Genomic DNA, 72,089 nt, shown 5'->3' on the forward strand with positions numbered 1-72,089 from the left:
GCCAAAGGCTCTGCAATCTCCTGCCTAGCCTCCCAGAGAATCCTAGGATAAATCCCATCCGGCCCAGGGGACTTATCTATTTTCACACTTTCCAGAATTGCTAACACCTCCTCCTTATGAACCTCAATCCCGTCTCGTCTAATGGCCTGTATCTCAGTATTCTCCTCAACAACATTGTCTTTTTCCTGTGTGAATACTGACAAAAAATATTCATTTAGCGCCACTCCTATCTCTTCGGACTCCACGCACAACTTCCCACTACTGTCCTTGACTGGCCCTAATCTTACCCTAGTCATTCTTTTATTCCTGACATACCTATAGAAAGCTTTAGGGTTTTCCTTGATCCTACCTGCCAAAGATTTCTCATATCCCCTCCTGGCTCTTCTTAGCTCTCTCTTTAGGTCCTTCCTAGCTAACTTGTAACTCTCAAGCGCCCTAACTGAGCCTTCACGTCTCATCTTTACATAAGTTCCCTTCTTCCTCTTCACAAGAGATTCAACTTCTTTAATAAACCACGGTTCCCTCGTTCGACCACTTCCTCCCTGCCTGACAGGTACATACTTATCAAGGACACGCAGTAGCTGTTCCTTGAACAAGCTCCACATTTCAATTGCGCCCATCCCCTGCAGTTTCCTTCCACATCCTATGCATCCTAAATCTCACCAAATCGCATCATAATTTCCTTTCCCCCAGCTATAACTCTTGCTCTGCGGTACATACCTATCCCTTTCCATCGCTAAAGTAAACGTAACCGAATTGTGGTCACTATCACCAAAGTGCTCCCCTACCTCCAAATCTAACACCTGGCCTGGTTCATTACCCAGTACCAAATCCAATGTGGCCTTGCCTCTTGTTGGTCTATCTACATACTGTGTCAGGAAACCCTCCTGCACACATTGGACAAAAACTGACCCATCTAAAGTACTCAAACTATAGCGTTTCCAGTCAATATTTATAAAGTTAAAGTCCCCCATAACAACTACCCTGTTACTTTCGCTCCTATCCAGAATCATCTTTGCAATCCTTTCCTCTACATCTCTGGAACTTTTCGGAGGCCTATAGAAAACTCCCAACAGGGTGACCTCTCCTTTCCTGTTTCTAACCTCAGCCCATACTACCTCAGTAGACGAGTCCTTATCAAATGTCCTTTCTGCCACCGTAATACTGTCCTTGACTAACAATGCCACACCTTCCCCTTTTTTACCATCTTCCCTGATCTTACTGAAACATCTAAACCCCGGAACCTGCAACAACCATTCCTGGAGTGAGAATTGGAGCTTGGAGTGAGAATCACACAAAGTGTGGTCTTTAGTAATGAAAACGCTAACACTGCTGCTGGATAAATAAGCCCATATTATTTAGAAACCACTTGATTATGTTGTAAGCAGAGATTTTGGCAGTCACCTACTATAGCTCGGCAAGAAAGAAGAGAAGGGGAGAAAAAAGAGTCAGAAAATTTGCTCCTGATTAAGACACATTAATTATTTCAAAACTCTTAGCTTCCCTCGCAGTAGGTTTTTCGGCTGGGGGTTGGGGGGGGGGGGGGGGGGGCAGTGGGGGTGGGGGTGTTGTTGGAGTGTGAAATTGAAGGGACAGGATTCCCTCAAGGTTCCTGCCCACCCCAACCACACAGTGATTTTACATTGGAATGGGCAAGGCCTTGGATGGGAAGCCTATCCTTGCCCCAATTGGGACTGAGGCCATTTCCCACCCAACCTCAATTCTTAGGCTGACGGAAGGATTGAACTTACATTGGAGAAACCAGAATATTGATGGCGTTAGATCTTGGGAGGGAAGAGTTGGGATGGTGGGGTGTGCCTCCACCAGAAGCCCCCTTCTGAAATTGGGCTCCACCCCCCAACCCCCAAGGTCTGGTTGACCTCCGGATCTTCCAAGCCCTCCCGGCATCTTCCTTGAGACCCCAATCACTTTCCACCACCCCTCCTGCTCCTTCCAGGCCTTCCCTAACCTCCCTGGGACCCTTTGAACTTACCTGGTCTCTGATACCTGGACCCTGTCACAGAATCTTTACAGTCCACTAAGTCTGCACTGACTTTCAGAAAGAGAATTCTACTCAGTCCCACATCCCTGCTTTATCTGTATAACCTTTTGTTGTGACCTGTCCCAGGTGAGGTTCACCAAAAGCTGTTGATCAGGGCGAAACCCCTCAAAAACATCCATCCATTTATCATGTGTATAAATCACAAGCAAAAACATTGTGGCCAGGAATAGACCAATATAATCAATATGGATTCGTACCCATTACCCATGTCAAGCCAGGACATTCCCAAGGGTGCAGTGGAGCTGTAGCAGGCAACCTTTGTTCCAATTTGCACTGTTGACAGTGCTTGACTAGCTTCTCAATTTCAACACACACACGCACACAGGATCTTTTGGATGAGACTGTCATTATGTTCCCTTGTCTTTAGCAGAGATGGTAATCAGTCTTTGGATGCTTTTAGAAATACCTTGTCTGGAAACACAGAAGGTGCTGCAGCCATTCCTGTCAGTAGTTAACTGTATATTCTCAGCCATCTTCAGGGTTTGTGTCCATTTTAAAATATAAAACTCGGGCCTTTTAAAGTCCAGTATTTCTGTGCATAATTCTGTGGCTTTTTCTCCATCATCATAACACCTTGCACATTCTTTCTTTTCAGATGGCAATCCAATACCTTTTTGAATACCTCGATCAAACCTGCCTCCACCACCCTCTCAGGAAGTTAGTTCCAGACTCCAACCATTCTCTGGGTGAAAAACATTTTAATCACATCACTTTTACTCCTTTTTGCCAATTATTTTGAATCTGTGCCCTCTAGTTATTGATGCTCTCTTGAGAGGGAAAAGTTTCTCACTACTTACCCTGTTCATACCCCTAAGAACCTTGATTACCTCTATCAAATCTCCTCTCAGCCTTCTTTTCTCTAAAACAGTCACTTCACAAGAGAAGAACTTCAGCTCTGGATAGTCTTAGCAATTGTCGGTTCAATTACACACACACTCATAGGAGTTTGATGGGATTTCTTTTCAACCACAGGATTGAAATGGAAGGAAGCAAGGGTTTCCAATGTTTGGCAACTTTATATCAGAACTGAATAAAAGGGCATGAACCAGCAAGCACGAGTTAGTAACAAGCATATATCCTTACCATGGAATTTGGAAGTGCCATTGTAAGTCATTACACTAGATACAGTCAGAAAGCAGTAGGCAGCACTTATACTGTAATACTTTCTGTTCACTGCTATTTGAAAAATGGATAGATACATTTCAGAGTGGAGCCTGGCACAGACCTTTTATACAATGTGAGCAGTGATACAAGTTCGGTTTCAAAATAAATAAACTGATATCTGTGAAAGACAGGAAAACATTACAGGGGTTGTCAATCTGAAAGCAACACAACAAAATCAATATATTATCTATTTCTCCCTGTGGATTATTTTCATCGGAATTATTTTTAACTCTCAGAGAGGAATTCTATTGCTACTTTTCAGGGTGATGTAAATTATTTCCAGCACTGTGAACTCGTCTGTGAAGTTATCCACGTCAGTAGCAATAATAGGAAGGCAGATTATTATTTTTGAATGGGTGTAAATTGAGAGAGGTGGATACTCAACGAGACTTGGTGTCCTCATGCATCAGTCACGGAAAGTAAGCGCACAGGTACAGCAGGCAGTAAAGAAGGCAAATGGTACGTTGGTCTTCATAGCGAGAGGATTTGAGTATAGGAATAAAGATGTTTTACTGCAATTGTATAGGGCGTTGGTGAGGCCACGCCTGGAGTATTGTGTGTAGTTTTGGTATCCTTATCTGAGGAAGGATGTCCTTGCTATAGAGAGAGTACTGCAAAGGTTTACCAGGCTCATTCCTGGAATGGCAGGTCTGTCATATGCAAAGAGACTAAGTCAGTTAGAATCATATTCATTGGAGTTTAGAAGAGTGAGAGGGGATCTTATAGAAACTTATGAAATGCTAACAGAATAGATTCAGAAAGAATGTTCCCGATGGTGGGGGAGTCCAGAACTAGGGGTCATAGTTTAAGGATAAAGGGTGTACCTTTAAGGACTGAGGTGAGAAGAAATTTCTTCACCCAGAGAGTGGTGAATCTGTGGAATTCACTACCACAGAAAGTAGTTGAGACCAAAATGTTGTGTGATTTTAAGAAAAAATAAGATATAACTCTTGGGGTTTAAGGGATCATGGGATATGGGGGGAAGGCGCGATAAGGATATTGAGTTTGATGTTCAGCCATGATCAAAATGAATAGTGGAGCAGGCTCGAAGGGCACAATGGCCTCTTACTGCTTCTAGTTTCTATGTTTCTAGTCTGAACAAGCAAAATGTGAAGCAGATCTGATTCATAAAATATTTTTTAAAAAGATGTCTTAAAACATTAACTGCCATAGCTTGCTTAATGCACCCTCTAAAAAGTTATTTCACACGTTGATTCTTGTGGAATTGGGACCAACACTTCAAGTGAAGTTGTCTAGAGCCTGGAAAATAAGTGGACCAGATGTGGAGATGGACTTCCACTTACATTTTTTATCTTGCCGGGACCCGGATTTAAATAATGGAACATATTCATAAAACTATTTGGAGTGGGAAAGGGGAGTACAGTTGCAACAAAGGCACTTACCCTTGGCTGCTAAATTTCTTCGGTTGCAATCAAAAGCACTCTGGTGTGAAAGGTACTATGTAAATACAAGTCTTTTTTTATGAGTAATGTGGGGAAACGGCAAGAAGATTATATACTCAAAAGACACTGCATGGAATCTAGCACACAATTAGCTTAGATCCGACACATAGAAAACTCAGTTTAGAAAAATGAATGAAATTAATTGAAAATGCACTGAACAAGGGAGCTAGTAAAATAAATTTGGCCTTTTAGGAAATCAGGACGGTACAGTAAAAAATTAACAGGCAAGTGGCATCCAGCACAAAATATAGTGAGTTGTGTCATTATATGCTTTACAATTCATCTTAAAAGATTACTTCAGAGTAATCGCTTTCAGCTCTTACCTTGGTTCGTTAGTGCTGGGACAGAAGTAGTGCTCTGGCAACATCCTGGAGTAGTGTTTGTTTGGGGAATGAACACATTACCTGATGATCATATGGACATGTTACCCTTCAAAATCGAAAATGACAAATCAAATCGTCTTAGTTAAACATTAACAAACCTAACAACAGATTAGTAAACTCGTCAAAGGCATTTGAAATACTAGTATCATTTTCAAAAAGATATTTTAAGTTAGGAACATTTAAGAATTTTTAGTTCTTTAGCAAGTGCATTTAATTCAATTTCTGTGGTTAATAACTAATAGAGCATATAGGGTGATGTCAGTCAGTCCACTGTTCAAAGATTAGCTCCAGCAATCAGAAAGGTACGAATGTCTTTTCATCAAAAACATCACACAGATAGTATTTAAACTGAACAGTTCAGACAATGGTAATAATTTTAAATTGTACAACTGGCTGGTAATCTGCAGATAATGTTTGGTGATTAAAATATTACTAAGCAGGGGCAATACCACTAAACAATCATGACATAGTTGTACAGGATCTGCGAGAACGTGATAGCACCATGACATTGCATGTCATTATTAATGTGCAAAATGCCAAATAACTTGTGGCAAGCAAGAAGCAGCCTGTGAATTGTGAATAGCCAAAATATGCTGGACAATATGCACTGCTCTGCTGTTAGCTTTGCAAAAAAAAGCTTCTCAGACATTGCTGCATTTAATGGTCCATTAAAATCAACAGAGAAAATTAAGTATAGTAATTAACAGTGTTATCGTTCTTCTAATGACTTCAAAATGACCTCTTTGACCCAGAAAATTAGCAAGTGTAGAGTTTCTTCAGGTTGCGAATTGTTATTGCAGATTTTAAAAATCAAATTTGAAGTTTTATTTTTTTGCTTACTTTTCCATTCTCTTTTTCTCTCTCTTAATCCAATCGTTCTTACTCACTTTCTTGTTCTTTTCCAGGACCTGACTGAATTCAACCATTTTGATTCACTTCCTCTCAATGCTTTATTTATTTCTCAATCCTTTAATTTCTTTGGAGATTAAGGAGAAATTTTTTTTTTTGTATTATTCACCACAAGGTCCCAAATGCCCTAATGTCCTTGCAACAGGTCACTCTTCAAGCAACAAAGTGAGGAAAACATCTTTGAGCTGAAGTGTGCAGGATCAAGACTAACTAACCAGGGGCATCGTGACATGCCCCATTCCAGCACTTCTGAGTCATTTGCTGTCACAATAGCAAACATTATTATATAGAATTATATAGGCGGCACGGTTGCACAGTGGTTAGCACTGCTGCTTCACAGCTCCAGGGACCTGGGTTCGATTCCCGGCTTGGGTCACTGTCTGTGTGGAGTTTGCACATTCTCCTCGTGTCTGCGTGGGTTTCCTCCGGGTGCTCCGGTTTCCTCCCACAGTCCAAAGATGTGCGGGTTAGGTTGATTGGACATGCTAAAAATTGCCCCTTAGTGTCCTGGGATGTGTAGATTAGAGGGATTAGCAGGTAAAATATGTAGGGATATGGGGTAGGGCCTGGGTGGGATTGTGGTCGGTGCAGACTCGATGGGCCGAATGGCCTCTTTCTGTACTGTAGGGTTTCTATGATTTCTATGAGAATTACATAATTGTTACAACACCTTCTGTGCCTGCGTCAACTCTCCGAATGAGTAATTCATCCACTACCATTCCCTCACCTTCTCCCTCTAAGATTGCACATCTTTCCTTTGCACATAATAATAAAATTCCCTCTTGGATGCTTTAATTCAACCTGCCTCTACCATTCTCAGGCATATCTTAACCACTCGCTTTGTGAAAAAGTTTCTCCTCAGGTCTCCATTGTTTCTTTTGCCAATTACCTTACATCTCTGCCCTCTCATTCTCAATCCTTCTACATGTGGAGCTGTTTTTCCCTATCTAGCTTGTCCAGATCCTTCATGATTTTGAATACCTCTGTCAAATCTCACCTCAACATCACCCAAGGAAAACAGTCCCAACTTCCGCAATCTATTTACGTTAGTGAACTTCCTCATCCCTAGATCCATTCTCGTGATTCATTTCTGCACTCTCGCTAATGCCTTTATATCTTTTCTGAAGTATAGCTGCAATATTTCGGTTGAGGCTGCAGTGTTTAATACAAGTTTAACATAACCTCCTTGCAAATATATGCAGTTAAATTATCTTCACTGTTTACTTTAGATTATTTTAATGAACTTATGGGCTTTGAGTGTCAATATAACATCTAGGAACAAAACTTAGTTAATAGAAAGTAAAATTAGAGATCAATTTGGTTGCAGTTATTCCACTATCATTTATTAGTGTCACAAGTAGTCTTACATTAACACTGTAATTAAGTTACTGTGGAAATCCCCTCGTCACCACACTCCAGTGCCTATTTGGGTACACTGAGGCAGAATTTAGCATGTACCAATGCACCTAACCAGCATGTCTTTTGGACTATGGGAGGAAACTGGAGCATGCCCATGCAAACTCCGCACAGGCAGTGACCCAAGCCGGGAATTGAACCTGGGTCCCTGATGCTGTGAGGCAGCAGTGCTAACCACTGTGCTACTCTGCCACCCATAAATATAGTACATTCTAAAGGAGATTTCCCAATGTCTGACTTGAATTATGCTGTTGTAGTTTACTGATGTTTACTAATTTCCTGGCACAGAGTAGCATAATCATGATGATGAACAGTTTTCTCATTCCATAATCTAAACATTGTCAAAGTGAAAGCAACTGTTCGACTGAAGAGACCCTGCCTCTCTGTTGAGTAAGTGTGTGAGTATTGTGCACTGTGCGTACACTTTTTAAACTAATTAATTTGTATTGAACCATTTTTATGATGATTTTCTCCGCTGTTCCGCCAGTGTGCAGGTTGCCTGTGAGAGCGTGCTATCACAAACCGAAGAGAAAGATCACAGGCAAAAGTTCTTCAGAATTATTTTATTATTATCAAAAGGCATAATGTTGTTGCCAATTTTAAATAGTGCTTCCACAGTGTTAGCAATACAAGTTAGGAGTCAATACAAAATCAGTACAAAATCAGATACATTTATATTAAAAATTGGCAACACATGGCAGGATTGCATAATATTTTCTGTTATTGCACTTCTTTTAGTGCCATGCAGCTACTGTGTGCTATGGAAAAAACTTGAGCAACTTTTATGAAGGTTACTGAGATTTATAAAGGTAGTTCAAACAAATATTGTAGGCTATTGACCTACAGTCTCCTGACGTAAGCAAGCTGAACACTCTGGAATAGTTCAAGATGAACACAAAGCTGTTTCTATTGTACTATCTTTTGGAAGACTTACAAAAGCTGTGTTGTAAAAACATAAGGATATTTTTTAACATGGCAAGGAGGTAAATGCTCTTCTGCTGCAGGTTGGATCAATTACCGGACAGGTAATTAATCCAACCTATCAATCAGAACAAGAATGTTTACAAATATTGCAGTTAGGACGAAAAGCAAGTACTTGAGATGCATTCGACCATAAACGGAAAGAAAAGCAAACAAAGCTCCTACCTGGTGTGTAATTGATCCAACCTGTCAATCAAAGGCTGGTTAAAGGTACTGGAGTATGAAATTGAATGAACACAAAGATTTTTGCAGCATTTGAGTTTTCCAGGAAGGCTGAGACCTAACAAAAGGAAGTGTTAAATAAATGGGGCTGAGTGAGCAGGTCTGGTGGAATAAGAATGTTCTTGAGGCTTCCTGGATTATTGCAATAATGAACTGTCTGATCTTCTCTGGAGCTGTCAATCAAAGCAGTTCAAAGTGGCCAGGCTTTACCTGATGCTCATTCAGGCTACAAACAGAAATCTCCCATTGAAACTGACATCTCCTGTCAGTCAGAGGACACAAAGCATATTTCTCACATTTAGGCCTTCTGAAAGAGGGCAAGGGCAATCCCTTCTGCAGAATGGAGTGCTGCTGTGATTTTGAAGACTTCCAGGTGTCCAGGGAGGTATGGATATTAAAGTGACCAGGTCATTTCAAAGGTTTCACAGTACACAGACAAGAATGAAGCTGCCTAAGATCACCATGCTAAGAGTGAGCTTCACTTTTCTCAGGGTTAGATGGGACAGTCCAGCCACAAGACCTACATTTCAGGGGAGAGTCCCGAGGTCAATCCCTTCTCCCCAGCCCAAGCCCAACTAACCCCAGGTCCCTTGTGCGACCCTCCTTCTGCTGCTTTGCAACAGCAGAGGAACACGTGGGCAAAGCATTGCCCCCACTTGAAGTCCAATGTGCCAGTGCGGGGTGCCAGTGCAAGATTGGCATTGCCAAGGGGGTGGGGCCTGAAGTGGGGGCCTGTGGGGCGGGGCCTGAGGAAACCACATCTCGGAGTATCTCTGGTGTTGATGGGGGAGGGTCGGGTAACCCTCATGCCTGTGTGGTATGGCGGCTGGTGACTCTGTCCTTTAAGAAGCATCTCCATGAAGCTGGGCTGGCTGGTATGTTTTGCATCATGCATATTTTTACATACTAAAGGTGGGTGAATCCCACCAGACAGGCACTGCTAACGCCAGTGGGAAACATTCTGCTTTTCCCGCTGGTGGGAGCACTCAGTATGCAAGCAGGAGAATCTTTCAGGTGAGACAGAAAACCAAGACATGTCATGTTTTCTCAGGAGGATGTAAAAGTTCCCAGGCGTTATGAGGTGTCAAAAAAGCTTCATCAAAGAATTGGGTTTAAAGGAAGAGGAATAGGGGTGGGGAAGCTTCATAAAAAGTTTTTTTAAAAGTTTCTCTATTAGTGTCACAAGTATGCTTACATTAACACTGCAGTAAAGTTACTGTGAACTTTCCCTAGTCGCCACACTCTAGTGCCTGTTCGGGTACACTGTGGGAGAATTTAGCATGACCAATGCATCTAACCAGCATGTCTTTCGGACTGTGGGAGGAAACCAGAGCATCCGGAGGAAACCCATGCAGATATCACACAGACAGTGACCCAAGCCAGGAATCGAACCCGGGTCCCTGGCGCTGTGAGGCAGCAGTGCTAACCACTGTGCCATCAAGGAATTTTAGAGCATAAGGTCCAGATAGTTGGAAACATTTTCACCGTATCTCTTTAATTGAAACTCATGCAACTGATGCATTCCATAGCATCAAATCTCTCAGAGATATCACAAATCAATATGATAAAACTCACAAAAGGTTAAAATGACCGGTCTGATTTAATATCAATATAATTGGCTCAAACATCCATTGAGTAAATGCAAATGTATCCAAAACCAGTAAAACAAAGAACTTGCATTTGTATGGTGCTTTGTACATCCTCAGGATTAACTTTGTAAACAATGAAGTACGACTGAAGTGAAGTAAGGATTGATTGGTAAGGACATGAGCCAGCCTTTTTGCACACAGCCAAGTCCTGCAAACAGCGATGAGACATGTAATCTGTTTTCTGATGGAGCGGGTCGAAGAATGGATGCTTCCAGGGCACCTTGCTCTTTGACTAGTGCCATTGAAACTTTTATATCTATCAGAGAGGATAACTGGTTTTCACATTTAGTCAAAGACTCTGACAGTGCAGCATTCCCTCAGTACCACATTGAAGGGAAATCTTGAATTAGGTGCTCAAGTCCTGAAATAGGACCTGAACTCATGACCTTCTGACTTAGAAGGGAAAGTGCCTTCGATGTTACCTGGCTGATAGTTTAAGTTACCATTTACTAGATACGTAGGAAATACTAACCACCAGAAAACCAGTCAATTACATAGAAACATAGAAACCCTACAGTGCAGAAGGAGGCCATTCGGCCCATCGAGTCTGCACCGACCACAATCCCACCCAGGCCCTACCCCCTTATCACTACATATTTACCCGCTAATCCCACTAACCTACACATCCCAGGACTCTAAGAGGCAATTTTTAACCTGGCCAATCAACCTAACCCGCACATCTTTGGACTGTGGGAGGAAACCGGAGCACCCGGAGGAAACCCACGCAGACACGAGGAGAATGTGCAAACTCCACACAGACAGTGACCCGAGCCGGGAATCGAACCCAGGACCCTGGAGCTGTGAAGCAGCAGTGCTAACCACTGTGCTACCGTGCCGCCCAATTATTGTTGACATTTTCCAAAGCTACCAAACAGGAACCAACAAGTATCTCGAAATGATCTAAAAACCAGTCATTTATTTCTCAGCCAGCTCTGCAACAAAGGGGTTAATTATAGATAGAACAGAAATGTGATGACTTTAGCAAACAACGTAATAGACACTTTTTATTCAATTCAAAAATCTGTTTGTGCACTCAGTTCCTTTGTTCAATGTTATTTAAATGACGATGGTATTTGCAGCAGCATTGTACATGCCTTGCTCTGCAGTTTCCCCATTGTACATGCCCAGTGCTGCAGGATCCCTTTTCCGACTAAGTACAGAGGCTTCTATTGCCGAGAAAGTAAAGGACTACAGTGTTGTCAATCATCATTGTCTCTCCAGAGTCCAAAAGAGCGTCCCTTTAGAGATCAAGACTTGAATGTTTTGCTTTCCCCTGTGTCTAGTAATATTCTTGTCACATGGCACCAGGTGCACTTACCTTCATGGTATGTATGGGTTCCAAAGACCTGGAAAATAGTTCAGTTGGCAAGGATTATATTTACATTTCAGTTGTGTAAAAATATCTTTTCATCCCTAGTTCCTCTGCAAAGTATTAATGTTTGCGTTTTATGCCTGAACTCTGTTCAGTAGGGCAGATTCACTGCACCCCTCACCAATGAACTGTGCATCGAGAAGAGAAGAGTAAAATTGCAACCTTAATCTCTTGCACTCAGTGCAGTAGATAACCCCTGAGATCCAAGCCTGTGATTCTGCCATTTTTTTAGATGCTAGAATGGGATTGAATAGCATGCCAGCTTTTTTTCCCTCACTTTTAATGCTCACATGGTGAATTCAAGCAATGCAACAAAAAGGTTAATCATGATTCAAAGGGCAGAATCTCGTGCCCTGCTCCCCACCTTAAATGGTCATTAATGCCACTCAAGTACCTCATCCTGACGCCACTGGGGTCAGTAGTGGGCAGGGAGCATGCCATGCAGAGAGCACAACAGGCAAACCTTAGTGTGTTTTCTACTGGGCTCCGGGTCAAAGATGTCCCTCATTCAAAGGCACACAGTCTCTTTGATTGAGGGATGGACAACAAAAAAGAGCAGGGTGACTGAAAACCATCCCCATTACCTTGTTGTTGACCTAGTCTTCCCACACACCAGAACCAGCCTGCCCCACCCCATTATAATTTCAAAGATCTGTTGATTAAGTAGGTGAGTTGGTGTCCTAGCTAGATTCAATCCCTGTTTTGTTACACTGCTATTAAAGTTAAAGCCTTGTTTCCTTTTATTGTTGAATCTTTATTTACATTCATCTTTTGAAAAAATCCTTTAATGAAATGTTTAAAATGACAGCTAATGTGGTGGTATAATGTGTTGATGTAATTGATGCGCGATATAACTCACGAGGCTAGAGATGCTCGAGGAAATAAAGGCTTTTATTGACTACTACAATAGAGCTACCATATATAATACACGATCCCAGACTGAAGGGTCCCAGACAGAGCAGTGACCTTTATACCTCTCCCAGGAGGCGGAGCCCGACTGGGATGTACCATAATAACTATATTACAGGTAGAACAGCCCAACCCTAACCCCAACAGTAACATGTAGAACAGCCCAACCCTAACCCCAACAGTAACATATATACAGACTCATAGTACTGGCCAGACCCTGGCTCAGTACTACCTGGTGGGAACCAACGATGGTTCACCACATTCACCCCTCCTTTGAAGACAAAGGCCGGCGGGGTACAAATAAAACACAGAACAATTGGTCATCAGTCTATAAGTTCAGACGGTCAGGGGGACCGCACCGTCGTTGTGACCTCCTCAACACCGGCGATGACACCGGAGTAGGCACTCGCGGTGGCGTTCTCCCCAAGGCGGTGTCCAACGGCTCCTCCAATGTCTCACGGGCCGGTTGACCCCGAGGTGGTGACAATCCGCTGAGTTCGGACACGCCTTGAAGTGGCGATCATCTCCTGGACTCAGGCAAGCTGTACACGGGAGTAAAAGGGTTAAGTGATGGTCCCGATGCTGCCCGCGCCGTGTCAGGAGGGGAAACAATAGTTGGGGGGTCTCTAACAGGAGGTATGGGAGCGACAGGGGTTTCCAAGCCCCCTGCTGGCGCCAGGTCTCGAATCGAGACTGTGTCCTCTCGCCCGTCAGGCTATGCCACATAGGCATACTGAGGGTTGGCGTGGAGGAGATGGACCTGTTCAACCAAAGGGTCGGACTTGCGGGCCCTAACATGTCGCCGCAGGAGGACAGGTCCTGAGTACGTCAACCAAGACGGTAATGAGGTCCCAGAGGAAGACTTCCGAGGGAATGAAAACCGTCTCTCATGGGGAGTAGTGTTGGTTGCCGTACACAGGAGTGAGCGTATGGAGTGGAGCGCATCAGGGAGCACCTCTTGCCAACGGGAGACTGGAAGGCTTTTTGACTTCAACGCCAGTAAGACAGCCTTCCAGACTGTAGCATTCTCACGTTCCACCTGTCCGTTACCCCTAGGGTTGTAGCTCATGGTTCTACTAGAGGCAATCCCGTATGAGAGCAGGTATTGCCTCAAGTCATCGCTCATGAACGACGAGCCCCTATCGCTGTGGCTGTAACAGGGGTACCCGAACAGGGTGAAAAGATCACGAAATGCCTTGATAACCGTGGCAGCGGTCGTATCAGAACAGGGAATGACAAAAGGGAATCGTGAGTACTCATCAATGATATTGAGGAAGTACACATTCCGATCTGTCGAGGGAAGGGGGCCCTTAAAGTCCACACTCAGTCTTTCGAAGGGACGAGTGGCCTTAACGAGTTGTGCCCTGTCAGGTCGGTAAAAGTGCGGTTTGCATTCCGCGCATACCCGGCAGCTTCTAGTTATGAACCTGACATCCTCCACCGAGTAGGGTAGATTCCGGGCTTTTACGAAGTGGTAGAGCCGAGTGACCCCTGGATGGCAGAGGTCATTGTGGAGAGCCTGCAAACGATTCTCCTGCATACTGGCGCATGTTCCACGCGACAGGGCATCCGAGGGCTCGTTGAGTTTCCCTGGACGATACATGATGTCGTAATTATAGGTGGAGAGTTCGATTCTCCACCTCAAGATCTTATCGTTCTTGATCTTGCCCTGTAACGTGTTATTGAACATGAACGCCACGGACCGCTGGTCTGTGAGCAGGGTGAACCGTTTTCCCGCCAAGTAATGGCGCCAATGCCGGACGGCCTCCACAATGGCCTGGGCCTCCTTTTCCACCGCTGAATGTCGAATTTCGGGGCCTTGGAGGGTGCGAGAAAAAAAGGCGACGGGCCTGCCCGCCTGGTTAAGTGTGGCGGCCAGGGCGAAATCAGATGCATCGCTCTCCACCTGGAAGGGGATGGACTCATCGATAGCGTGTATCGTGGCTTTCGCGATGTCGGCTTTTAGTTTATCAAAGGCCAAACGAGCCTCTGGTGCTAGGGGAAAAGAGGTAGACTTGATGAGCGGACGGGCTTTGTCCGCGTAATTGGGAACCCACTGTGCGTAGTAAGAGAAGGAGCCTAAGCATCTTCTCAGTGCTTTTGCGCTAGTGGGCAGGGGAAGTTCGAGGAGGGGACGTATACAGTCTGGATCAGGGCCAATGACCCCGTTTTCCACCACGTATCCGAGGATAGCTAGGCGGCGCGTGCGAAATACACACTTCTCCCTGTTGTAGGTCAGATTCAGGCGAGATGCAGTGCGTAGGAATCTAAGAAGGTTGGTATCGTGTATTATATATGGTAGCTCTATTGTAGTAGTCAATAAAAGCCTTTATTTCCTCGAGCATCTCTAGCCTCGTGAGTTATATCGCGCATCAATTTTATTGACTACTACAATAGAGCTACCATATATAATACACGATCCCAGACTGAAGGGTCCCAGACAGAGCAGTGACCTTTATACCTCTCCCAGGAGGCGGAGCCCGACTGGGATGTACCATAATAACTATATTACAGGTAGAACAGCCCAACCCTAACCCCAACAGTAACATGTAGAAAAGCCCAACCCTGACCACAACAGTAACATATATACAGACTCATAGTACTGGCCAGACCCTGGCTCAGTACTACCTGGTGGGAACCAACGATGGTTCACCACAGTAATAACTGTTAGGAAAACAAAAGTAGTTTTAAGGGATTTATATTTGCGTTGGTAAATATTAGGAAGAAGGTATAGTTTTAGGTGGTTTCAATTTAATGTTTCTGTGCTTGGAAGGGACATATAGTTAGGTTCATGCTGGACAAAGGTGTCTGTATGTGTAGGGGTTGGTTTAGTTCCAGCTGTGCTTCTATTGTGCTGAGAGATATCTATGGAGTGAAGAATAAATTTAGTTGCAGGGGCATTGCTTAGCAACAGGAGGCCCACTTCCCAGACAGAGAGTCCTTTCTTTGCTCTTAGTTCAACTGGAAGATACAGCAGTTGGAGACAGGAAGAACATGAGAAGGGAGCTTTCACAGCGTTACTAAAAGCAGTTGATTAGAAGGCTAGAGAGGGAACATTTCTCTCATGAAGTAATGGTTTTTCTAAAGAGTAGCTAGTTAAGGAAACTAGAGAAGTGAAGAGAAGTTTCCAAGCAGTCTAAGGTTAAAGGTATGAGAACAGAGGAGTATTCAGGAATGAAAGACAGAACTCAGAGGAAGGCTGAGTCACAAAAAAAAACCATCTGAAGTGATTTTCAAGTTTGTGAGATTTTACTACAACCTGTGGAACATGAATTGAAATATTTGGGGGGAATCATTGGCTGGATCTGGATCTTGTAGAATTGTGTATAAGAAGTTAGAATAAAGCAAACCTAAAAGGGGGTGTAAATCTTGGACTGGATTCATTCTTAAAAGTGGAGCAGAAGCTTTGTTTAAAAGCATCATTTGAAAATCCTGGTCTAGATTTCAAAAGGTAGACCACCAAGGGAAAGCATTACTATGAGTGAAGGTTTTAAAACATATGTTTCGGATTGGAGTTGGAAACACTCATGTGACAATCAACTGTGGGGATTCTGAGGAGAAATCTATAGACACTAACTTTGGTTCCGAGGGGAGTGTGTATCTGACCACAGCCATCTGCGTGTTTAAAAAAAATACTTTGTGTGTTAAGGAAACCATTGTAGTTTCAAATGAACTTTGTCATCCGTGTTAATCTTAAAACCTGTGTGTATTTGTTAAGCTATGGAGGAAGCAAAGATATATTGTATTGTCATCGATTGTTTTCATGCTTAATCATTTTTTTCTTGATGTTAAAACTAATTACTAGTTCTGTGATTCTGTTCCTCCATGTTTGATTAAAAAAAAAGTAAAAGTTACGTTCTTTTGAACCAGGGTTCTATTCTGGGATCTTCCATTCAGTTATAACATCAACTGCGATTGTAGCAAAAGTGGGGGCTAATCTGGGATTTCAAAACATGGAAAAGGAATGCTGATTAGTAATTATTTGTTGGGAAATTTTGAAACGTGGAAAGCAAGTTACCGGATGCTGAATAATAAAACTTCATTTGGGATTTATTGGTAAATGGTGAATCCTTAAGCAGCAGTAAGTGTGGTACTGAGGTACTGGACAAAGAATTGGAGTTACTGTGAGTTTTATTGTACAGGTTAGAATCCAAAATGGCACTGGAAATTGCTATGACATTCCTGTAGATGAAAGATGTAACTCTGCCTGGTTTACAGTAAGTAATCAAGAGTCTGTTAACTGAATTAGTAGATAAGTTGGAATTGGGATTACCTGCAGTGGTAAGGAAAGCTGAGATTACTGAAAGTATAGCAAAACATTTAAAATTGCAAGGGTTGTCAGAAAGACAAAATATGAGGAAATTGAATTAGCGCAAATTCAATTGCAAATGAAACAATTAGAAATGCAGAAAAAAGAAAATGAAAAAGAAATAGGAATGAAAAAAAAACTTGAACTTGAATTGCAGAGAAATCAAAAAGAAAGAGAAAGAGAGGAAGAAGAAAAAGAAAGATTTTCAAAAGGAAATTGAAATGAGGAAACTAGATGTGGAAATGGAAAGATTAGCAAATGAAGACAAGGTAAAGGAGAGAAAGAGAATTTCAATTTAAAATGCTTTAAGTTAAAAAAGAGACACTGGAGCAGGGTGAGGACAGATATAGTTCTTGACATGAACCGAGTGGGAAATGTCAAAATTTATACAAGTTCTTCCAAAATTTGAGGAAAAGGATGTGGAAGCATTCTTTATTTCTTTTGAAAAGGTAGCTAGACAGATGAAATAGCCCAAATATATTTGGACATTACTTTTGCAAAGTAGGTTGGTAGATTGAGCTAGTGAGGTGTATCCATCACTGTCAGAAGAGGTATCTGTAGATTATGTAGGAAAGAAAGCTATCCTTAGTACGTGTGAGTTGGTTCCTGAAGCATACAGGCAGAAATTTCAGAACACAGGACAACAACTGGGACAAACTCATATTGAATTCGAGAGATTGAAGCAAAATAATCTGACCATTGCATTCATGCATTAAAGACAGTGAAAACATATGAAGCTCTTAGAGAGGTCATTCTTTTTGAAGAATTTAAAGATTCACTTCCTTTGGTTATTAGGACTCAAGTTAAGGAACAAAAAACAAACGGGTGGCATGGTGGCACAGTGCCTCACAGCGCCAGGGACCCGGGTTCGATTCCTGGCTTGGGTCACTGTCTGTGTAGAGTTTGCACGTGTTTGCGTGGGTTTCCTCCGGGTGCTCCAGTTTCCTCTCACAGTCTGTTTGGGTGCATTGACCTGAACAGGTGCCAGAGTGTGGTGACTCGGGGAATTTCACAGTAACTTCATTGCAGTGTTAATGTAAGCCTGACTTGTGACTAATAAACAAACTTTTACTTTTAAAAATGGTAAAACTGCTAGACAGACAGCAGAGCGAGCTGATGGTCATGCACTAATCCATTGAACCAAACCATTTTTCCATCATCCTTTCAAACCAGAGAAGGATAGGACGTGGGAAGGAGAAAAGAAAACAAATAGTCAAGGAAGACATTGAACAGTTGGGAATGGCCAGGGTTTCCATCGTGACACATTAGGGCAGATTGTTGGAAATTAAATGCAACACCAGTTGCAGGAGTAGGAAAGGAAGCCTCTGAAAAGGAAATGGCTGTTAAAACTGTAGGTGGTGCAAGTGAAACGTTCTCCTCCAGAATCAATGAGAAAGGGATCTCAAGGTAGGTCAGAGAATTACTTGAATACTGGTGAAGGAAGTTAGGCTTTTGGAGTTTTTGCAGGTTTTACAGTTTTTACTGTTTATTTTAAAGTTTAAAGTTAAAGCTTATTTATTAGTCACAAGTAGGCTTACATTAACACTGCAATGAAGTTACTGTGAAAGTCCCCTAGTCATCACACTCTGGCGCCTGTTCGGGTACACTGAGGGAGAATTTAGCATGGCCAATGCATCTAACCACCATGTCTTTTGGACTGTGGGAGGAAACTGGAGCACTGGGAGGAAACCCACGCAGACACGGGGAGAACGTGCCAACTCCGCACAGACAGTGACCCAAGCTAGGAATTGAACTTGGTTTTATTTCAAAGGGAGATCTTCTCCCTTACTCATCTAACAAAATAAGTAAACAAGTTGAAAGTTTAAGAGACACAGGGGTAGATCAATCATTGATGATGGCTGAGGATACAACTTGTATTCCAGGAAGTTTTATGAAGGAAAATGTATTAGCAAGAGATGGAAGGGATGAACCTGTTTCTTTGTGTGAAGTTAATTTAAGAAGTAATTTTGTAAATTGAATTGTTATGGTGGGAATTATTCCTAAATTACCAACTGTATGAATAGATTTCATGCCAGGTAATGATTTGGCGTGTGGAAGCAGTAACGTGATGACAACTGTATTGCAACAGGCAGTTGACCATGGTGAACTTAAACTTTTGAAAACTACGGTGGAGAAAAATGAGACACTTATTGCAGATAACAAGCAATTGAAGGAAAACCTTGAAGAAAATCAAATTTCATGTGTGAAAGAGGAATTTGTGAATGAAAAAAGAGAATTTATTCGAGCAAAAGAGAAACAGTCAGGGAAAGTGGAAAATTTGATTGAGGATTTGAACTGTCTAAAGGATAAACCTGAAAAAGAAAACTTAGTAAAGGTTGAGCTTCAGTTAAAACTCAGAGAACTTCAAGCATCAGAAGTATGTATGAAGTGTCGTGGAAAACGCCTTGAACAAGAAAAAGAGGTTCTGGTAAATCAGAATAATTGGTTGAATGTAGAATTTAAAAAACCAAACTCACGAACTGTTAGAATTTTGCTGTGAAAATAACACGGTAGTTGGCACAGTGGTTAGCACTGCTGCCTCACAGCGCCAGGGACCCGGGTTCAATTCTGGCCTCGGGTCACTGTCTGTGTGGAGTTTGCACGTTCTCACCGTGTCTGCGTGGGTTTCCTCCCACAGTCCAAAGATGTGCGGATTAGGTTGATTGGCCATGCTAAATTGACCCCAGTGTCAGGGGATTAGCAGGGTTCCTATGCAGGGTTATGGGAATAGGGCCTGGGTGGGATTGTGGTCAGTGCAGACTTGATGCACCGAATGGCCTCATTCCGCACTGTAGGGATTCTATGATAAGATTTTTGAACTTTGAAGATGTTATGGAGTGTCACAATTCAAAGGTTGGTCCTGTGAGTAAAAACCTATTGTTGCATAGTGATCGAGTTGAGCAAAGAACTGATCCAAGTAATATTACTGATGTATCAAAGTCAGTAATGGACAATAAGAAAACAACTGAAGTACCAGCAAAATGAAAAATTACGAATTGTCAACCAGAAGTACTGAAATCGCAAAATTATATTTATGAGTAAGGTCTAGAAACACTGATCTAAAAATGCTTGTTGGTGATACTGCACAAGATGTAGTGGTTGGAAGAAAGACAAGTGAACAGTTTACCAAAGACCATTCAAACTCCACTGAGAACTGGACTGAGATAGTTCAGAACTTGTGCAAAAAAGCTGAAGGATTAGAATAAACTACAAAACTTCAGAGAGAGGAAGTAATTGTCATGGCTCAAACAGAATTGAAAATAACTCATTTGAAATGGGACTTGGAGAAACACGAGATCACAAAAAGTTCAAAGAACAAACAGAGCAGGAGTATTTTCAGAGAGCATAAGAAACATCTTAACAACGTTCGTGAAACAGCTGAAGTAGATTTTGCCAAGAGAAGAAAGAGAACAGAGCTCCCACCGCTTCCCCCATCATGGCCCCGCCCCACCATAGACTCACTCCACCCCCTTCAGGCCCCTCCCCTCTGGCTCTACTCCCTTGGCAGTGCCAGGGTGCCAGGCTGGGATGTTAATGCACAAAAAATACATTTGACTGTGTTAAATTGAAATGCAAATTTAACACGTGAATTTGGAAAGTTGGCTTGAGAATAAAATTACATGGCAGGTGATTGGCAAAGGGGGGGAGGTGTGCAGGGGGCGGGCCGCAGAGTGGGTCATGATGGGGGACTCATCGGGAGGGTCCTGATGCCCTGATGACAGCAACCCATGTGGCAATGCAGGGGGGAGGGGGGGGGTTTGTAACACTGTCACCGATGATGGCACTGGGAGATGAGGGTGCCTGCGTAATAGCATATGAGCGCCCTGCAGCTGGCTGCCTGGTGTGCGTAAGTTCCTTCCCTCCTTCTGGCATGATTCTTCTGACTGCCCAAAAAATTGGAATGAAACACTGCAGGGGCGATCTTACCAAAAAGATTCTATGTGCCAAAAGAGTGTGAAGACAGAAGAGAATTACACTCATTTTTTGGGTGAGCTTCCAGATGCAATCGTATGGCACTTAGAAAAAAGAGCCCAGATGTGATTCTCGCCAGTTGGGGGAGGGAGTGGAGCCTATTCTCATCAGGATGCTGGCTGCTGAGCTCTAGGGGCACATTGCAAGGTACCCTGATCTCCCAGTCTCCCAGTGCCCCCTCCCCACCCCCAGTCACCAACCTGGCCACCGCCCCCCACTCTTGATCGCCTTCCCGGTCGATTCTGATTCCCACCCCCACGCAGTGTACCTGCTTCCCTCCCTCTCCACAGGGCGCCCCCCCCCCCCCACCTCCCCCATCATGGTCTCGCCCCATCATAGGCCCACCGCATCAATGCCCCACCCCCTTTAGGCCCTACCCCTTCTAGCTCTGCTCCCTTGGCACTGCCCGGTCCCTGGTGAGCAGTGCCTGGTTGTCTGGTGGGCACTGCCAGGTTGCCAGGTTGGCAGTGACAGAGGATTTCAAAGGCCTTCTGTCCCATGTCAGGTCACTTGAACTTACCTCCTCGCTGGTTGGGCCTCACGCAAGTGAGAATCACAGCTGGTCTCCACCAGCAGCGACCATTCAAGGTGGTCTCACCAGGAGGAATCGGAGGCCATTAAGCCCCCGGGTGATCAATGGCATGGCCAGACAGTGCTCATGGTAAGTGCCAGCCCGGCAGTGCCCACCTGGCACCCTAAACCAGGGGCAGTGCCAAGGGGTTGGAGCCTCAGTGGGGGTGGGGCTATGACAGGTGGGGGGGAGGCAAAGGGGGGAGTGTCATAAGATGTCATTTTCAAACTCACCCAAAAAACAGCTTTGAAACTCCTGTTTTCTTGCTCATAAGATTGCGCCCCCAGTTTGCAGAGATGGAAGAAATCTAGTACAAAATGTGTCCTGGGAAAGTCAAATTCAGGATACAGGACAGAGAAGCGAATTATAGGAAAGTCTGAGGAAAATCCGGGCCCTCAAACTTCTCTGCTCCAAGAGAAAAAGTCCCAACTTCTCCAATCTATCCATGTAACTGAAGTCCCTGATACCTGGAACTGTTCTTGTCCTGAATCTTTTCTGCATCCTCTTACGACTTCACGTCTTTCCCAAATTGTGGAGATACTCAGCAGGTAATCATAGAATCCCTACAGTGCCGAAGGAGGTCATTCGGCCCATTGGGTCTGCACCTACTTTCCGACAGAGTATCTTACCCAGGCCCTATCCCTGTAACCCACATATTTACCCCACGAATCTCCCTAACCTGCGCATCTTTGGACACTAAGGGGGGCGATTTTACCATTTTTATTCTAAGTGCTGGATGGACGTGAAACTGATCCATTAGATCAGTTTCCCCATTAGTCTCATCTCCTGGCTCTGCCTGATGGGCATTGCCCAGGTGCCAAGGTGGCACTCCCAGTCTGACACTATCCAGGGGGCACATCCCCCCTTGCCCTTGGCCTCCCTGGGGGGCCTCCGGTTCCACCGGCGAGGCCATGTCTACTGCTCTCCTTTCATGGGGAGCATGTCTATTCCTCGCTGGCGAGAACCTTTCCCGGTGAGGTCATAAAGGGGGGCAGGCCCGGATGACTGAGCGCCGGGCTCACTAAGCAGATGCAAATGCCCATTTTAATTTAAATATATTAACATGCCTCTCGCCCATTTCCGGCGAGAAGCTGACCTCGCCGGATATCCGGCGCTGGCCACGAAAACTGGCACTGATCACGCTCAGCGCTTTATGACCCACTTTACCACCGCGTCATGCCTGAAAATGGGCTCAACGCGATGGTAAAATCACCCCGTAAGGGTGGATATTCCAGCTGTGCTCGCCCCCAAAACCAGAAAATCCCACCTGAGGTCAATGGACCTTTGCATGGTCCGACTCCCACCCGCTATGATTCCCACGGTGAGCGGGGCAGGAAAATTCCCCCGGGGGGCAATTTAGCATGGCTGATCCACTGATTCAGACAGCATCTGTGGAGGAAAAAAAATCAGTGATGACTTTCCAGGTCTTTGTGTTTACTTTCTTTTTCCAAAGAAAGAAAATTTGATGGATTAAATGTGATGCTTTCCCCTCCCTCTGACACTTTGAGAAAGTGAGTGAGGTTGGTTGGTGGGAGGCACATTTCGAAAGTTGCGTTTTGCTGTGAGCGGGCTGTAGTTTGGGCGGGCGGGGACACTGTAGTCTGCCCGGCACCGCCTCCATCTTCCACCCAGAGCGGACTCCGGCTGCTTAGAGACCACTGCCCGGCTTCCTGCACCCACAGCTCGGCCACAGGAGGAGGAGGAGAGGCCGCTGCACTGCTCACCCCTACCCGCTACTCCAGGCCGCACTCCGGCAGTCAGTGTGAGCCCAGCCGGCCAGACAGGCAGAGTGTCCTCCCCCTCCGCCCCAGACTCAGCCTCTGCGCTCCCGGCCCCCAGGTAAGATTCAGCCCCAACACTTTGCTGCTGCCAGTGTCAGCGCTGGAGTAGCGGCCTTTGGGGCCGCGGGGGTTTGGAGTTTATGGAGGGGGGGGGGAGGGGGAGGGAGGTTTGGGCGGGGGGGAGGTTGGGGTTAGAAGAGGGGCTGGGATTTGCGGGGGGGAGGTGGCAGGGTCAGTAGTGTGATGGGATGGGGGTTGGAGCTGGAAGGGGGGTGGGTATGGGTATGGCTACAGCATGGGGTTGTCTGGGGGCCAGTTGAATTGGCATCAGTCAGAACAATCCCAGTTCTGATGCCCACAAACAATGTGCAAGATCCATAGCATCCTGACAGTGCAGGAGGAGGACATTCGGCCGATCGAGTCTGCGCTGACTCTCTGAAAGAGCATCTTTCCTATCTCCATAACCCCACACATTTCCCATGACTAACCCCCTCACCCACACGTCTTGGGACAGTCAACCCAACCTGCACGTCTTTGGACTGAGAGGGGAAAACCGGAGCACCCGGAGGAAACCCACACCGACACGGGGAGAACCTGGGTCCCTGGTGCTGTGAGACATCATTGCTTGCCACTGTGCTGCCCTGTTCATGTTTGTAAATATCTTTATTTTTAATCTGTTGTCATTAGTTTCATCAGACAAAAACACTGGTAGTTTGAAATATAAACTGGAAGTGTTGTTGGGTGGATTCAGCAGGTCAATCCCCATCTGAGAAAGTAGAAACAGGTAACATTTCAGGTCAGTCGCTGTTTCTCTCACCACAGATGCTATCAGACCTGTGGAGTTTCTCTAGCATTTTATAAATATGTACAATGAATATATTTAGACATATGCAACTGTTGATTATGATAGTTCACATATTCTGTCCTCATAATTGCCCTGTTTTCTACACGGGACAGTTCACGCTGGATCTGTTACCTGTAGCTTGTAGATGATGCAGTGAGTTTGCATTGCTACTTTTGTTGAGGATTGGCACCAAGATTGTTGGGTTGTATACTTCTGCTTTCCTCCTACTGAATCTATTTAAACTTCCTTCAGTTGAGCAGGTTGTAATGCACATTTTTACCCTGCATTAAATTTGACAGTACATTAGTGACAATTAAATTTCTCCTGCCCCAATATTCCTGTACTAATAACCCTGAATTCTATTTGTTGACGTTTCAAGTTCTTTATTGAAAGTCACTAAGGTTTCTTATTGAACATTCTATGCCATAATCTATTCCACATACTTGCCATCTTTTTCACAAAAATATTCCTCCTCCATTTCACATTTTGCCTTTAATTTGTAAATATGACTCATTTTGTACTTATCTAATGAAAATGGCTGAAAGCTTACTTGGATCTAATCTAATGAAAATAGGTGCAGGCGTAGGCCATTTGGCCCTTCAAGCCTGCACCAGCATTCAATATGATCATGGTTGGTCATGCACTTTCAGTATCCCATTCCTGCTTTCTCTCCATACCCCTTGATCCCTTTAGCCACAAGGGCCACATCCAGCTCCCTCTTGAACATGTCTAATTAACTGGCCCCAACAGCTTTCTGTGGTAGAGAATTCTTCCTCATCTCAGTCCTGAATGGCTTACCCCTTATTCTTAGACTGTGACTCCGAGTTCTGGACTTCCCAAACATCAAGAACATTCTTCTCGCATATAGCCTGTCCAGTCCCATCAGGTTTTTTTATGTTTCTATGAGATCCGCTCTCATTCTTCTAAATTCCAGTGAGTACAAGCCCAGTTGATTCAGTCTCTCTTTATATGTCAGCCCTGCCATTCCAGGAATCAGTCTGGTGAATCTTCGCTGGACTCCCTCAATAGGAGGAATTTCCAGGAGACCAAAACTGCATACAATACTCAAGGTATGGCCTCTCACCAAGCCCTTATATGACTGCAGCAAGACATCCTACTCGTATATGCAAATCCTCTTGTTATGAAGGCCAGGATGCCGTTGGCTTTCCTCACCACCTGCTGTACCGCATGCCAACCTTCAGCGATTGTTCCACCATGACACCCAGATCACACTGCACTTCCCCTTTTCCTGAATTGCCACCATTCAGATAATAATCTTCCTTCCTGTTTTTGCCACCAAAGTGAATAACCTCTCATTTATCCACATTATATTGTATTTGCCCACTCAGCCAGCCTATCCAAGTCACCCTGCAGCCTCTTAGCATCCTCCTCACAGCACATACTGCCACCCAGCTTAGTGTCGACTGTAAATTTAGAGATATGCACTCAATTCCTTTGTCTGAATCATTAATATATATTGTAAATAGCTACCTCAGCATTGAACCCTGCGGTGTCCCACTAGTCACTGCCTGCCACTCTGAAAAGGACTCATTTATTCCCATTCTCTGCTTCCTGTCTGCCAACCAGTTCTCTACCCACATCAATACATTACCCCCAATACTATGAGCTTTAATTTTGCTCCCTAATCTGTTATGTGGGACCTTGTCAAAAGCCTTTTGAAAGTCCAGATACACAACATCCATTGGTTCACCCTTGTCCACGTAACTGGTCACATCCTCAAAAAATTTCAGAAGATTTGTCAAGCACGATTTCCCTTTAGTGAATCCATGGTGACTTGGACCGATCCTGTCACCACTTTCCAAATCCTCAGTTATTACATACTTAATAATTGATTCTAGCATTTTTCCCACCACTGATGTCAGGCTAACCGGTCTATAATTCGCTCCCTCCTGTTTTTAAAAAGTGGGGTTACATTAGCTATCCTACAATCCACTGGAACTCTTCCAGAGTCTTTGGAATGCTGGAAAATTGTCATCAATGCATCCGCTATTTCTAGGGCCAGTTCCTTGAGTACTCTGGGGTGCAGAGTATAAGACCCTGGGGACTTATCAGGTTTTAATCCCATCAATTTCCCCAATACAGTTTCCTGATTAATAAGAATTTATTTCAGTTCCTCCTTCATGCTAGACCCTCTGCCCCCTAGTATTTCTGGAAGTTTATTTGTGTCCTCTTTAGTGAAGGCAGAGCCAAAGTATTTGTCCAGCTAGTCTACCATCTCTTTGCCCATTATGAATTCACCTGATTCAAATTGTAAGGGACCTACATTTGACTTCACTATTTTTTCTTCACTTTTGCTCTTCACATATCTATAGAAGCTTTTGCAGTCAGTTTTTATGTTGTACTCTCGTATTGTATTTTCCCCTTCCGAATCAAATCCTTTGTCCTCCTCTGGCGGATCTTAAATTTCTCCCAGTCCTCAGATTTGCCACCTTTTCTGGACAATTTATATGCCTCCTCTTTGGTTTAACACTATCCCTGATTTCCTCCATTAACTACCTTCCCCATTTTCCTCTTATGCCAGACAGGGGTGTACAGTAGTTGAAGATCATCCATGTGTTCTTTAAATGTCTGCCATTGCCTATCCACTGTCAACCCCTCAAATATCCTTTGCCAGCTTATCCCAGCCAATGCACATGTCATACCATCAAAGTTAGCTTTCCTCAAGTTCAGGACCCTAGTCTCACACTTACTGTGTCACTTTCCATCTTAATGAAGAATTCTTACATACAATGGTCACTCTTCCCCAAAGGATCTTGCATTACAAGGTTACTAATTAATCCCCTCTCATTACACAATACCCAGTCTAGGATGCCCTGCTCTCTGGTTGGTTCCTCGATATATTGGTCGAGAAAAATATATAAAAATATCAAATTCCCTCTAAGTCTTCTCTCTTCAATAGAATAAAGACCTGAAGTAGACACCCTTTCCTCAAACATCACTAAAGAGATGAAGTATATGTAGGCAGTAGAGCAACAGTTCCACACCAGTAATGTATCAAAAGTAAGCAATGAAATTGATGACTAGTTAATCATTTTTTTAGTGGTGTTAGTTAAGAGAAGATTGTTATCTGGATACCAGGTGAACTCTTTGAATACTATTGTGGGTTCTTTAATGACCATCTGAATCAATGGTGTGGGTAAGAACAAGGAATTGGTAACATTAACCTGGCAAGGAACATAAAAGCAACATATTTTGTCAAGCAGAAGGTTCTGCAGCCAATAATGCTCATTCCATGTGTATAAAAATATTCTGATCAGAATAGAAGCAAAATGTGAACAAAAGAAATATTGAGGATGACATTTTCTTTCAACTAAAGTGGTAAAAAAACTGTTTTTAATAATTAACAGCTAACTAAGACTGCATACTCAGAAGTAATTTATTTCAAACTTAGACTTTTCTAAGTTATTGTCCTTCACTTTCTGGAGACTAAGTTTCAATCTGGAAGTGTACAACTCCCTTCCCCATTGGCAGTTAGTATTTTTTTTGTTGGCCCTGCAACAAGTAGGCAAGTATTGAAGTGGAATCTGGACCCGAAGTTTCTTGATTTGAAATGGTTCAGATCAATTAGCTGTATAAGCAGTTTAGACTCAGCTTGGACTTTGAGGCAGATGTGGAATGGAAGGATCCAATTTCCTTGAAGCATTCCTTATTCCATTCACAAATATTCATATGGCAAGTTTTTATTTGGATTATGTAATGGTGTATGGTGAGGAGGTAATCTCATAGTAGTTTCCTAATGGTTTTTGACTGATTCTTTGACGGTCTAACCTTAATGGCGAGTCTGTTTCTTATTACTATGGGGGAGGGGAGATGAATGCATTCATATTCCCTGGTGGTCTGCAGAAACTCACACATCTGCCTCTAATTTTCAGAGTTGTATAGTTTTTTTTTGTTTGAACAATGGGACCTCAGAGAATAGTTTGTGATGTTACAGTTGCAGGCCAAATAATTTATTCCTTATTTAATTTCAGTCTTTATCATTGGCCATATCAATATGGGTGGCACAGTGGTTAGCACTGTTGCCTCACAGCACCAGGGACCCGGATTCAGTTCCGGCCTCGGGTGACTGTGTGGAGTTTGCCCATTCTTTGCGTGTCTGCGTGGGTTTCCTCCGGGTGCTCCAGTTTCTTCCCACAATCCAAAGATGCCTGGGTTAGGATGATTGGCCATGCCAAATTGCCCATTAGTTTCAGGGCGATGAGCAGGGTAAATATGTGGGGTTACAGGGATAGGACCCGTGTGAGATTGTTGTCGGTGCAGGCTCGATGGGCCACATGGTCTCCTTCTGCACTGTAGGGATTCTATAACAACAAATGTGCACCTTTAATGTAAAAAAATGTCCCAAGGTGTTTCACGGAAGTGTAGTTGGATAAAATTTAGCATCAAGCTAAAGAAGGAAATATTGGGAAGGGTGACTAAAGCTTAGTCAGAGAGATCGGTTATGAAGATGATGGATGTAGAGAGGTCCAGTGAGAGCATTCCAAACCTTGGCCGGAATTTTATCGGCACGCCTGCCCCGATTCCGGGGGTGGGCGAGGCTCAGAGAACAGCACCCTCTGGCCTCAGGTGGGATCGTTAGAACCTCAGGTGGATGTGTCGGTAAAATTCCGCCCCTGTGTCCGAGGCAGCTTCCAAAGGTGGGGCAAAGGGATTTTGGGAAGCCACAGAGGCCAGAGTTGGGGGAGAGCAAGAGTTCTTAGAAGTTAATAGGCCTCGAGGGTTTTTAAAGTTTTAATGTTTATTTATTAGTGTCACAAGTAGACTTGCGTTAACATTGCAATGAAGTTACTGTGAAAATCCCCTAGTCACCATACTCCAGCGCCTGTTCAGGTACACTGAGGGAGAATTTAGCAAGGCCAAAGTACCTAATCAGCACGACTTTCGGACTGTGTGAGGAAACCAGAGCACCCGGAGGAAACCCACAGACACAGGGAGAGCGTGTAGACTCCGCACAGACGGTGACCCAAGCTGGGAATCGAACCGGCGTAGGAGGGTAGACATGGAGAATAACGAGACCATGAATGCATTTGAACCCAAGTTGGGTATTTTAAATGTGAGGGGAAGGAGACTGGGAGCCAATTTAAATCAGCATCAGGTGTGATGCATAAGTGGAACTTGGCACCAGATAGAATATAGGCAGCAGCATTTTGGGTGAGCTGTAGTTTATGGCGAGTGAAGAATGGAAGATTAGCCAGGAGTCCACCAAAGGCCCTCCATTATGAGTTCAGAAGTGGGGATGATTGCACAATTCGCAGCTCTTCAGATACGGAAGCAGCCTGTGTTCATTTGCTTTGAGACCTGGAGTATTCAGGCAACTAACGTTCATCCACACAAATGCCAAGCAATGACCATTTCCAACAAGAGAGAATCTAACCATCATCGCTTAACATTCAAGGACATTACAATTGCTGAATCTCCCCACTATCAACATTATGTGGGTTACCATTGACCAGAAACTGAACTGGACCAGCCACATAAATACTTGGCTACAAGGGCAGGTCAGAAACTGAAAATTCTGCAGAAAGCAATTTGCCTCCTGATGCCCCAAAACGTGTCCACAATGTAGGAGCCAGGAGCGTGATGGAATGCTTTACACTTGCCTGGATGAATACAGCTCCAAAAACAATCAAGAAGCTCAACACCATCCAGGACAAAGCAGTTTACTTGATTGGCACCCTATTCACAAACATTCACTCCCTCCACTACCGATGCACAGTCACAACAATGTGTACCATCTACAAAATGCACTGTAGGAACTCGCCAAGGCTCCTTCAACAGCACCTTTCAAACCAGCAATCTCTACTACCTAGGAGAACCTAATTATTGCTGTTGCTGGGTCAAAATCCTGGAACTTCCTTTCCAACAGCACAGTTTGTATACCTACACCACGTGGACTGCAGTGGTTCGAAAAAGCAGCTCACCACCACCGTCTCAAGGGTAATTGGGATGGGAAACAAATACAGGCCTAGTCAGCGACTTGCACATCCCGTGAACGAATACATTTTAAAAATTGAGTTAAGGGGTGAAAGTACATGAATGAAAGTTTCAGCAGGAGATGGGTTGCTGTTGGGAAGGAACACAGGAGCAAGAGTAGGCCATTTAGCCTCTTAAGTCTCTTCCACTGTCATTCAGCAACCAAACTCCGTACACCTGCCTTTTCCCATATCCCTGAATAACTTTGTCCAACAAAATTCTATCAATCTCCGATTAAACTTAAGTGATTTAGAAGCATTTGTGAAGGGAATTGAAAACTTTAGTCGCCTTTTATTGTGTAAAAGTGTTTCTGTTTTCACTTCTGAAAGATCTGCCTCTGATTTTAGGCTGTTCCCAGTATTTTTAGCGGAAGTGCCCAGTCTATTTCCTTTAGTATTGGCCAAGATGGACACTATTCTGGAGTTGGTATTCGGCTGTTTTTGTAATGGTTTTCTATTTTTTCTGAGTTAAATGATGCTCCTTTTCCATTTAAAATGTAATTTACACCAGTAACTTTGCATTCTCATTTGTTGTAGGTAATACAAGACAAAATTTGACGTTAAAAACATGGAAGTCAAAACTAAAGGTATGTTGAGTTGGAAAGTGTTTGATAAACCATGGCGAGTATTTATGTTACTTTTGGTGATTCTCTCAATATTTTTCCCTTTTTCTTTTCAGATTATACATTCTCAAAAGAGAGTCATTCCAATTCAGTGTTTCACTTAACGCGTGAACACCTTGAACTGCTGGTGATTTGGTCCCATTGTCATGGTAACCAGTGTACGTTTACCCCAACTTGGAGGGAGATTGTTGAAGAACACCAAAATGGAATCCTGGCTATTATATGGGAGTGTGAAGCCGGTCACTCGTACCATTGGTGGACTGGAGGCATGTGTCCATTACCGTGCGATCAGGATAAATTCAGAGGCCAGCTGCCTTCAAAATCCAAGCAGTTGGAAGATGTGTTAGCGTCAGCTGCACAAATAAGAAAGCCGCACAGAGTTAAGACTAATGACGGTGATTTAACTAAAGAAACTGATTCGTTTGATGGCTCTTGTAAGTCTTTTCTACTTGCTGACAATAAAGCAGTCCGAAATGGGGCATCGGTTTCACAAATTCCTTCTACCCACCATCCGTGGAGAGAAACCATGTTTACTGGCGACAGGGGGAAATTGGGGGTCACTGACACAATGGGTGAAACACAAGCTGGCAAGAAACCAGATATTCTGCACATAAAAACAGAAAAAGAAGAAACGTTAGACTTCAACGATCAATGTGTCATGAAAGATGAAAATAGAAGTCAAAATCGAGAATTGAAAAATTTTCATTTGGGCAATAGTTCCTTGGCTCCAGGACAATCAGCTGGACACAGTATATCTTCAGCTGACACTTGCAGTGTATCAAATGGCTACAGAAAACGATCATCGTCAGTTCCCGATGATCAGTGCTCCGGGTCATCACTAATGTCTCGCTGTAATAATGGCAAAGTTCACATTGCAGAACTACACCACTCCCCTCACCCTATGTCCAGAGGATCTTGCTTAACTGGAAGCTTAGTGGAGAATACCATGAAGGCATCGGATGTTTCAACTGGAGAGTACTGCATTGGGTCGGCCAAGCTGGCAAATCATGAACGGAGTGGATCAAATCTAGGGCCACTTTTAGATTCTGAATATGTTAGGCCCTTGACCCATAATCGTGTAACTTCTGATGTTGGCAATACTGAATTACAGTGTGACCCTTCAGAACCATCTGGGCAGGAGGTGGTTCGAGGTAACCACATTTTTTAAACTTGCTAGTGAATCAGAAAGTGTTCCAAGTATTTTCACAATCACTTAAACTGCTGTTTAGTAACTATGCAGATAAACAGTATTTTGCACCCTATTTAACTGAAAAAGATGTGCTTTCACGGAGCACATAATATATTTGTGTGAATGTTCATCCATGCTTGGTGGTTCTACCTTCAAGAAAGATTTATGCTGTAATGTTCAATAGTCAACTGTCTATTGCTTTTAAATCACTAATTTAGTTAGAAATATTGTCAATGCAGAATAACGTAAACTGCTGAACTCCTAGTAAGTACATTTGTTGGGTGGAACATCATTTTGTTATATTTATTACAAAAACCTGGACCAAAACTTCTTTGAGGTGACTTAATTAGGACATCAGTTGCATTTGTTACCATGTTTATTGTTGATGTTTCTGGTAAAAGAAGCATTGAGTCATAGAGATTTACAGCTGGAAATAGGCCCTTCGGCCCAACTTGTCCATGCTGCCCCTTTTTTTAAACCACTAAGCTAGTCCCAATTGCCCACGTTTGGCCCATACCCCTCTCTACCTATCTTACCCATGTAACTATCTAAACACTTTTTAAAAGTCAAAATTGCACCCACCTCTTCTACTATCTCTGGCAGCTTGTTCCAGACACTCACCACCCTCTGTGTGAAAAAAGTGCCGCTCTAGACCCTTTTGTGTATCTCCCCTCTCACCTTAAACCTATGTCCTCTAGTTTTAGACTCCCCTACCTTTGGGAAAAGATAGTGATTATCTAGCTGATCTATGCCCCTCATTTTATAGACCTCTATAAGATCATGCCTAAGCCTCCTACGCTCCAGGGAAAAAAATCCCAGTCTATCCTTCCTCTCCTTATAACTCAAACCATCAAGTCCTGGTAGCATCTTAGTAAATCTTTTCTGCACTCTTTCTAGTTTAATAATATTCTTTCTATAATAGGGTGACCGGAACTGTGCACAGTATACCAAGTGTGGCCTTACCAATGTCTTGTACAACTTCAAGACGTCCCAACTCCTCTATTCAATCTTCTGACCAATGAAACCAAGCATGCTGAATGTCTTCTTCACCACTCTGTCCACCGATCCCTGAGGCACACCGCTGGTCACAGGCCTCCAGTTAGAAAAACAACCCTCTACAGCCACCTTCTGTCATCAAGCCAGTTTTGTATCCATTTCGCTACCTCACCCTGGATCCCGTGAGATTTAACCTTATGCAACAAGCTAACATGCTTTTTGCAACTTTATTTTCTATCTTGACATAAAAGGTTTGTTTGCCATATTTCAGCTAGAAAGAATTTTTGTTTCTTTAGAAGTACATTGAACATTCTATATTTTCCTTAATTGTTCAATGATCCAGCGCAGTGCTGAATATATTTTCAAGCCAATCACATGCAATACGCATTACCTTTGTCTGGGAAAGTTGTGCTACCAGTAGGAATAGATTAGTAAATACCTATTCTTTGCTGATGAAACATAGTGGGCCTGGTAAGGATGCAGGATTACATCTTTTGTTAATACTGTAAAATAATTGGAGGGAAAGACTCGCGCCCAATTTTTAAATAATGCAATATGGCATCTCACAAATAACTGAATCATTACTTTAAATTAAAATCCTTTTTAAAAATTAAAATTTCAGCAGAAGAGAATAGTAGAATGAGATAAGTGGATTCAGTTTCCAACAGATTTATCTACAGTTTGGTCAGGAAGCATTTTTAAGGCCCTAATCTGCATTGAGTTTGCTATCTACATGAGGGATGTGTTGCAGCTTGTTGTGTGGCTGCTCCAGATTGATTTAAGATCAAACCTTTGTCTGACCCTGATTCAAATTCTTTCCTAAATCTACTAGGTATGAATGCTGAAGACCAAGGATCAATTTTTAATTTGGAATTCAAAAAATGCAGGAGTTATGTAGTTCAGGATTATCAAAATATAGAGGCTGTGTCATTTAACATCAGTGATAGGGAGTTATGGTCAATGGGGCGGCACGTTAGCGCAGTGGTTAGCACTGCTGCTTCACAGCTCCAGGGTCCCAGGTTCGATTCCCGGCTCGGGTCACTGTCTGTGTGGAGTTTGCACATTCTCCTCGTGTCTGCATGGGTTTTCTCCGGGTGCTCCGGTTTCCTCCCACAGTCCAAAGATGTGCGGGTTAGGTTGATTGGCCAGGTTAAAAATTGCCCCTTAGAATCCTGAGATGCGTAGGTTAGAGGGATTCGCGGGTAAATATGTGGGGGTAGGGCCTGGGTGGGATTGTGGTCGGTGCAGACTCGATGGGCCGAATGGCCTCCTTCTGCACTGTAGAGTTTCTATGATTCTATGATCAAAATTGTAATTTTGAAAAATCATAGTTTTTCCTTAATTAAGCCAATGTGAAGGGGTGAATTATGCAATACAGGACAGCATTACAGTTGAAAATTGTTAAGTATTAGTTAGGTAGAGCCAAGCTTAGATTTTTTTAAACGTTGATTTGTAATATATTTAATACTGTAAGAAAAGCCCTAACAGTGCCTCATTTTTGTATTCATGATGTGCAATTTTTGTATTGCCAGAGTTCTTGCACGCTATTTTGAAAGCTGATGTAGTGGATGAGGTCTTCTCTAATGTTCGTTTAGCAAATGAATCTGATGTTGAAGTCTTAACAGAGAATCTTAGTGGAAAAGAAGATTTGCTGCTGAATGCTGGAATCCAATCAAATGCAAGGTTGTATTTCAGTGCTGGTGGATGGGCAGCAGTTTCAGCAACACTTGAAGTGTTGGGAAGTGAGTGAGCCTTCATGTTTATTATAATTTCAAATTGTTCTCTTTCGCATACAGCGCAAATCTTCTCTTGCATAAAAGTGCAGACAAAACAAAATCCTGCTTGGCTTATCTTTGACTCCTAAGTTGCATATTATGTGGCGTAAAGGGATTCCTTCATAAATCAATTCTATAATACAATTTGAGGTGCAACTATTAGCCATTTTGCATTCTAGAAATACAGCAACAAAGAAAGAAATCCTGGTGAAGTGGGAGAGTAGAGCGGGTGCATGATCCCTTAGGAGATTTAACTGATCGGTTAGTCATGATGTGGAGATCCCGGTATTGGACTGGGGTGGGTACAGTAAGAAGTCTCACAACACCAGGTTAAAGTCCAACAGGTTTATTTGGAATCACGAGCTTTCGGAGCGCTGCTCCTTCATCAGGTGAGTGGTTTTAATCATTCCAGCATTCAGCAGAGAGATGACCTGTTTGGTTCCTGCATGTTATCACCATGCTTAACAGTTTTTCTCACTAAACTAAAAACTACCCTTACCTAATGTGGAGTTTGCATCCATTCTCTATAGTAATAAACCTACTTGCCTAAACCCAGTGAACCTAGGTACAGGAAAGGTCTGAGGGTAGTCCAGTGATGAATAGGAGTAGTGCTGGAGACTAATTGTGAAGAGTTCATAGTATACCAGTATAGAATATTTTTAGGCTTTACAATGCATTTCCAAGTTGGACTATTAAAACAGCAACTCACAAGCCTTCTGGGGAAAGGATCCTAGGTCCTTGTGATTATCTACTGGGTCATCAGACTGACTGATCCACTATCCGTCTTGAAATTCCGTGAATCTGTCTGGGTCTGGTATGGGGTTACTAAGCCGACAAGAAAGCATTGACACAAGTCCAATTTCCCAACCCTTGGCATATCGTCTTGGAGAAGCTTGGGGCAGGATTTTCTGGCCGCTCTCGCCCAAGGCTGGAAAATCCCGTCCGAGGTCAATGGACCGTTGTCCATGTCCTGCCCACTACGATTCCTGTGCCGGACAGGAAAATTCTGCCCTGGATTTTACTCTGATCATAATCTTTGGGAAAGGGATATGAAAGAACAGAGATCCATTACTGAATGAGTGAAAGAAGAAAGCGGATACTCAGTGGTGTTGTTGGGAAAAGAAAATCAGTAGAGAAAGATCTTACTGAAAAAGTAGGAGGGGATTGACTTTTTTTTTAAGCCAAGGGAATGAAAAAGGGAAATATCTTTTGGGAAAACCTCATTGAATTCACCAGGCTATTTCAGCAACAATCTTCCATTGTCCACGATCTTAACCTTTTTAACTGCAATCAATGAAGCAGTTGCTACATGAATAATTTGAAAATTCTCCTGTTTTCTAGCACACATCCTATATATTTCTAACACCATATTACAGGTATTACTTACAGTGAGAATTCAGATCAGCCATGATCTTATTGAATGGCGGGGCAGGCTCGAGGGGCTAGATGGCCTACTCCTGCTCCTATTTCTTATGTTCTTATGTTCTTAATTTTGTTGGATCCAAACCCTTTGGTTGAAAGGTTGATTTTCTGAATGTTCCTGATGTGGAATCTCAATTGACCAGCACACGCTTCAGGAGATTGTGGAGACAAACTCTGCTGAGCATTCTGGCTGAATGAGGCTCTGTGTTATGAGTGTACCTGTGAAAAATTAAACCTTCTGTATGAAAGGAATTCGAAAACTGCAGACTTATTAAGTTATGCTTTGCCTTCAATCATTAGAACTCCATATGATTTCTCCAACAAAATATCCTCTAATGCAATCACAAAATAAATCAATTACACTAGTCCCTTATGAGTAGCTTGGTTTTAAAAATAAATTGTTAAAAAAAAAAGCAACACATTTGATATAAGGAAAACTTTTCAAGTTTAAAATAAAAACTTTGCGGAAATAGCAGTTTTTCTAATGCCACTGTTTCTTACAACAGCAGCGCTGGAAAGGAGCAAAGTTGACCAAGATATGGAAGACAGAATAACAGAAGGTAGCCCATTTTTAAAAAATAAAATGCATCTTCAGTTGCAAGATTTGTTTCCTAAGTAGATCTATTGAATTTTTAGTTGTGTTCTCCCCACTATCCTGGCTAATATAACCTCCATCACTAACACATGTTATCTGGCCATTCTCTCAGTGCTGTTTGTGGGACCTTGCTGTGCTCAGCTTGTCTGCTGCATTTCCTACCTTGCAGCAGGTTCCATATCTCAAAGTCCTTTGTTAGTTGTAAGCCCCTTGGAAAGTCTTGAGGTTGTGGAGAGGGCGATATAAATGCTTGTTTTTATTTTTAAAGCTGAAATGTGTGCTTAACCCTTTTTTTTGCTTATGTTTAAGTAGTGAACAATTTTCTGTATTGATTGTCTGGAGAATCAAACATAGATGTGTCTATACCTTTCCCTTGCTGTTCTTGGTTCCTTGTTGCGACATAGGTATGGTGATGGAGTGATTATGGGATTAATAATCCAGAGAGTCAGAGCACAAATCCCACCTTTACAGTTCAAGAATTTGAATTTTTAAAAAAAAATTGAGCTGATCATAGTAGAGGTGACCCTGAAGCTGTAGGATTGCTGTGAAAATTTAACTGGCGCACTTATGTCCTTTAGAGATGGAAACTTGTGTCTTTACCTGTTGTGATACGAATGTAGATTTTTAGCTGGCCTCTGAAACAGCCTGGCAAACTACATAGTTGTCTGAACACTCGGAATAAAAATAAGAAATAAACTGTAGGGGTTCCTTGACTGCAGTCTAGAGGTTGAATTGGGACATGACAAATGTACATCCAGCCCATTAGATGCTGCAAGGTTTTCTTCACTGCAAATTGGAGACTGGTACCAAAGTTTGAAGAGCTTGTCCCATAGACTGTTAAATCAATAATCTGACGTGGTCATACTTAGAAAATCGTACCCACCGACAAGCAACCCAGATTCTGCTGGCAGAGTGAAACATCAAGAAGTGGAGACACCATAGTATACAGCTAGGGGAGAGTGAGTAAGAAATCAGGAAGACCAGAACTCTTGAGTCTAATAAATTGCTTTAGATCAAATAAAAATCCTGTTCATTACCGCTTTCTGCCCTCCTTCAACTTGGGAGGAAACTGACAGTAGCAAGGGAACAGAAAATACTCTGCTTCAAGGATGCCAATACTCATCGTGAAAGAACATAAGAACTAAGAGCAGGAGTAGGCCATCTGGCCCCTCGAGCCTGCTCCGCCATTCAACAAGATCATGGCTGATCTTTTTGTGGACTCAGCTCCACTGACTCGCCCGCTCACCATAACCCTTCATTCCTTTACTGTTCAAAAATGTATCTATCCTTGCCTTAAAAACATTCAACAAAGTAGCCTCAACTGCTTCACTGGGCAGGGAATTCCACAGATTCACAATCCTTTGTGTGAAGAGGTTCCTCCTCAACTCAGTCCGAAATCTGCTTCCCCTTATTTTGAGGCTATGCCCCCTAGTTCTAGTTTCACCCACCAGTGGAAACAACATCCCTGCTTCTATCTTATCTATTCCCTTCATAATCTTATATGTTTCTATAAGATCTCCCCTCATTCTTCTGAATTCCAATGAGTATAGCCCCAGTCTACTCAGTCTCTCCTCATAAGCCAACCCTCTCAACTCTGGAATCAACCTCGTGAATCTCCTCTGCATCCCCTCCAGTGCCAGTATATCCTTTCTCAAGTAAGGAGACCAAAACTATACACAGAAAGGTAACTCTAATATTCCAAAGATATGCAGGTTAAGTGGATTGGCCATGCTACATTGCCCCTTAGTGTCCGAAGATGTGTCGGTAAGGGGGATTAGCGGGGTAAATACTTGGGATTACGGGGAACAGGTCTAGGTGGGATTGCCCCTTAGTGTCGGAGATTATGTAGGGTTACAAGGATAGGGCCTGGGTGGGATTGTTGTCAGTGCAGACTCGATGTGTCGCATGGCCTCCTTGTGCAATGTAGGATTTCTGTGACTCTATGGATATTACAAAGACAGGTGGCAAAACCGTGAAGGCATAGCTGGCATGCTGGGCTTGTGACAGGCGATGAGAGAACCAAAATGAGAGAATAAATCTCTTAATCAACCTTGCGCTCACTGATTCAATTGTCACAGACTGCATCTGTCCATGACAGTATTGATAAGTGACGTAACAGCCCTCACATAGAGTAAGTCCTGTTTTCATTAAGGACACCTTCCATGGTGCTGCTCACATTAACAGCAAGCAAAGTGGCATAAATTAAGAACAGATCTTGCACTTTAATATTGGACTCTCACCCCGAGACAGAGTGTAGGCCATCAGCTGAAGCAAAATTGTATGCAGCTGCCTGTAACCACATCACTCACTACAGCATCACCATCAAGCCAGCTCTGCTCTGTCTAGAGTATAGAACAGCATACTCGGAGCACTATCAGATGTACCTGACAATGAGGAACCAACCTGATGAAGCTGTATGACAACACAACTCGATGTACCTGCCAAACTTCAGTTCAGTTTGGGTGTGCCATACTAGGGCAGGGTTCAAGGTTAACACAGGTTCCAGCTTGCCAGAGGGTGGAGTCACACGAGTTCTGCTGCAGAAGACTCAAATGAGCACTTCAATGGGCAGCCTACAGAAGAAGGCTGTGGATATGTACAATGAAATTTGACAACCCTATCAAAAAACCTGTGGTCAGTGTTAAGCTGCGTAGAGGAGTCCACAGTGAACTTGGTACAGTTCTTGGAGCCTATGCCAGTGCTAGCATGGAGTGGTTGCCAGTTCCATGTGTACGCTTGCCAATCCAGCCATGATGTCTCGGTTTCCATTGCAGCGCCAGCAGAATTTATTCAACATTTGGGTGTTGTAATGGAAGCAAAGTAAAGTCTTGGAAGCTCAACTTGCTGCCACACAGACTCCAGCTGCTGTGTAACCACCAGTTCTCAGAGGTTAAGATATCACAGCAATCCGGTATCTGGCTGCCCAACAAATTACCGGAAATGGTGTTGCCTATCAGCCAGCCAGCCCAGATTGCAGCTGCCTATGCCAATGTGGCACAGTCCAAAGCCAGCCTTCAAGGACCAGAGATGCTTGAAGTTGTCCTGGAAAGCCATCTGTAGTCTCCTCCCAAAACTGCCATGTTACACCCACTAGGTTAGGACAATGTAAGAGCGCTAGAACAGGAAAATGCTTATGGAAGGCAGATACCAAAGGAACGTTCAAGGGTGATTAGTTAATATTTGTATGGAATATTAGATGGCTTGATTTATAATGTTTGTTTTGTGAGCCTCTGGTGCAGCCTCCCTGCTCGCCAAGAGCCTTAAAAATGGCATCTGTTGTGAAACCTCCTGCCAAAACACTGGGCCCCCTGCATCCAGCTGTATCTCTGGGCCGGAAGGTCACTATGGAGAGCAGTCACTGCGACCCACCAGCAGCACGTTGCCTGGCCAAGATAGAGCCAGAAACCTGAAAAGTGTTTTTGAAAAACAGGGAAATGAGGCTGCAATTTTCCGGTTAAAACCCTGCCCCTGTCCCACTGACTGATGTGGGATCTTTTGCATCTGTGGTCTGAAGACTTTTGCTCAGACAGCTACAGAGAACAGTCGCTTTAGCCTGCCAGCAGAGGGCTGAATGTATCAGGACGAATATCTAAAACCCACAGAAAATGAAGGTGCAATTTGCCAGTATAAATGCTGCCGAACCCCGCCGACAGAATCAATCCTCCAGTTTTAGCATTATTCCTCTGGAGAAATCGGTTCCGACTTACAATGTCTTGACTTACAACATGATTTCCAGGAACCAGTTATGTTGCAAGTCCGAGGACTGCGGGTAATCGGGCAGGTTATCTGCATGGCAGCTGTGGCATGTGGGAGCTGATGGACATCAGTGTGATCCACAGCAATCAGATCTGTATTAGGTGTCCGCAGCTGGAAGAACTTGGTTCAGAGTTAATGAATTGATGTCCAAGCTTTGGGCAGTGGGATGCATCGGGAGGGGGGGGTGGTTACCTGGGCACTTTTTTCCAGGAGGCAATCACACTCCTCAGGTTAGGTAAACTAAATTTAGTCTGTAGTCAGGGATAGAAGGGTGTGACTTTGTGTGAAGCATGTCTGGGGATCCAGAAGGTAGCAGGAAGGAGACTCAGTCCTTGCACTTCTCTGATTGTTTTGAAGTTCTTAAAGCCAGTGTGAAATAAAGAAGGGACTGAAGGGAGGATGAGCACACTGACTACAGCGCCATGGTGCAGGGGACCATTCAAGTGGGAAAAGTAAAAAGGAATGTAGAGGGCGGTAAAGCTAGGGGGAATATACACGATTCTATGCAGCCTAGAGCATGGGTCCTGAAGCCTGAGTTGCGTTCCTGGTACCAGAGTTAAGGGCGTCTTGAGGCTAGAGAGGAACTTGGAGTGGGAGGAGAATTATCCAGTCGTCATAGTCCACGTTGGTACCAATGACATAGATAAGACTGAGCAGCTAGGGGCTATATTATAAACCAGAACCACAAAGGTAATAATCTCTGGATTACTATCTGGGCCATGAGTAAATTGGTATCAGGTCAATAAGAGCAGAGGGTTAAATACGTGGCTCAAGGATTGGTGTGGATGAAATGGATTTTAATTCATAGGCCACTGGTACTAGGGAAAGAAGAAGCTGTGCTGTTGGGTCAGCCTTCACTTGAACCATGATGGAGCCAATGTCCTAGCGAATCGTATAATTGAGGCTGTAGAGAGAGCTTTAAGCTAAGTAGTTTGTGGGGTGGGGGGATCACGAGAGGGAGATTTAGAAAGATGTGAAAGGACAAGGCAATAGTGTAGGGTAGTGATATATTAATGACAACCAGAATATGGTGGGAAGGGACACCAGCAAATGGAATCAGGGCAGGGAAAAATGATCAGACGGAATTAAAACCTCTGTAACTAAGTGTACGCAGTATTTGTAATCATCAGGAGCAATATTTATAGCTAATGAGATTTTGCCCAGACTCCTGGTACAGAAATTGGAGCTGCTCTAATTATATCCTTAAACTCCTCCATGACTAGAAGAGCTAGCAAATGTAATTGTTGAGGTGTCAGAATTGATGTGCTGAAATATGGATAGGTGCTATTTGGAAGATTACTTTTTGGCATTGCTGATAAGGTTAGCATTTATTGCCCATGCTTAATTACCCTCGAAGGTGGTGGTGAGCTGCCTTCTTGAACTGCTGCAGTCCATGGTATAGGGTACACCCATAGTGCTGCTAGGAATGTAAAGTAGAGAAGATGATCATTAATCTCGGTGTTAGATCTTTCAAGCAGTGGAGATGGGTATCTCTTCAGCATGGTCTAATTGCTGGTGGTGGAGAATATTCTTGCCACATAGTTTGGTCTTTTGCCGTTTTGACTGAACAGTCAAAATCTGTCTTTGTCAAAGTGAAAGGTCAACTTCTCAGTTTTGTTTGTGAATACCTTGGGCAAAGACTGTTCCTCATTTTGCTAAAGCTGGCTTCGCAATCCAAGGGCTGTTCAAATTTATTGATAGTTTGAGAGGTAGTGGTGATAATTACATTAGTGTAACGTGTATTCTACTTTGTGGCAAGCATATTATGAAGCATATTCTTACAGCTGTTGCTAGTATTTTGTTTAACCAGAGTGAGCAGATAAGAGTCAGCAGCATCTCTGCCTGTTCCATATATAGAGGGGAAATTTGCAGAAATCATTGGTGTGAACAGAGGATGTTGGGTGCTCACTGGGATCTGTACACAGTGAAAAGGAAGTTCCAAACTAACAGGTTGAAGGATTTGTTTTGCATTCAGGGAAAACACAATGGAGGGAGTTGTGATTTACTATACTGAGTGATACCCTGGTGTTAATCCTCCAAGATCTGTCTTTATTTTGTTTCAGATGGACTAAGCCAGGATGCAAGGTTTGCGGCAAGAGGACAATGTTTTGGTCAGTGTTTTATTGTCAGTTAAGGCAGAATAATGGAACTGTGCACAGTTTTAGGAATCTTTCCCATTCTATTGTGATTGTACGGCTGACTTTGAGAACTTTGGGAATACTTGCCTCTAAAATGTAGTGAAACAGTTTTGTTGGCTGAGATTTAGTTCAAGAGCTTGAACTTAGTAGAAATGAGCAGGAATCTGCCTAGCATAGTGCTTTACTGGAACTCCGGTATATACTTTGGATCTGATTCAGTCATTAGGAATCCTGGTCTGGAGTAAAATCTTTCAAAATTGTCTTTTCTGTAAAGATTCAAGTTCTCCCGCTCTCTCTCTCACTGGTTTTAAGAGCCCTGTATTTTGATTCAAGAGCAAGTTATTTTGTGGTATCAGAAATCAAATGAATCAGGCTGTGACGTTTAATATGTATTTTATTATCTCCGAAGTGCAAGGTTTAGATGCCAAGGGCTTGGGTGGCGAGGAGGGATGTTAAACTCTCTCTAGTGTTTACAAAAGATAGGTGTTCAGAAACAGTTTTGATCCAAATGGTCAGAGTGCTGACAGTTTGTGCTGTACAGAATTGGCTGGAGTTGCATGTAAACTTCTTGCCCATGGAGTGAAGGACCTGTTGAAGGTTCATCACCTCAGCTCTAGGATATCACTCAGGGGAGTGTCCCAAACCCAACCACCTTCAGCTGCTTCATCAATTACCTTTCTTCCTTCTATTATAAAATCAGAAGTGGGGATGTTTGCTGATGATGGCACAATGCTCAGCACCATTTGTAACTCCTCAGATACTAAAGCAATTCATGTCCAAATGCAATAACCAATACCAGATCCAGACATTGGTCATCTCCAACAAGGGAGAATCTGTCACCCCATGACATTCAATGGCATAGATAGGCTGGAAATTTGGGCAAAGAAATGGCAGATGGAGTTCAATCCTGATAAATGCGAAGTGATGCATTTTGGTAGAAATAATGTAGGGAGGAGCTATACGATAAATGGCAGAACCATAAAGGGTGTAGATACGCAGAGGGACCTGGGTGTGCAAGTCCACAGATCCTTGAAGGTGACGTCACAGGTGGAGAAGGTGGTGAAGAAGGCATATGGCATGCTTGCCTTTATAGGACGGGGCATAGAGTATAAAAGTTGGGGTCTGTTGTTGCAGATGTATAGAACGTTGGTTCGGCCGCATTTGGAATACTGCGTCCAGTTCTGGTCGCCACACTGCCAGAAGGACGTGGAGGCTTTGGAGAGAGTACAGAGGAGGTTTACCAGGATGTTGCCTGGTATGGAGGGGCTTAGTTATGAGGAGAGATTGGGTCAACTGGGGTTGTTCTCCCTGGAAAGACGGAGAATGAGGGGAGACTTAATAGAGGTGTATAAAATTATGAAAGGCATAGATAGGGTGAACGGTGGGAAGCTTTTCCCCAGGTCGGTGGTGACGTTCACGAGGGGTCATAGGTTCAAGGTGAAGGGGGGGAGGTTTAACACAGATATCAGAAGGACGTATTTTACACAGAGGGTGGTGGGGGCCTGGAATGCGCTGCCAGGCAAGGTGGTGGAGGCGGACACACTGGGAACGTTTAAGACTTATCTAGACAGCCATATGAACGGAGTGGGAATGGAGGGATACAAAAGAATGGTCTAGTTTGGACCAGGGAGCGGCACGGGCTTGGAGGGCCGAAGGGCCTGTTCCTGTGCTGTATTGTTCCACACTATCAACATCCTGGGGGTTACCTTTGACCAGAAACTAAACTGGGCTCGCCATAAAAGTCCTGTGGCTACAAGAGCAGGTCAGGGGCCAGAGACCCTGTGGCAAGTAACTCCTGACTCCTGACAATCTACAAGACACAAGTCAGTTGTGCGTTGGAATACTCTCCCCTTGCCTGGATGAGTGCAGCTTCAACAACACTCAAGAAGCTTGACACCATCTAGGACAAAGCACCCTGCTTGATTGACATCCCTTCCACAAACATTTGCTCCCTCCACCACCGACAAACAGTGGCAGCAGTGTGTACCGTCTACAAGACGCATTGCAGCAACTCCTCAATGCTCCTTAGGCAGCACCTTCCAAACCCATAACCACTACCATCTAGAAGGACAAGGGCGGCAGATACATGGGAACAGAATCGTTAGAAGTTCCCCTCCAAGCTATTCACCACCCTGATTTGGAAATATATTGCCATTCCTTGATTGTCGCTGGATCAAAATCCTGGAATTCCTGCCTAACAGCACTGTGGAAATGCCTACACCACATGGATTGCAGTGGTTCAAAAAGGCAGCTCAGCACCACCTTCTCGAGGGCAATTGGGGTGGCCAATAAATGCTAGCCTAGCCAGTGACACTTCCATCTCTTGAAAACAAAGCCAAAGTCACCAAACAGTTCGTGAATCACCCTGAAAGCTGATGCTAGGGTAATGTATTAGCTGATACGCTGCCGAATCATGTTTGAAGCATAAACAGATCTTCCGCAAACACTGCTTTGCTTTTGGTGGTGTCGTGTTGAATACATTTTTGGGTATAGGAAAAAGTTATAATGCAGTCACAAAAATGAAGGAGTTTGGATGCTTTCTTCTTTAGCCATTGTGCTTATTTCAGTCTGTACCATCTTTACACTAAAATCTCATTTTTTGTTGAATCAGCAAGTAAATCTGTGATCTTGATATTCCTTGTGATATTAATTTATGAACACTTGATATTAATTTTACTGCATTTAAAACAAATAGATTATATCTGATAATTGTGAAAGAGGAAGGAGTTTCATATCCTCCTATTCCATAGCATAGTTTCAGGCCTGTAGAATTCCTACAGTGTAGAAGAAGGCCATTCATGGATTGTGGGAGGAAACTTGAGCACCCAGAGGAAACCCACGCAGACACTGGGAGAACATGCAAACTCCACGCAAGACACCCAATGCCGGAATTGAACCCAAGTCCCTGGTGCTGTGAGGCAGCAGCGCTAACCACTGTGCCAAATAGATCTGAATCAGTATAAAGCCCATATGTAAATTGCAGTGCATTGCTTTGCTTATAGTAATTTTCTTCAGTGCGCTTGTTTGAGTGTTCATGAGTAAAGGAACTATGCACCCAGATTTAGTGGATTTTAAGTTACTAGGGCAGTATATTTTTTTAAAATGTGAAAATAATTTGAACACACTTTCCTCACATTATCTAACTTTTTAAAATTTAAGTTTCAGATTCAGGACCAGAATTAATGCTCGTTAATCCCTATCCATCTTGTAACATGCTCAATGCCGCAGCAATGGATGAAGGTACTATTTCTTTTAAAACATTTAACAGGATGTGGCTTTAGTTTGTGGTAGTACTAAATTATTTTTGCTAATATAATAAATAAAATCATAAACATATCAAGTTGTCTCACTTAAAGTAATTATTTCTTTAAAATGTTTCTCGATATATTTAAGTTGATTGAAATATTTGACAATAAACTGCATTTATTTTTATTTTAATCCTGTTGGTGGAAAATTTGTATGCAAGTCAATTTAAAAAAAGAGAATTGCAGATTTTATCAGCAGCAATAAATGTGATATTGGGAACCATATACTGCTGAATAATATGAAGAAAATACACAGTTGAATATTTGTTGTAAGTAATGATGTCCTTAATCTTAGTTTCCCAGTTAGAAAATATCTCACAATTATGTTAAAGAACATAAATTATGTTAAATTCAAAATATTCAAATCTTCTATATAATTTTTAAACTGTCATCCACAACATTGTAATCCGACATTTAAGTCTTGTATTGGTATTTATGGCAATAGACTACATAGCTTATTCATAACTTAAATTGTTTTAACAGTTCTATTGCCATAATATAATTTGATTAACAAATATCTCATTCATGTAGATGAGTAATGTTGCTTAAATTTGTTTTATTAACATAGACCCTGATAAAATTCTACTGTATGTAGGAAAGTATGTTTCTTCAGAAGGAACTCTTCAAAATGCAGCTAATGAAAATACAACAAAACTTAGTCCAACTTATAAATCAAAGAAAGGGTTTAATAAAGAAACATCATTATTCCAAACTTGGGGCCTCGCCCTGGGCTACTCCAAGCTATGATGTGGAGATGCCGGTGGTTGGACTGGGGTAAACACAGTAAGAAGTCTCACAACACCCCAGGTTAAAGTCCAACAGGTTTATTTGGTAGCACTCCAAGCTCCCCACAATTCTACATAGTTCCTTATTTATAGTGAATCAGCTGGTCAGCTGACTATTACATCACTCTAATTGGTTCCACGGTTTACTGGGTCAACTGACCCTTGCATCTTGTCCCCATTGGTCCCATTACATCCAATACAAAGTTGTCACCAGTTACATTCTAACAAGGTATAATGGAAAATCATTGCATATATTGATGACCTTTCCCTATCCACATCAAACGTAACAGAAAAGTTTTGCTTGGATGGCGGCTGTGTGTAATATGAACGTTAACCATCAGAATACGGGATAAAAATCCATAACATCAGAACTTTGGTCATTTTGAGCATCATTCACATTTTAATGAGGTTAAGTCACCGTGATGTATGTACGCAGGAGTGTGTTTTCCAGCAGTCCCCCCACTGATTCGTCTTTTTGGATATTCCGTGAGTCTAGGATATGCAAAATTGTACCAGAGATCTCATATTTAATTGAATTGTGATTTTCTAGTCCCTCAGTTGAAATCAGAAAATACATAATATTATTGTTTTGTTTTTGTTGCAGAACAAATTGTTGTTGCCCATGTACCTGCTTTGCTCCCCTCAGCAGATGATAAGAAGAGAAAAGTTAAATATCCTGTAACTAAAGGGGAGATTAGGAGACGTATTATCCCTCCTGAAAAAATGTCTAAAACAGTCATCAAAAGCTACCTGAGACTAAGGAGGGATAACCGCTTTGACATTCGCCAGCTTCTAGATCTGCCTGTAACTGGTTATGACCGGACTCTGCATACGTCATTTACCCGACTATGCGAAGGAGAGGCAAAAACACTGACTGAAAATTTTCATCAGCTGAACCTTGGTTACTTTCCTGTCGATGAATGTGCCAGCACGATAGCAGAGCACGCTGCAGCTTCAGAAATATATGCAGCAAGGCAAGTGGCTAATCTCTATTTAATTGAGAACAACTCAAGGTAATTAGCTAATGTGAGTTCAATGTTGGACCCATCACAAGAAGACCTGAGTATGAATCCCAAGCTTGGCTGACTTTTATATTCACTTAGGAGGTGAGTTTTATCAGATATAGCTAATTCCCTAGTAGGAAAGCAGGGAGAGAAAATTGTTTATGGTAGGTGGAGAAGGAAAGTCTTTTGTTTCCCCTTCTTCCATTCAGGCAAAATGCTCAAATGTTTGGCAGCGAGGAGATGTCTAAATCCTGGATCAACTTGTCCCACCAGTCAAAGCAATTACTTAAATCTTGTTTGAGAGAATCCTAATAATTATTAAAAACAGATGATTAAATGCTACAACGGTTGACATTTATGCAGAATTATTTTTGAACCTTATTTGCTTTGAAAAGCAACCACAACAATTCAATATTACTGATCCAGTAGGTAAAAGAAACTCAACTATGGAATTTACTATCATGAGCAGCCAGTTATTAACTAGTAATTTGATAAGGTTCACCATGGTAGGCTTCTGCAGAAAATGCAGATGTATGGGATTGGGGGTGATCTAGGAAATTGGATCAGGAATTGGCTAGCGGATAGGAAACAGAGGGTGGTGGTTGATAGTAAATATTCATCATGGAGTGCGGTTACAAGTGGTGTACCTCAGGGATCTGTTTTGGGGCCACTGCTGTTTGTAATATTTATTAATGATCTGGATGAGGGTATAGTTGGGTGGATTAGCAAATTTGCTGATGACACCAAAGTCGGTGGTGTGGTAGACAGTGAGGAAGGGTGTCGTAGTTTGCAGGAAGACTTAGACAGGTTGCAAAGTTGGGCCGAGAGGTGGCGGATGGAGTTTAATGCGGAGAAGTGTGAGGTAATTCACTTTGGTAGGAATAACAGATGTGTTGAGTATAGGGCTAACGGGAGGACTTTGAATAGTGTGGAGGAGCAGAGGGATCTAGGTGTATGTGTGCATAGATCCCTGAAAGTTGGGAATCAAGTAGATAAGGTTGTTAAGAAGGCATATGGTGTCTTGGCGTTTATTGGTAGGGGGATTGAATTTAGGAGTCGTAGCGTTATGTTGCAACTGTACACAACTCTGGTGCGGCCGCACTTGGAGTACTGTGTGCAGTTCTGGTCCCCACATTACAGGAAGGATGTGGAGGCTTTGGAGAGGGTGCAGAGGAGGTTTACCAGGATGTTGCCTGGTATGAAGGGGAGATCCTATGAGGAGAGGCTGAGGGATTTGGGATTGTTTTCGCTGGAAAGGCGGCGGCTAAGAGGGGATCTTATTGAAACATATAAGATGATTAGAGGTTTAGATAGGGTGGATAGTGATAGCCTTTTTCCTCTGATGGAGAAATCCAGCACGAGGGGGCATGGCTTTAAATTGAGGGGGGGTAGTTATAGAACCGATGTCAGGGGTAGGTTCTTTACCCAGAGGGTGGTGAGGGATTGGAATGCCCTGCCAGCATCAGTAGTAAATGCGCCTAGTTTGGGGGCGTTTAAGAGATCCGTAGATAGGTTCATGGACGAAAAGAAATTGGTTTAGGTTGGAGGGTCACAGTTTTTTTTTTTAACTGGTCGGTGCAACATCGTGGGCCGAAGGGCCTGTTCTGCGCTGTAATGTTCTATGTTCTATGTTCTATAAACCCAACAGAACATCATGGTGGAGTGAGTTTATGGTTTGCAAATGAATGCTCCTGGCAGGTGAGGCTCTAAATTGCGATTACACATAAGATCTACCTACACCCCTTGTAAATTGAGACAGCTTGATAATGCTTGTTTAAAAAACAGTGTTGAACTTTGTCTGGAAGATGTTAGAAAGTATAAAGTCCTTTCAAGCTGTTCAGTTATCTATTTGCTTGCTAGTGTTTTTGCTTTAAAGTGAATTTCCATAATTCATATAGTACAAGTTAAGATTATTTGAGTGCAAGAAATATTGATGAGTTAATTTAAGTTTACAATTTTCAGAAGAGAGAATGTTTTCAATATACTTCATACAAAATAGATTGGAACACGTGATATATTGAGGTATCTGATTCGCCTTCCTTCCTATCCTTTCAAATGATAGATGTAATGCAGGCAACCAAGTTGTCAATTTCAATTGATTTCATGTGAATCATTTTTTAACTGTATTGAAATTACTGGTTATCATTTGTTACTTTAGGTACAATTTATAATACATATCAAGTACTATTCTTTGTATTGTCAACCTGTTTTCATGTCAACTTGGTTCAGTGCAAACTTAGGTCTGAACTTCTTGATTGGATAGTCTTCACAGTTGAAATACTAGGGTACCATGAAAACAAATAGCAACTTCCATTCTTGAGATTTCCCCATGTAAAGTCCATCAAACATGCAGCAAGAAAAAGGTTATGTTTTAACTTGGCCTGCATAATTCCTTCCAGCAAGTTGGTAACGCAGATGTGTCAAACATGAAATAATTTGTCCAATATTTTTATTGGTTTCCTCATCTGTAATGATTTAGAGGGGTTGGAAACCAAATCTTTTAGAGAAATCACATTCCTGCTTAATTTCTTATAATTTAGTGAACATTTTGACAGTTTGTCTGAAGGAGAAACAGCAGCTACTCAATGATGGGATTTGTCTAAAGATGGTCTGAATGGTAGCTTTTGTTTGGGCCTTTACAGGAGTGACCAGCATTACAGTACCACAGAGAATATCTGACAAACTTGTAACTGGCTCATGTCACACAATTTGCAGTCTCGCCCTCACAATTTTTAAGGATGGCTGGTGTGGGAAGTTGAAAAGTTCATACTGATGCATATGGGGTGTTATTCTAAGGGAGAGGTGAGTGGCGAGATTTTACCCTTAATTTAGTTATCTATCCTTATCGAATGCTGATACTGGGCACCCAAAACACAAAACGTACGGTTTCTCCTACATTGATATGAAATTTTGATAACTTTAAGAAAGTAAGAATTTTAATGAATAAAGGGAATACAAAAAGGTCAGACCTGGAACTGCTCCTGTTGAAAAGTCCAGCCACCAGATCTTTAGTATTTTTTTAAGTAGATGTTTACATGTTGGAATAACCTTAACAAAGATTTGGACTCAATCAAACTTCTTTATAAACCAATTATATATTTATCACCAAAAACATTTCATCGTTGAGGTAGTTTCTACCCGTCATAGGTATGTCACAGCTCTGCTACTAAATTCAAATGCAAAGTAAAATGTACTTTTTGAGTGCATTTTTCATAAGTTTCATTGTGTAAGCATTGTTCCAGGTCTGTATATTTCCACTCTGTCACATTTGGGGAATATTTGAAATGATTTATCAGTCCTCATCCAAAATCATTTGCATAAGGCAATCTTTGTCAGAGGTTTTTACTGTTCTTGTTCATTTTGGATTTTTAACCGTTCAACATGTTACTTATCCTACGGCGGTGGCGCAGTGGTACTTTCACTGGACTAGTAATCCAGAGACCCCGGGTAATCCTTTGGGAATCTGTGTTCGAATCCCACCATGGCAAATGGTGAAATTTTAGTTCGATAATAATCTGGAGTTAAAAGTCTAATGATGACTATGAAGACATTGTCAATTGTTGTAAAAGCCCACGTGGTTCACTAACGTCCCTTGGGGAAGGAAAATCTGTCATCCTTGCCTGGTCTAGCCTACATGTGACTCCAGACCCAAAACGATATGGTTGACTCTTCAATGCCCTCTGAAATGACCTAGCAGGGCAATCAGGGATGGGCAATAGATACTGGCCCAGCCTGTGATACCCACATCCCACGAATGAATAAAACAAACTAAATGTCATATGATTCTAAATTTGTTTTATTAAGGCTAATTGTTGTACTCTTATCTAGTTGGCCCTTCACATGTATTTCATATTTGGATACCGTGTGAGAGCAGATATTGTATGCAGAGCTTTCTTTTGTGACATTATGGTTTAGTCTAGGAATATTACAAACAGTAAATTAGGACCTCAGTGCTTTATATGTAATAGAACAAAACTTCATAATGTCACATTTTGTTCATGTCACCCTGAACAAAAAATCTGCATATGGCCCGTACCTAACCAACAAGTGAAAAAGAGCAACTGGGAGACAAATATTTCACAACATTGATTGTCACAAGATTGGACACTTCAAGCGATTTTTTAAATATTTAATTTGAATCATAGAATCCCTACAGTACAGAAAGAAGCCATTCGGCCCATCGAGTCTGCACCGATCACAATCCCACCCAGGCCCTACCCCCATATATTTTACACACTAATCCCTCTAACCTACGCATCTCAGGACACTAAGGGACAATTTAGCACGGCCAATCAACCTAACCCGCACATCTTTGGACTGTGGGAGGAAACCGGAGCACCCGGAGGAAACCCACGCAGACACGAGGAGAATGTGCAGACTCCACACAGACAGTGACCCGAGCCGGGAATCGAACCCGGGTCCCTGGAGCTGTGAAGCAGCAGTGCTAACCACTGTGCTACCGTGCCGCCCTTTGATTCATTATTGTCACATGTATTAGTATACAGTGAAAAATATTATTTACTGCACTTCTGCAGACAAAGCATACCGTACGTAGAGAAGGAAAGAAGTGCAGAATGTAGTGTTACAGTCATAGCTAGGGTGTAGAGAAAGATCAACTTAATGGTAGGTCCATTCAAAAGTCTGATGGCAGCAGGGAAGAAGCTGTCCTTGAGTCAATTGGTACGTATCCTCAGATTTCTGTATCTTTTTCCCGACGGTGGAAGAGAGTATATCCGGGGTGCGTGGGATCTCTGATTATGCTGGCTGCTTTTCCGAAGCGGCGGGAAGTATAAACAGAGTCAATGGATGGGAGACTGGTTTGCGTGAAGGACTGGGCTTTGTTCACGACCCTTTGTAGTTTTTTGTGGTCTTGGACAGAGCAGAATCCATGCCAAGTGTGATACAACCAGAAAGAATGCTTTCTGTCATACATCTGTAAAGGTTGGTGAGAGTCGTAGCGGACATGCCAAATTTCCTTAGCCTCCTGAGAAAGTAGAGGCATTGGTGGGCTCTCTTAACTATAGCATCAGCATGAGGGACTAGGACAGGTTGTTGGTGATCTGGGCAGCTAGAAACTTGAAGCTCTCGACCATGTCCATTTCGTCTCCATTGATTTAAACAGGGCCTAAAGCCCTATAACTTGCACTGTTAGTGATCACTACAAAATGGATACTCATTTTCTTTACATTTCTCAGTACTTTCTAATCAGCATGAGTAGGATCAATGCATTATCTAGGTGGAGGGTTATTATAAGCTTTTTGTCATGTATATGTGACGAGGAAGTTGTTTCTGATTCTCCATATAATTATACTACTCAATTGTACAATTTATGCTAGCTTCCTGATCCTGTTTTTACCCCTTTTTGATGGTTTATGGTATTGCAAAATTGAGAACTAAAACCAGGACTATAATAGGGTGTCTATCCATGGTTCCAGTTTCTGGAACAAAGGGTTATCTTAAAAGTAAGGCATCATTAGAATTAACTTGCAATGACATGAAACTGGTTGGATGTTTCAACAGAAAAACAAAATTCTGCCAAAACCCTGAAATAAAAACAGAAAATGCTGAAAGTGCTCAGGTCTGGCCGCATCAGTAGAGAGGAAGAGAGTTAACATTTTGAATCTGTGATCTTTGAAAGGTCACGGCCCTGAAACATTAACCTAGATGTGTTAGCATGTGGCTAGGAAGTTAGTCTATGAAAAAACGTTTCAGACAAAGCACATCACGGAAGTTTTACAATTTATGGGGCCCCATCTCATCTTCTTTTCTGCCCCCGTGATATGACATCACTCCTGAACCCACACAACCTCGCCCTACAGAATGCAAAGGTGCAAGCCACAAAAATACACAAATTAATCATTGCTGTAATGCTTTTTAACTTGCAAAAACACGCCTATATGAAAATTGCTGGATTGAAATCCAAGCTTACCTCTTGTCAGAATGACGGCAAGGATGGTCAGTATCGTAACTATGAAGCTGTGACTCTGGATTTCAAATAACACTCCCTCTATTCTTCTGCTCATTTCCCTCCTCAAACTCCCAAACACACACTCCCTACACGTCTGCAACCCTGATTCAGCCCCCTGTCCGATACTCTCCTCCCCCGTTTCCGCCACACTTTCACTCTTCCTCCCTATCCTGTCACAATCTCACTAATCTTGCTTGCCTTGCCTGGAGTCTTCAAGGCAGCTTCCTGCCTTCCGGTCATCTCCTCATGCCGGTGAGGCTTGATTCAGCGTCTTGTTGTTGCTGGCTGGCCTGCCCTCCTCAGCCCTGGCTGGGTCGAGCCCCCCCTCACATGTTCCCCTTGCTGTTCGATGGTTGCTGACCAGGTGGCTCACCATGGCTTGAGGCTTTCACCAGTGCCTCGCGTTTTGTTGTTGCTGGTTGACCTGTCCTCAGCCCTGGATCGAGCAACCTGCTGGCTGAACCTTTTTTCACAAAAGTTAAATACAGGATCTGCTGTCTCTGCCTCCCTCCCTCCTTTCCTAGTCACCTCTCGTTCCTTGCACGTACGTCTCAACGTTGGATCAGTCTGTTTTAGAAACATAGAAGATAGGAGGAGGTCATTTGGCCCTTCGAAACCTGCTCTGCCATTTATCACAATCATGGCTGATCATCCAACTCAATAGCCTAATCCTGCTTTCTCCCCATAATCTTTGATCCCATTCCCCTGCCCTAAGGGGACTCAACCACTCAGAGTCTGATGTCACTCTGCATTACCTGCTGGTGCAGCGTTATCAGGTTCTGGTGCCCACAAACACTATCTGGAGCGGGGCTCCTCCATAGGCCCAGGCCCTGTGCTGAGGCACTGTGTGTTTCATTGTAAATCTGCCTCAGAGAGACTCCTAGAATGAAACCAGGTGTGAGATTATCATGAAGAAAGGCTTAAAAACTTGGGACTTTTTAAAAAACTGGATCATAGAATGCAAAAAATCTAATAAACATTTATTAGATCTTTTGCATTCTATGATCCAGTTTTTTAAAAAGTCCCAAGTTTTTAAGCCTTTCTTCATGATAATCTCACACCTGGTTTCATTCTAGGAGTCTCTCTGAGGCAGATTTACAATGAAACACACAGTGCCTCAGCACAGGGCCTGGGCCTATGGAGGAGCCCCGCTCCAGATAGTGTTTGTGGGCACCAGAACCTGATAACGCTGCACCAGCAGGTAATGCAGAGTGACATCAGACTCTGCCTAAGAGTGTGGTGTAGGTAGCTTCAAAATCTGAAAGTTTTTCTCAGGATAAAATTTTCTGCTGAAGGACAAATTGATAGGAATTGTTTCTCGCAAAACAAAATTAGATTGTTAAGAGCAGGACATAAACTGCTTTCTTACTGTTGACTATTGTGACAGGGGCTACAGCATAAATTAAAACAGTAGTTATTTATAAAGGGAGAAAGTACAAGAATACAGGAAATGGGATTAGAGTAGATGGGTCTATCTACTCTAATAGTTGGAAAGGGAGCACTGACACAGTCATGATAGGCCACGTGATTTTTAATTACAGTTCTGTCACTTACCTGTGGAATAGCTAGCTAGATATTAAATACTGAACCATACCCTCCTGGATAAGAAAGTGACCTCTACTAGTGGAAAGGTATTAGATGAATCTTCCTTCCACTGGTATGTAGACACCTGAAGATTAGATTGGGAGCTATCACCCTTTTGAGTTTCTGACAGGAGGAGCTGAGCTTTAGCGAGGGAGGAAAAAAAATCCATTATGCAAATAAAATAATATGCAAAGAAAAAAACATTTTCATGCAGCCACTGATTAAGGTCTGGAATGCAAGGCACTGCCTAAGAGTGTGGTGTAGGTAGCTTCAATCGAAGCATTCAAAAGGAAATGAGACTGTTAAGTGAAAAGGTATGCAGGGTTACAAGACAAAGGCAGGAGAATAGCACAAGGTGAATTGCTTATTCAGAGAGCTGGTGCACTCACGATGGGCCAAATGACTTCCTTCTGTTCTGTAATTTTGTTTTGCTGGTGTGGACGATAACCCCAACACGTGGTTGGGCTAACATCCTGCTTCCATGTTGCAATTTCTATGTAGTTCTGTTTACAACCATTTCCCACTACCACACCAGCCTTACTATTAGCCTGAATGATACCGTGGATATAATGCTAAATTAGGGGTAATTTTATGACCCAGTGTCCAAGCAGAGCTGGACTGAGATTTCGATTCATGAATCTCACTTCTCGAGGACTTTTTTATTTGTAGGACCTTCTAATCTCTTATTATTTTTTTTAAAAAAGGGCTTAGAGGGTCAGATCAGTTGGCCCAGGAAATGCCTCACGGAAATGTCGCCTAGTGACCCCAGAGCCTGTTCTCAGGACACATGCGTGACATTGTGGTGGTTGGCTGCCTTCAAAGTTTCACAGGGTTTGAAAAGATTAATGATTTGGCTGAGAAACTGAGCTGTATTTCATCTCCCTCTGTTGTACTGTTAATGCTTCTGAAGTGTTCTCTGTGGAGCCACTCCCAAGCAAAACGTATCCCCCAGCTGGTTCAGCAGGCAGGTAGTTTGCTACCAGTATTCACCAGTGCCAACCTGAAATTAGGTACCAGGGCACATGGAAAAGCAACCTGTGAATAATCTTCCAGCCTTCTCTCCAGGGTTATTGGAAAGTACTTTGCTTCTATAATTTCTTCACAGTGCTGTTGCTGGTTGGAGAATCATCAGAATGAATGAATGTCCCACGCATTTCAGAGTAAATCCTATACAATTTACAAAAGTGAAAAGAAATATGTAAGTGCTGGAAATGAAATTGGTAATTTTGGAAATGTACTGCATTTATGTCTGAAACTAAAAGAGGAGACATTGGCTAGTATTTCAGTTGGGACGCTTTCTCTGATTTATTTCAAAGGCGCCAGCATTGACACGGTGGGCAAGCACACTGGACTTCACCTCTATGTCCTACAAATAACAAAAAAAGTCCTCTTGAGAAGTGAGATTCATGATTCTAAATCTCAGTCCAGCTCTGCTTGGACACTGGGTCATAAAATTACAGTAAGAAGTTTAACAACACCCGGTTAAAGTCCAACAGGTTTATTTGGTAGCAAAAGCCACATTTTGCTGCCAAATAAACCTGTTGGACTTTAACCTGGTGTTGTTAAACTTCTTACTGTGTTTACCCCAGTCCAACGCCGGCATCTCCACATCATAAAATTACCCCTAATTTAGCATTATATCCGCGGTATCATTCTGGCTAATAGTCAGGCTGGTGTGGCAGTGGGAAATGGTTGTAAACAGAACTACATAGAAATTGTAACATGGAAGCAGGATGTTTAGCCCAACCAATCTGTGTTGCTGTTATCGTCCACACCAGCAAAACAACATTACAGAATAGTATTTGCAGAAGGAGACCATTTGGCTCACCATGTCTGCACCAGCTCTCTGAATGAGCAATTTACCTTGTGCTATTCTCCTGCCTTTGCCTCATAACCCTGCATACCTTTTCACCTGATTTCCTTTTGAATGTTTCGATTGAAGCTACCTACACATTACTGATTCCAGACCTTAATCACTTGCTGCATAAAAATGTTTTTTCTTGTATCTTTTTTGCTTTATTTGCCAATTATTTTAAATCTGTGCCCTCTCGCTCTCGATCCTTTCACAAATGGGTACTGATTTTCCTGTGTACTTTGCCCAGACCCTCAGGATCTTGAGTACTTCCATCAAATCATCTCCGTTTCGTTTTTCCAAGGAAAACAGCCACAACTTCCTCCAATCTATATTCATAACTTAAATTCCTTATCCTTGGAACCATTCTCGTGGACCTTTTCTGCATTCTCTCCCATGCCTTCACATCCTTTAGTGTGGTGCCCAGAATTGGATGCAATGCTTAGTGTCTTATACAAGTTCAATATAACATCCTTGCTCTTGTACTCTATGGCCCTATTAATACAGCCTAGGATACTGTGTGCTTTATTAACTCCTATCCCAACCTATCCCATCTTGAATGACTTAGAATTGCACCCTTTCTTAACACGTTCTTCCTGCCAAAATGAATCACTTCACATTTCTCTGGATTGAACTTCATCTGCCACCTATACGCCATTCCACCGACTTATTGATGTCCTTTTATAGTTCTATACTATCTTCCTTACAGTTCAATGTTTTCAAGTTTAATATAATCTGCAAAGTATGAAATTGTGCTCTGAACACCAATGTCTAATGCATTAATATATGTATCAGGAAAAGTGCGTGTCCTAACATTGACCCCTGTGGAACACATTTTCCTCCTGCCTGAAAAACAGCCATTTCCTGTTCGCAGTCCTAACCCCATCCCATCTGTAGTAGGACTTACTCTTCTGAGATGGGAAATGTTATGTTATTGTGGTAGATCAAGAGAATTGAAGTAGAAAGGCTTTGTGAGATGGCATGGTTCAGCGTGAGGCCATAAAATGAAATAAGTGTTATGCAGAGGAAGACTTTGAGGGAGAATAGAAGGGATGTTAAATTGAGAGAGAGGACGCAAGTTGAGATGGAAATTGAAATCTTAAACAATGAAGAGTTACTCTGCATCAGCTGATGGAGGAAAGGAGGGTAGATATCTCTGGGAGAAACTTGAGCTGACTTTTGGAGAGTGTGAGGGAATAAATATTTTAAAGCAGAAATGAGATCAGGAGCGAATGAAACCAAGCGGGTCGCTTGAGAGAAGAGAAGAGGCATGACCTACTTGTAAATAGAGGACAGGTAGAGATAAGTAGAGGGAGTCCTGAGTTAAATTCTGAGAGATGAATATGTGATGAAGTTAACATGTAGTCACCTTGCATCGACAATCTAATATGCAGGTTCAGAGATGATTCGGAAAGGAAATAAATCCAAGAGGTTTTTGAGGATTGGACACTGGCCAAAAAAGAGTTAGTGGAGGTGTTCACAGTTTGGTGCAGTAAATAAAGAGAAACAGCTTTCATTGGCAGAATGGCACAGTGGTTAGTACTGCTGCCTCACAGCACCAGGCACCTGGGTTCGATTCACGGCTTGGGTCACTGTCTGTGCAGAGTCTGCACGTTCTCCCCGTCTGCGCAGACTTCCTCTGGCTACTCCAGTTCCCCCCCCCCCACACAGTCCAAAAGATGTGCTGGTTAGGAGCATTGGCCGTGATTCATTCTCCCTCAGTGTACCCAAACAGACGCTGGAGTGTGGTGACTAGGGGGTTTTCACAGTAACTTCGTTGCAGTGTTAATGTAAGCCTACTTGTGACACTAATAAATACATTTGGAAACTTGCCAGTAATCCGAGGCTAATTGGCACAGGAACTGGAGAGGGAGGTGAGGTTTTCTTTTACTCGAAAGGGTGGAAACAGATTCAGTGAGGGTTAATCTCACAAAACTTCAGTGGTAACTTTCAAAAAGAAATGTAATATATAGTTAAAAAGCAAATGTTTCCAGGGCTGTGGGGAAAGAGCAGAGGAATGGAACTACTTGGATAGCTTCTTATACGAGCTGACACCGGCACAGTGGATGAATAGCCTCCTGTGCCGCATGGCTCACTAAAACAAGGCAAATATTTCATTCTCCTATACTGACATACCTCATACAAAGATTTATCAGAAAAATACCTTATTTTCATCTGTTATTTTTGCCTGAGTTTGTTTCTTGGTTTGGTTACACACAAATACTCACTAAACTTTTCACAGGATTTGATTTAGTGAAACTGCCAATATTTCTTGATTTATTTATTGTTCACTCACTTCCTCTTCCGTTCTCTATTTAAGAAATTTCTTATAGATTTGGTGACTTTTAGATGACAAATGATAACTAACAAATATGTTTTTCTAAGTATCATAAAAATTGAATTCAGAAGACCGATTTATCAACAATTAAAATTCATGACTTCAGTCTTTTTCAGTGGGTTCTGTTTTGCCTTTTTGAAATAAAAAAAAAGCATTGATGTTAAGTCTGCCTTTGTCATGCGGAGCTGGACTTTTATCATTACCTTTTGTATTCATTTTTTTTAATGTCAGGTAAATTACCGTTTTAGTTGAAACATTAAAAGGATATTATTTTCATTTGAACAGTGGTTCCAGTTGTCTGTAATCTGACTTTTATTTTACAGAAGTGTATATAAAGGAGCAATGGAGAAAGATCCTATGAAGTTTTCATGCCGGCTTACCCAATTCTTTTATTTTCTCCAGAAAGGTGATTGAAGATCTTGACACAATCATGGATAGTTTTATGTGGCAGGAACATCCCTATAATTTAATCACACATGGATTTGGCCCTCAGAACATCAAGGTAGTTTTGGACTTGGTAAAATTACTTCTGCGGGAATCACTACGAAAAACCTCATCCTGATGCAAACGAACTTGATCATTGGAATTTGTAGGGTTTTTTTAATCAGACATGTAACAGTGGAAATCATTGTTTTTAGTTTGTTTACTGTGTTGAATTTATGTGTAACTAGCTTTATAAGAATATTTACAGAAATGTTGTTTTATAATGTGACCAATATACAGTAGCCCCTCTCTAACACTGTTGGTGGTGGGACCTTTATGTACAAATTGGACAATAGTTGGGGAAATAGAAAGCATCTTATGAGTTTTAAATTAGAGGATTAGGAAAGATTGTGTATATATTAAAGTTGCAGTGAGTGGCTACTGTACTTCAAAATAAAACGTACATTTCAAGAAAATGATAGTGTTGTAAAATGTGAAATGTTTACATGAATCAAATGAGTTACATGCTGTCAAACAACAACTTGAAAAGAAAATATATACGCATTTATCATTTTGAGTTTTTGTTAAAATAGTGATTTATTGCAAAGCTAACTAAAAGCACCTCTGACAGCAATAACATGTCCCACCCAAGATTGTGAAGTTAATTTCCATTCATTGTCATGTGTTAGCACGGAAAATATTGAAATACACAAGACAGAAAACTGGAGAATACCTCTTTAGTTCATGGGCGTTCAGAATTGCATTCTATTTCATGATAACTTGTTAATGAAAATCAGTGTATGAATGGGTGTCTCCTCCTCACCTAGATGCCCAAATCCTCTGCACATTTATCCCGTACTGAGATGGCCTTGGGATCACGGCTTCTTCCTTGAATGGAGGTCCAGCTAATCCTATACAAGCTCCCTCCCTCTTTTCCTTTCCCGATACATTGATGAATTTATCTGTACTATTTCCTGTTCTTGTCCCAAACTGGAACATTTTTATTACCTTTGTTTCCAATTTTCACTTTTCCCTCGCCTTTACATGACCCATCTCCTGACGATATCTCAATTTCTTGGAACAGTCTATCGACCAATATTCCCTACAAGCTCAGTAACTTCCACAGCTACTTTGAATACAGTTGTTTGCACCCCACTTCCTGAGTGGACGTTTTTCCATTCACCTAGTTTCTCCATCATGTGGAGGTCTTGTGGCACAAAGGTAGAATATCTATCTCTGGGCAAGTAACTCCAAGTTCCAAGTCCCACTTCAGAACTTGAAGGCCACGGAAGGTGCATACAAAACATTGTAAATCTTTTCAACACATTCTGATGGCAGCTGGTAAGTGGTGGGAGTTTCCTGATCAGCCATACTGCAAAAGGATTTCAATGGCAGATCACTGCAGTACTTTGCATTCTATGAGGCACAAGGCAGGAGTGTGATAGAATACTCCCCATTTGCCTGGATGGGTGCAGCTCCAACAACACTGAAGAAGCTTGACACCATTCAAGACAAAGTAGCCGGCTTGATTGGCACAACTTCCACAAACATCCACTCCCCCCAACACCGCTGCTCAGTAGCAGCAGTGTGTAGTATCTACAAGATGCACTGCAGCAATTCACCAAAGGTCCTTAGGCAGCAACCACTTCCATCTAGAAGGACAAGGGCAACAGATACATGGGAACACCACCACCTGCAAGTTCCCCTCCAATCCACTCACCATCCTGACTTGGAAATATATCGTCGTTCCTTCGCAGTCACTGGGTCAAAATCCAGCTTCCGTAATGGCATTGGGGTTCAACCCACAGCATATGGACTGCAGCGTTTCAAGAAGGCAGCTCATCGCCACTAGAGCAATTTGGGATGGACAATAAATGCTGGCCAGTCAGCGACTCCCATGTCCCATGAATGAATTAAAAGAAAGCATAATCATAGACTAATTCAATGGAATCCATTGTTGCCAATGCCCTCTTAGGGTATAGTACCCTGAAGGAGGAGGTGTTGCTCCATCTCTGTTCTTATGACTCTACTTTCCATACCAGTTCTTCCAATTGTTATGGTTCAGGTCAGAAACTTCAAAGGGTTTTATGAAGCCTGCCTAAATCATAAGTTTTGCATCTTGAATTTGGCTAGGATAAGCTTGATGTGTTCTACTTCAGGTGTGATTCAAAAGACCCACGAGGAAGCTTTAATCAAGCAGTTTATTTAAGACTCTAGTCAACATTTATAGTAAGAAAATTAGCAAGAACTTTTATCAATTACAAACAAGAAACAAAACAACCACTATAATATATAACCCTTAACAAAGATGTGTTCCAATCAAATCAAAACCTTTGCCATAGACAAAGTCCTTTAAATAGGTTCCATCTAGCAAAGTCTACTGCTCACGCGATAATGGAAATTGAGTCCTTTTGTTGAAGTCTGCAGTTCTCTAGATTCACTCCAAACAGTTTGAAGACAAGACAGCTTCCCAAAACACCAGAGAGATTCTGGATCCAGCCCCAACAACAGCAGATTTTCACCAGGAACACAAGATCCTGTTTTCAGCTGATCAACAGAATTTTTAGAACAACAGGAAGAGAGTGAAAACACTGCTTTTTAGCTTGCTGTCCCTTCTAAAACTCAAACCTGCAGCTCCAAACTGAAAATGAAAGAAAAGAACTTTTCAAAAACACATGATCATCCTCCTAACAATGCAGAATCATAAAACTAATCCCAGAGTAAACACACACAACTCCATTTAAACCACTGAAGTAGCAATAAAATGACTCATCATAGTCAAGCCAGCAACAATGACATCACTGAAGCTGTGAGCTAAGAAATCATGTTTTAAAAAAACCTTTCTTAAAGGTACACTAACGTCACACAATATGTTGTCCTTCTCCTGCAACCAAGGATTCCACCCATGGTTACAAGACTCTTACAATGCCTGTTTCACTACTCACTGTTTTGCTCTCATCCTTTTCCCTTCCTCCCAGTATCAAGGTAGGATTTCCCTTTCTTCCCCTTCCACGTGACCAATCTCCACATTGAATCGATCAACCTCTACCATTTCTGCCACCTCCAATGTGATGCCACCATCAAACCATCTTCCACTCCCTTTCAACATTCCAAAGGGACTGTTCACTCTGTAATTCCTGCTCCGTTCTTCACTCATTCCCTTCGAATGGCACCTTCCCTAACAAGCTCAGGAGAAGCAACATGTTCCCTTTTCCCTCCTCATTGTCCAATGCCCCATCATTCCTTCCAGGTGAAACAGCAATTCATACTGTATTTGGTGCTCACAGTGCTGTCCTTACATAGGAGAGGCCAGATGCTGATCAGGTGACTGCTGTGTGGGATAATTCCATACAGTCCACAAATATGATCCTGACTTTCCAGTAGCCTGTCATTTTAATTCCCAGCCCTATTCTCATTCTGACCACTTTTGCCCTGGCCTCCTCCACTGTTGTATTAAATACCAACGAAAATTTGGAAGTGCACCTCCTCTTTCAGCTAGGCACTTTACAGCCTTCTGAACTCGACATTGAATTCAATTTCATGTCATATCTTCTGACCCCAGCTGTTGGTAATGATTCAGCTATTTCCATTTACACATATTCTTTGTTTCTCCAACAGATAGTGCCTGACTTGCTGAGTATTTCTCTAACATTTTCTGTTTTTATTTTATATATTAATAGGGGTCCATTGAGAATCAAATTTTAATGTTTCTAATCAATTAAAATGAGCAAAACTAGTCTAAGGGATATATAATTTGTGAGTAATGCTGAAAAAAGAGACATGCTCTTGAAGCTTTTCGAGTTGCACTCATCAGGACAGAATCAGAAGAATACCAAATGTAAAGGGAAGAACAATTTATACTGATGAGAAGAAAGTGCTGATTGGTAATTGAGTAGACTGATTGGTAGAGGCCTCATGCAGGAAAGTTGTTGTTTGTTCCCTTTACATTTGGACTAATAATTCTGTATGCAATGAAGATTTGCATCAAGAATAAAGAACAAAGAAAATTACAGCACAGGAACAGGCCCTTCAGCCCTCCAAGCCTGCACCAACCATGGTGCCCGACTTACCTATAACCGCCTACCCTTCCGGGGACCATATCCCTCTATTCCCATCTCATTCATGTACTTGTCAAGATGCCCCTTAAAAGTCACGACTGTATCCGCTTCCACTATCTCCCCCGGCAACGAGTTCCAGACACCCACCACTCTCTGTGTAAAACAATTTGCCTCGTACATCTCTTTTAAACCTTGCCCCTCGCACCTTAAACCTGTGCCCCCTAGTAATTGACTCTTCCACCCTGGGAAAAAGCTTCTGACGATCTACTCTGTTGATACCTCTCATAATTTTGTAGACTTCTATCAGGTCTCCCCTCAACCTCCGTTGCTCCAGTGAGAACAAACCAAGTTTCTCCAACCTCTCCTCATAGTTAATGCCCTCCATATCAGGTAACATCCTGATAAATCTTTTCTGTACCCTCTCCAAAGCCTCCACATCTTTCTGGTAGTGTGGCGACCAGAATTGAACACTATATTCCAAGTGCGGCCGAACTAAGGTTCTATAAAGCTGCAACATGACTTGCCAATTTTTAAACTCAATACCCCAGCCGATTAAGGCAAGCATGCCGTATGCCTTCTTGACTACCTTCTCCACCTGCATTGCCACTTTCAGTGACCTATGTACCTGTACACTCAGACCCCTTTGCCTATCAAAGGGTTCTGACATTTACTGTATATTTCCTATCTGTATTAGATCTTCCAAAATGCATTACCTTACATTTGGAATGTGGGGAAAACCAGCAACAAATTAATTCTCCACTATCTACATATTACAATTATTTCAAAAGCTGCATATATAACTGAAAGTGAGGGAACAACTCATTGAAAAATAAGTATCTTTCACAAGTTCAAACTTAAAGTATCTGAGTCATTAGGTACCAGAAGAGTTGAGTAAAGGAGGAACAGTAACAAAAACCAGAATTTTCTCATTCTGAACCTCATTGAGACTATTGTCAGATATGTGGAGGAGAGAAGATCTTGGAGGACTCACAGATCTTACTTCCCAACAAAGCATGTCTACCTCTAGTTGGCTATTTCAGCATGTCAGAGGAGCTAGAGGCTCAAACCATCCAAGGAAATTCTTATGTGTGCTTCTGGTCCACAAAGACATGTAGGGAAAATGATTCTTCATTGGCAATGACAATCACCATTGTCCTCCTCTTTAATGCTACATGGAACTTCCAACACCCAGTGCAGACATCCAAGGAGTTAGCTAGTTTTCATTGAAACTGCTTTCTTAAGGAAGTAAGTAAAGCACTGACTCAGCATTCACCATTATGGATATTAGAAATAACCAGCAGCAGACCACCTTTGGTCCCTGACAGGTAAGTGAATCTTGATTCTCAGTTCATTGGAGCAGAACTCCCTGCAACTCAATTACACTGGTTTCTGTGTTGTCCGCTCTAGTAGAAATTTATGCTCCAATTTCTTTAGCTCATTTGCCGGTCTCTGAACATTAAAAATTGGTATAAAAGGAGCACAAATACAATACAATCAATAGGTATAATAACAAACGCGCTGCTTTCTTGCCAGGACACCTCACACTCAGAGGCTCTGGCCTCTTCCAAGGGCATGACCATTGTTATGGACAAGAGAGGGTTTAATTAAATCAGCCCTGATTTCTCTTTTCACCATTGTCCGTAAACAGAAAGGAGTGTTTTTGATTTTTGATTTCCTCTTTTATAAGTGGTGGTGTATTTTTCCCAACCCCTCAGTTTTGACTGATCCAATCATCCATTAATAACCTCACAACAAACTTAAGATAGGGTAAAATCAGAGGGTGATATATTTTACATGCACTCAAAATGCGGAAAGTGGGTGTCCGTATGTATCCCTTGGTACATTCACACAATAAAAAAGGGATAAGAGAAAGAAAGAAGTATAGGGCAATGATCACAGACAAAATAAGAATGATTGTTTCACATGATTACAGAGTCCAAAATTAAAAGTCCAATGGTGTATTCCTTCAGAGGGGCTAACCGACTGAACTGATGTGGGGTAATCCACTTTTCCATTAGCGTCGACTTCCAGAATGGGAGAACCATGTAGAAATGAATCAACCTTGCAGTTGACACTGGTACAGAAGTTCAGATGTTCCAGTGTAGATGAGGACCAGGCAATTTAAACCTGGACAGAGCTGGAATTATGTTTTTTTTTGATGGAGCATGGCAGACAGAAGCAGGCTGCTATCCTGAAGTGCTGTTTCGGATAGAGCCTGAAAGCTGTATGATTAAAACAATTCACACAGCTCAAAGTCTCAGTCATTTGACAGGGTGGTTTTGGCCATTCAGCCAATGAGGTCCCTTGTTAAAACCCATTTACTTTTGAGCAGGTAAATGTGGAACCACAGATAGGAGGGTGGATTATCAAATTTGAAGTTGTACATGATGTATGTGATGTAAAATACTTGGTACCTGTGGAGGTGGGTGGCATTAGTGTTGTAGTAAATGAGTCCTTTGCATTGACACAAAAGAAGGGAAGTTAATGTTGTCAGGGAGGCATGTAGAGAAATTGGATGGAATGAAACATTTTAAAGCGACCAATTATGTGGGACCATTCAAAGTTAACGGGCGGGATTTTATGGCCTCATTCGAGTGAGACCGGAAATTCCCGTCTGAGGTCAATGGACGTTTCCGTTGCCCACTCCGATTCCATGGCGGGTAAGTCACCTGTCCGAATGAGATGCATTTTAGGTTGCTGATAGAAGCTTCGGTGACAATAGTAGAAGCTCTCACCATAACTTTCAATTCTCCTTGGAGATACAGCCAGAAGACTGTAAGATTCCAAATATTACACCCATGTTCAAATAAGAGAGGGATAAATCTCCAAGTTAGTCAGTGTTGCATCAGTAATGGGAAAACTTCTAAAAATTATTGTCAGGGACAAAATTACTTCTTTCTTGAATGATACATGATAGCTGGTGTGGATAAAAACAAAATACTGTGAATACCTATCTTTGGCAGCATCTGTGGAGAGTGAATTAGCTGTAATTATGTTGCCCCATTTTGCCACTGGTGTGAGATATTGGAGCAAATATTGCAGTGCCCAGATAATTGGAGACTGGACGCCCAACTGAAGGACTGTGGAAGTCCTGATGTGGGAATTGGGCTGGAAATTTAAACCTCCTAGGGCAATCTCCCTGCTTCCAGAGACTCTGTGCAAATGTCTCTGACTCTGAGCTCGGGTCAGAGACCTCCGACATTTCCACAGTACTTACTACAATAGTTATCCAGGAAATGTTGGTCAAATTAAAACTTGGCAACCATCATCCACTGCAACCACCCCCTCTGATCAGCTGACAATCCCTGAGTGGATCCAACTGGGGGACCTTCTTAGTCTCCAACCCAACTAGCCACCCATCCACCTGCCCAACTCATCCACTCTCTCCTACCTACAACTCATCCATTCATTCACATTTAAATACTAGACATTTAAATATACCATACAGCAGCCTGGGTCATAAAAAGGGACCACGTCCTGTCTTCTCAAATTCTGCTCCGATGGAGATCCTTGAAGGACGGTGTGCTGCACATTTCTTTGACGGCCATGATGGGAAGAGTCCAGAAGGAAGGTGCAGCAGAATCTTTGATTGCAGTGACAATCCACTCAGCGACAAGCCATTGCTCAGAAGATTCGGGCCAATGTTTATTGAACTATGTGAGCATAGAGCAATCATCATGTACTGAAGTTTTGAAATCCAAATGTCAAATTTGCATGTGTTCATTTTTTTAAGCTGGCTGTGACCATCTTTGAATTTTGGTCCCATACTTTCCATAACGCCAGCATCAGCCTTCATAATTGTGGTTCTGCAATCAGATGCAAACTAATTGCTAGGTCTCAGTGCAATCAACCATTGCTTCACCATATCACCTCTTGGAGATGGTCATGCACAACTTGGTTTTGAACTCCTCCAAATTAACCAGACACCATACAATGTTGAAAAAAGAAACTTGCATTTACATAGCGCCTTTTGTGATCAAAAAGCACTTTACAGCCACTGAGGTGGATGAAGTGTAGTCACTGGTGTAATGTAGAAATGCAGCAAGCAATTTGCGCACAGCTAGCTCTCGTAAACGGCAATGCGATAATAATCACATAATCTGCTTTTTGTGATGTCAGTTGGCCAGGACACCAGGGATAACTCCCTTGCTTTTCTTCTAAATAGTGCCATGGAATCTTTCAAATCCATCTGAGAATTTTTTTTTTTTTCTATTCCAATCCAATCAAATCAAGTCCAATTCAGAGTCTCAACAAGTTGAGACATTCCCGATCCGAGCTGACAAGACAGGGCTCTCGTCTCCTGTCTTGGGCTTGATCTACATGACCCAAGCTGATTGGAGTAGGCGTAGCTCCTCCTTCAAGGCTTGATCTCATCTGAGAATGTTATGTATGTTGGGGGCATGTCTCTTTAAGAGAACAGGTCAGGTGACCCGGGACTCAAGCTCCAAACTGGGTTGAGCTTGCACGGTCAGTCTTGTGCTGATTTGTGTTAGGATTAAGATGTGTAATAAACTTCAATTTTTTTTTGTTTATATATCCAATTCAGTCCAATCAAGTACAATTCAGAGTCTCATCAAGTGAGACATTCCCGATCCAAGCTGACAAGACAGGGCTCTCACCTCCTGTCTTGAGCTTGATCTACATGATCCAAGCTGATTGGAGCAGGCATTGCACCTCCTCCAAGGCTTGATCTTATTTGCATCTTAGCCAAAAGGCCGAGATGCCGCTTTTAAAAATTGCTTCAAATGAAGCTACAGTGTAACCTAATGACTTCAACCAAGTACAGCATGTCAATACTACACTTGATCTTAGCCAAAAGGCCAAGAAGCGAGTTTACTAACGCTGACCTTGTGGTTTATTATTAGTCTTAATAGCAGACCACAGGGCAGGATAGTGATATAATGGTTAGCACTGCTCACTCATTGTGTTTCGGTACTGGGTTTGAATCCCAGCTTGGGTCACTGTGTGCAGTTTGTACATTCTCCCTGTGTTTGTGTGGGTTTCTTCTGGTTCCTTCTCACAGTTCAAAGATATGTGGGTTAGGTGGGTTGTGATGTGGAGATGCCGGCGTTGGACTGGGGTAAACACAGTAAGAAGTTTAACAACACCAGGTTAAAGTCCAACAGGTTTATTTGGTAGCAAAAGCCACACAAGCTTTCGAAGCTCTAAGCCCCTTCTTCAGGTGAGTGGGAATTCTGTTCACAAACAGAGTTTATAAAGACACAGACTCAATTTACATGAATAATGGTTGGAATGCGAATACTTACAACTAATCAAGTCTTTAAGAAACAAAACAATGGGAGTGGAGAGAGCATCAAGACAGGCTAAAAAGATGTGTATTGTCTCCAGACAAGACAGCCAGTGAAACTCTGCAGGTCCACGCAACTGTGGGCGTTACAAATAGTGTGACATGAACCCAATATCCCGGTTGAGGCCGTCCGTGGACGGCCTCAACCGGGATATTGGGTTCATGTCACACTATTTGTAACGCCCACAGTTGCGTGGACCTGCAGAGTTTCACTGGCTGTCTTGTCTGGAGACAATACACATCTTTTTAGCCTGTCTTGATGCTCTCTCCACTCCCATTGTTTTGTTTCTTAAAGACTTGATTAGTTGTAAGTATTCGCATTCCAACCATTATTCATGTAAATTGAGTCTGTGTCTTTATAAACTCTGTTTGTGAACAGAATTCCCACTCACCTGAAGAAGGGGCTTAGAGCTTCGAAAGCTTGTGTGGCTTTTGCTACCAAATAAACCTGTTGGACTTTAACCTGGTGTTGTTAAACTTCTTATTAGGTGGGTTGGCCATGCTAAATTGCCCCTTAGTATCGGGGGCACTAGCTAGGGTAAATACATGGGGACAGGGCCTGGGTGGGATTGTGGTTGGAGCAGACATGATGGGCTGAATGGTCTCCTTCTGCACTGTAGGATTCTATGATTCTATATAATGAAGAGGGGAGAAGTTCTTTTATTTAACATTGCATCTGAAAGACAGCACTTGCAACAATGCAGTATTACCTCAGTACTGCACCATGGTTTCAACATTGATTTTATGCTCAAGTTCTGGAGTTGAGAACAATGAGGCCAGTAATACCTAAATAAGGTCCCAGAGATGTAATAGCCTTTACATAAAGCTTCATTCAATATTTTCTTACGATATAATGAGGCATGCTGAATGCCGTGCTTTGTCCTCCCTTGTCCTGCTAAGAATGCTTTCCAGTGCAATATTTACCATCATATGACATCTAGTGGTACAAAAATGTTTTGCACCACTTACGTAAACCAGAATCATCCTGTGATCTCGATCGCACTTAATGTGAATTACATTTTAAAAACAACTTTCCAACACAATATTTTCTTCAATAAAGATGTAATTTTTGTAACTGTTAGATTAATCATAAAATGCCATATAGCTTTTCATAGTTTTCTGGGAATGAAGTAGTTTTTTTTGTATTTATTGTGCTGTAAATGTTATTTAAATGAAGTGATGGAATATTTCATTATATCCTGCTTTTGTATTCTAACTTTATTGTCTTAATCTTTACTGATCTGCTTTGTAGTGTTTAAAAATTAGGAGCAACATGAACAGCAGCTTCAACATTATTAAAAGTTCTGATAAAGTGCGCCATATGGTGTATTGCTCCCTGGAAAATAGTTTAGCAACCATTTTGTAACAAAAGCACTAATTACTGCAAATGCTCTTTACGCTATCTTTCATTTGCTTTAGTTTCTTCTGAGATGGGCTTTTCCAGAAATACAAATATTTAAAACTCTGACTTATCTGGTTCCCGGCTTTAATGAAGGGTCTGAATCTATCAGGCCTATCAGGTATTTGTAGAATTTGAGCATTTTCTTTTCAGATTTCTTCTATGTGTATAAATAAATATATACTTTTCTTTAAAACTATAGTTTTGTTGGTAAATCTACCATAGTACGGCACTGAGCCACATGGATCAAAAGAACACAGGTTCAATTCCTGCTCTATGTTGAGTATTAAAGTTAAAGTTTATTTATTAGTCACAAGTAAGGCTTACATTAACACTACAATAAAGTTACTGCGAAATTCCCCTAGTCGCCACAGTCCGATGCCTGTTCAGGTCAATGCAACTAACCAGCACGTTTTCAGAATATGAGAGGAAACCGGAGCACCCGGAGGAAACCCACGCAGACAAGGGGAGAACATGAAAACTCCACACAGACAGTGACCCAAGCCGGGAATCGAACCCGGGTCCCTGACGCTGTGAAGCAGCAGTGCTGACCACTGTGCTACCATGCTGCCCCAGTAACCCGTAATCTGGATTTCAGCTGAGGTGGCATTTTTAGCTTCATTGTTTATTATGTAGAAAGCTGGGAAACATTAGCCAAAGTTGTTGTTCCTGATTATCACCCATTGATCCCTACAGACAAGAGTGCGTATTTGGGTGGGTTGGGGAGGGGATAAGAGGATTTGGCGAGGACAGCATTAGGCTCAGCTGTAACTCCCGACCCCCAGTGCAAACTGAAAAGCCGACCAATGCTCACCATCTGGATCCCACAAAGGACTAATTACTTGGGTGCAATAATTAGAGCAGTGTCTAGCAGCTTAGAAGCCATGCCTCAGTGTGAGCGGTCACCTTCATGAAACTAAGAAATATTTGGGAGAGAAAAACGCCCATTGCTTTCAGAATGATTTTTTGTAACCAGCTAAGCTCTCTGTTGAAGAGGAGATAGAGAAAATGCAAGAAAGGGAGAAGTAATTTTTGTGAATACACGCGAAATAATTTCAATAACAAGAGGGGATATAACGAGAGGTGAGCAGGCAGTGAAGAATTTGTGTCCAATTAAGAAACAGAATAAGATTTAATGCTCTTGTGGAAGTGTGTATAGATTCTATGCTAGCAGCCACGACGATGTAGAATGAATAAATGTAGGAGGGTAGGTAAGAACCAAGAACAAAGAAAAGTACAGCACAGAAACAGGCCCTTCAGCCTTCCAAGCCTGTGCTGGTCATGATACCCTAACTAAATTTTAAAAAAACCTTCTACCCTTACTCGATCCATATCCCTCTATTCCCTCCCTATTCATGTACCCATCCAGACGCTTCTTAAGTGATGCTAATGTGCCTGCTTCCACCACCACCTCTGGCAGCGCATTCCAGGCGCCAACCACTCTCTGTGTGAAAAACTTCCTCCACACATCTCCCTTAAACTCCCCCTCCCCCCACCCCTCCCCTCACCTTCAACCTGTGCCCCTTGTAATTGACACTTCCAGCCTTGGAAAAAGCCTCTGTCTATGCCTC

At 42.4% G+C, this 72,089-nt stretch overlaps 2 protein-coding genes and 1 non-coding gene across 26 annotated transcripts in view; 1 reads left to right on the forward strand and 2 right to left on the reverse strand.

The window, feature by feature from the left end:
- LOC144497929 (E3 ubiquitin-protein ligase RNF170-like) overlaps positions 1-5,119 on the reverse strand; it is a 27,201-nt gene extending 22,082 nt beyond the window's left edge. For both annotated transcript variants that reach the window (XM_078219384.1, XM_078219383.1), the window contains exon 1: positions 5,013-5,119. In XM_078219384.1, coding sequence (XP_078075510.1) covers positions 5,013-5,056 — 44 coding nt within the window. In that variant the 5' untranslated portion in view covers positions 5,057-5,119. The remainder of the gene's footprint in view (positions 1-5,012) is intronic.
- Positions 5,120-22,961: 17,842 nt separating this feature from the next.
- On the forward strand, positions 22,962-60,329 carry LOC144497361 (uncharacterized). Of its 23 annotated transcripts, none has more exons than XM_078218498.1 (10): positions 22,962-23,221; positions 23,851-23,959; positions 30,538-30,587; positions 30,680-31,774; positions 34,341-34,550; positions 36,512-36,565; positions 42,420-42,467; positions 45,654-45,734; positions 47,189-47,558; positions 59,733-60,329. In XM_078218498.1, the coding sequence occupies exons 3-10, from the start codon at positions 30,569-30,571 to the stop codon at positions 59,890-59,892; spliced, it is 2,037 nt and encodes a 678-aa protein (XP_078074624.1). In that variant the 5' UTR covers positions 22,962-23,221; positions 23,851-23,959; positions 30,538-30,568; the 3' UTR covers positions 59,893-60,329. The 23 variants fall into 23 exon arrangements, with proteins under 23 accessions (XP_078074624.1, XP_078074631.1, XP_078074635.1 ...); XM_078218505.1 differs by having other exon boundaries at positions 45,660-45,734; XM_078218500.1 differs by having other exon boundaries at positions 22,966-23,221; positions 23,851-23,947.
- Positions 60,330-68,444: 8,115 nt separating this feature from the next.
- Positions 68,445-68,643, reverse strand: LOC144498034 (U2 spliceosomal RNA). The gene has a single exon (XR_013498614.1). It is a non-coding gene; the product is annotated as a U2 spliceosomal RNA (small nuclear RNA).
- Positions 68,644-72,089: the final 3,446 nt, after the last annotated feature.

This window comes from Mustelus asterias, chromosome 8 (genome assembly GCF_964213995.1).
Source record: "Mustelus asterias chromosome 8, sMusAst1.hap1.1, whole genome shotgun sequence".
Classification (NCBI taxonomy): domain Eukaryota; kingdom Metazoa; phylum Chordata; class Chondrichthyes; order Carcharhiniformes; family Triakidae; genus Mustelus; species Mustelus asterias.

Excerpts from the sequence above, each read along its gene's own strand:
- LOC144497361 (XM_078218498.1), top strand. Across the intron at positions 36,566-42,419 it reads GGAAGACAGAATAACAGAAG|ATGGACTAAGCCAGGATGCA; the intron begins GTAGCCCATTTT and ends ATTTTGTTTCAG. Across the intron at positions 45,735-47,188 it reads TGCCGCAGCAATGGATGAAG|AACAAATTGTTGTTGCCCAT; the intron begins GTACTATTTCTT and ends TTTTTGTTGCAG.